The sequence below is a fragment of the Strix uralensis genome, chromosome 4 (genome assembly GCF_047716275.1).
Source record: "Strix uralensis isolate ZFMK-TIS-50842 chromosome 4, bStrUra1, whole genome shotgun sequence".
Taxonomy (NCBI): Eukaryota; Metazoa; Chordata; class Aves; order Strigiformes; family Strigidae; genus Strix; species Strix uralensis.
Genome location: NC_133975.1, coordinates 24,483,599 through 24,555,687, shown reverse-complemented (window position 1 = coordinate 24,555,687; position 72,089 = coordinate 24,483,599).

Sequence of the window (72,089 nt, the reverse complement as noted above, 5' to 3'; positions counted from 1 at the left end):
AGTTCTATAAAAGTTGCTGTGTTACCCTAGGTTGTCTTTTGTTTATCATATAAAATATGGTCTTTCAAACTGTTGTAAATATGCTGTCTGTGAGCTTCATCCTAAGAACTCTTATTAATTTTCCAAGCAATACGTAAATTCTTGTGGAGGATTTTTTTCTTATTTTTATTGTAGTGCAGGCCAATATAATTTAACATAATGATTTGAACATTTTCTATTAGCTGAAGTGATGGTATTTTTTCACTGCTTATTCACATAGGAGATACAAACCAAACTGGAAATACTTACCTACCAGTGCAATGGCTTGTGAACTGTCACAAGGGATTTGTTTGTACTATAAGAAGGTTCTGTGCTATAGTTTGTTGTGGCCCCTGTAGCATGGCATCTGTTATTTTCATGGGTTGTTCACCTTTAAATTTTAGTTTTGAGGAAAAGACATGTAGGTAAATTTTAGATCACATTAAAGATTGCAAGTTCACTCAATATATCCAAGGACACAGTGGGAGCAATATATAGTGTGTATTTTAGTATTCAAACTTAACTTTTGCTGTCTGCATACTGTGGTTCTTCAATTTAGTTTGTTAAAGTGCTGTTAAAAGGATTTGTTACAGAATAAAGTTACTTCACTATGTTCCCTATTGCAGTTGAACCATTACAGTTTATCTTTTATTTTTGAATTTAGTCTCTTTATGTCTTAAGTGACTTCTGGATATCAATCTCTCTTCTACTGACTTTTTCAGTGGTGCTGAACAGAGTATTTTCTATGGCATTTGGAGGAATATACTTAAAAGAAAACAGTTTTCAAACAATTTGGATTTTTATTGCTTCATACACATTATTTTTGTCAAGGTATTGATTCGAGAGTGTTTTCAGTAGCATGAATGTTTTAAGCCCCACTGAATCTCATAAAACTCCAGTGAGTTAGTAAGCTTATTTTGGTTATTCCGTAGTCTCAGTTCTGTATTTTGGTGAATAACAACTGAGTCAATTACTAGTTGCCAGCACACCCTAGTTACGACATCTCAGTAAGTAACTGAATAGCTGTGAGTGAAACGTCACAAATAAAATGAGCATTAAACTGCGTACCCGTTCCTGAGAGGTTTCTTAGCTTAGTTTGTTTTAGTTTAATATATTGAATGGTAGGGGAAAATCCTATTATTTCAAGCAAGCAAGGAAAAGAATGACAAAACTATTAAACAGCATTCCGATAAGCAAGTATACTTAGGAGGTCCTAAGAACAAAATATCATCTACCTAATGTGACTTGGGAAGGACCTTTATATAGCCGAGTGTATATCAAGAAATAGTAAAGTGAAAGTAAACCAAAATGAAAATGGCAACCCTATTTTTCCTGTCTCTGTATACTAAACAAAGAGAATTTTTTTTGTTCTAATAATGCTGAAATTAGTGGTATACATAGTTATTTTAACAAAAATAGTGTTACTGCTGCAGTATTTTTTAGCTTTTCAGTCTTGCCTACTGTTACATGCCTTCCCTTTTATTCTACACATGTATATTTACATGAGTGTGAAAAGAGTAATCCCAGTTCTCCTCTGATTTACAGTCTTGGTGGGTGTAGGTAGTTTGTCGTGCATTGTGTTGTAAAGGAGGTGACTGCTTGAAGAAACTGGAGTTGAGAAAGGTATTCCTCATGCCCCACCTAAACTGACTTGGGTTTAAGAAAAGAGGGAAATTTATTAAGAACTCCATGTGTGTGTGTGTCCAACACCTCACTATGAATATGCTATATGCCTTCTGAAAGCCTATGTTTTCCATGACATAGATGGAAGTGTTGGTGTGGAGGAGGCTTAGTCATGGGATTGCTGGCTGGAAAGGACCCCTTTTACACTCAAAATCTTCTTAGGGACCAAAAGAGGAACACAGGAACACTGCTTACAATGCAGTCAGTAATTTGTTGCTAGTCCAGTTGTTCAGTGTTTCTGTTCTCTTTGTTGTCTCTAAAATTGGTTTTAATTGAACTGTACAAGATTGAATTCCAATAGTGACTGAGCATTGTGAGTTTAATGGTCTAAGGCCTCTGGTGCAGTTGTATGTGTGTTTTCTTCCACATCAGTTAATAGGCAATTCAAACTACATTGAATAAGTACTTGTTCTCACTATAAACTGAAACTAAGAAAAAAACAAATTTTAGGCAATACTTACCTGATTTCTTGGAAATTGCAATCTCAATTAAACAACATAAAATCAGCTCAGGCCAAAACAAACCCAGAAAAATCATGAGACCATGCACTGTCCGGTCAGTGCAGTCTTTGGCCTTTTACTAGTAATGTTAAAAAATCATATTTACTGGTTAATATTTCATCATTCCTTTTTCTGAACAGGCAGTTGCAACTAGGGGCTATGCAAGCCTTGCCTTCACACAAATGGAGATATGCAATGTTTCTAAAATTCTCTAACAATTTTATGTTAGAAGTTCCCTAGATAATTTACATGGTTATATTGTAGTTATAATGCATGTACAACTGATCTGCAGAGAGGGTTCGTACTCCAGCAAGGTAAAGTAAGTTCTGAAAGCACAGGAGTCTTGTATTGCTTCAGATGTGTCCAGCAGTAGTCTCTATGGAAATGTTACTGTTTTCTGTGCAGTTGTGGATGGGAAGACTAGCTGTCATAATTCTTCATGATGATTAATCACAAAGTAGACCATATTTTAAATTCTATGCATCTCATTAGGTGCTCTGTACTACATGCCAGGACTAGCTGAGTAAAGCTCACCCTTACTAGCTCAGTAAAGACATTATAATCAAATTCACCAACATATTCCAAAATACTCACTGAAATGAAGAAGCTTTGCTAGGTCAGTTACTTTTTAAAGGAGCAAGGTGGGAAAGAAACCAGTGATTTATTAACTTGGGTGTTCTGAGGAATATTGCTTCATGTCAATGATCCTACAGTCACAGAAATCTTCTGTGGTATAGTGAGATTGCAAGTGATGGATGGATGATGTTGGGCATCCAGCCCAAATGTCCTGACAGTAATATGAGTCAAACATGCCCTGCCTTTTGAAGACTATATACCACCACATAAAGGTGGTGGTAATGATTTAGATTCTATTGAAAGTTTCAGTCTGAACTTTCCTTGCTAAGTAACAGTTTGAATTTCCTGACTACAAACAGACATTTCAAAGTGAAGAGAAATGCACTGTAGTCTCCTCTAGAATAAGCAATGTTAATAGGTGTGAAAAATTTCCTACCCTCTCCTACTCTCAAAGCCCTTCAAATTCTATATACGTACTTATTTTTAGGATTTATATTATGTTTTAAACACAGTCTCTTTTTAAGTGTTTGCTGTATAAGACAGCTACAGAAAGCCCAGGCTTCCGCTTTTATCTGAATATCACACATTGAAATACAATATAATTTCTCTTACAGCAGTAATTTAAAATATACATGTAGTAATTGTATACACACAAGTTAGGTATAATAAGGAACACAATCACTGAATCATCTAGGTTGGAAAAGACCTTGAAGATCATCTAGTCCGTCCATTAACGTAACATTGACAGTTCTCAACTACACCATATCCCTCACCGCTATGTCGACCCTACTCTTAAACACCTCCAGGGATGGGGACTCCACCACCTCCCTGGGCAGCCCAGTCCAACACCTAACAACCCATTCTGTAAAGAAATACTTCCTAATATACAGTCTAAACCTTCCCTGGTGCAACTTGAGGCCATTAACTCTTGTCCTATCACTTATTACTTGGTTCAAGAGACTCATCCCCAGCTCTCTGCAACCTGCTTTCAGGTAGCTGTAGAGGGCGATGAGGTCTCCCCTCAGCTTCCTCTTCTCCAGACTAAACAACCCCAGTTCCCTCAGCCACTCCTCGTACGACATGTGCTCCAGACCCTTCACCAGCTTCGTTGCCCTTCTCTGGACACGCTCGAGTAATTCAATGTCCTTTTTGTAGTGAGGGGCCCAAAACTGAACACAGGAATCGAGGTGCGGCCTCACCAGTGCTGAGTACAGGGGTAAGATCCCTTCCCTGTCCCTGCTGGCCACGCTATTTCTGATACAAGCCAGGATGCCATTGGCCTTCTTGGCCACCTGGGCACACTGCTGGCTCATGTTCAGCCGACTGTCAATCAACACCCCTAGGTCCCTCTCTGACTGGCATCTTTCCAGCCACTCCTCCCACATGTTTGGATGATGTCTTCTTTCCCATATTCCTTTTTTGTATGTGTCATCTCAGTAGGTCTTTGGAATATAGAATACATTGTCCTAAAGAGTGTTCACCAGAATATCAATATATCATACAAAGATTAAATCTGATGGTGCATATTACTTATTTAATGATTACATGTTCCACAACTGCATATAATGACCTTTCTTGAGGTTGTTTAGCCTGGAGGAGAGAAGGCTCTGGGAAGACCTTACTGCAGCCTTTCAATACTTAAAGGGGGCTTATAAAAAAGATGGGGGCAGACTTCTTAGTAGGGCCTGTAGCAATAGGAAAAGGGGTAATGGTTTTAAACTAAAGGAGGGTAGATTCAAACTAGATAAAAGGAGGAAATTCTTTATGGTGAGGGTGGAACAGGTTGCCCAGAGAAGGGGTAGATGCCCCATCCCTGGAAATATTCAAGGTCAGGTTGGATGGGGCCTTGAGCAACCTGATCTAGTTGAAGATGTCACTGCTCATTACCAGGGGGTTGGACTAGATGGCCTTTAAAGGTCCCTTCCAAACAAAATAATTCTGTGATTCTGTTTAATTTACAATCTGTGATTAATTGAAAATGCATATGCTCTACTAATTATATTTGTGCATTTGAAAAGCACAATCACATCTAAAGGGAAATGTTTCTAATTTTTCTTTATTTTAAAATGCTTCTCAAAGCTTGGGAGAGGTCTGCTTACAACTTTATTTTGAATTGCTCAGGAGCAACAAGTAAAGAAGTTACGAATCAAAGATGTTCTAAGGAGAAAGAAAATAGTGATTGCTTATCACTTATCACTAACAAGTTCATTATAGAATCATAGAATCATTGAAAGGTTAGGATGTGGTTCATCATTCATGGCTTTTACTTCTAAAGAAAATTTTTGCGATCATTTTTAAAAAATAAATTCAATTACATGCATGTACTGTATGAGTACTATCCTGTGAATAGTATTTAGAAACGCTCAAGATCCAGTGTTGCATCACCCAGGTTCAGAATAAAGTGTCCTGATATTGCAACGGTGTCTACAAAGTTCATGACTCAACTGGTTAATAAGAAAGACTTTTTCTTCCAATTTCTGTTGGCACTGCTATGACAAATTAAAATAAAACCACAATTTGACCATCCCAAAACTATGCCTGAGATGCCTACTGTGACTATTTCCTCTTTCTCAGGTATATTTCATTCAACATTTCCTGATTTCTTCAGCAGCACTGCAAATGAAGTGTGAAGAGAACATCAGAAACAGTTATCTATAATTACATAGCAATTAGACGGGATGACATATTTCTTAAATCATGCAACATATGTGATGTTTCTTTGGGTATTCTGTAATGTAGTTTTCTTTTGGGGTTTTTTTAGTGGATTCAAAATGAACTGTGATACTATGAATGTGTTCTGTTATTAACACTAAGGACAAAACACTAAACATGGTTTTGCTTAGTCAACATCTCCAATTGACTTTGGTAATTTAATTTTTTACATTGGAGAGTTCTTGGAGTTGTATAATGTCTCACTAGCTCATAGGCTGTGACTCTTGTCATCTTTCTTAAAAAGAAAGGAAAGTAAATTATTGAGATTTTTTTTTTCCCCAGACTTCTAATCGGAATGTAAAGTAATTCCTATTGCTGGAAGGATAAAGACTAGGGCTTTTACTTGGAAAGTTGCAGCTGAGGGAATGTATCTGCTTAGAGACAATGCTACATAAAGAATGTTCTATGCTGGCATTATTTTTTGATGTGTGAAACAAAGACATTTTTCTCCCATTCTTCAATGGCTTCATTTTTTTCCACACAAGGACAGGATTGGTTTTTTAGTGCTGCAAGAAAACCTCAGTTATGACATTCTGTAATTGCATTTTGAGAGAATCAAAATTAAAAAGGCATCAGGTGCTATTAAAGTGAACATGAAGTTGCCAGGACTCTTGTGATGATTTATTTTTTTCTTCTAAATAGTTTTGAGTCTATGTTGATAGACTTGTTGTGGTGTAACTTTTCATACCAAGGGTATGCATTTGTCTTTTGAAAGATACAACAGATCACTGCTCCTATTTTTGCAGTACAAATACTGATTATTTTAGGAGAATCTTAGGAGCTGGGAGGGACTGGAGAAATGCAGCCAACTACAGATGATATTCATTAGCTTTAGTAATGATTATTCACTGTGATAAATCTTTAAGGAAGCAAAACAATAGATAATCTTTCTCTACTCTTTAAAATATGTGAAGCTGCTGTTAGTTATTAAACAGCAGTTAAAGAGCTGTTAGAATATTTTGACAGTGGAGCAGCAAGGGGGAAACCAATTGGAAAATAATCATGAGGCTGAATGAGCAGCTAAAGATGTGGTGCCTATCATGAATGGCAGGCGATCGTTAAAGAAGTTTTACAATTTGTCTGTGTTTAGAAAAAAGTGCCTGCACAAAGAATAGAAAAATACAGAAAGGTCTGTGCAAGAAATCTGCTCAGCGTAGATTTTAAGGCCAATGGGGCATAACTTACCATGTTTATTGTTACTCCAAACCTTCTTTTCTGTCAAGTTTGAACAGGATTTAAAACTTACAAAAATAAGGGGATTGAGTAGGTCTGTTTCCTTCCCTGCTGACTTTTTTTTAAAAAACATCTTTGTCATACTATCAGTGTGACAGTGTCTAAGCATGGCAATACAGGGGAAGTTATTAGATGTATTTTCACCACACATTTGACAATTTAATTTCTCTGGGTTGCTTATTCCTGTCCACATGATAGGAGTTTCCACCCACTTGGAGGGTGGCCAGAGGTAATTTGGCATAGCTGAAGTAACAGAAATCTCAGTGGGTCTGGGAAGTAGGAGGTCAAAGGGAGAGGGAAAACCGAATGAACAGCTGCTAACACTAAAAGAAGAGGTACCCCCTGTGGTGACCATCTGTAGCAAGTGCCCACATGACAGCAGGACACCTTCATGATGAGAGTATGAATGAACAGTTCTGCATGGTGATCGTAAATAGATAATTTTACTGTATCTTCCTATAGTAAACAAATAATTTACATAAAGGTAAATATCCCTGGCTGGTGTATTTTTCTGTTTTTTTTTTTTCTTTTTCTAACTGATTTGTATGTACACCTCAGCAAATATTTAAGTAGTTTGGAGGAATGCCTCATTGACAGGGTTAATGGTTGGCTATGATGGAGCTTGCCTGTGTTTCTCTCCCCGCTGTTCCATTCTTTGTTATGCCTGTGCATATGAAAGCCTTATGATATGCTGAGGCAGAAAATTCTCTGCCTCATCCACTCCTAATCTCCCGTTACTGGATATGAAAAAATCACACTTTGTATAATCACCTAATGAAGGAGACAGCCTGTGCATCAGCTCTCCTCTGCAGCTCAGAGTTTGTTCTTTATGGACAAGTCAATTAGCTAACCTAAACAGACTGTCTGATAGGTAATTTATTCTGTATTGAACCAAGAATTAACAAACTTTAAAAATTCTAGATTTTTTAAATCTCTTGCACTATATTTTGAGGTTGTAGGAAAAGAATATGGATTCTTTCCCCTTACTCTGAAACTTGTTCCTCTGCACTTTGCAGTGCGCATTACTGTCTAAGCAGATCATATTTAAAAGAAACTTTAAATTTTTTTCTAGCTAAAGAGATATCTTTTGGATTACAGGGAAAAAAGAAGACAAAAATGTGACATATATCCATCATAAATAACATGTATTCCATTATGTTGAATAATCTTGGGAGCAGAACATGAAAAATCTATCATATTGTGGTGGTTTAGTCCCTGCCGGGGTCTGAGACCACGTGGCTGCTGCCCCTCCCCCACAAAGGGAGTGAAATACAAAGCCCCGGGGCTGAGATAAGGACAGGTTTAATACAACAGAGCAACAGCAACACAGCAAACAACAACAATAACAATAAGAATAACAGTAATAACAATGAAAAGAGCAAGATATCTACCGATACAGCAGTGAGAACAGAGCGATGGCATAACACACGTGTTAACTGACTCTCTCACGCTCTGCGCTATGGCACCAGGATGTGACATCAGCATGGTATATGAATAACCTGGCTAGAGCTTCCCCCCACTGCTGGGGAAACTTAACCCTATCCTGGCTAAACCAGGACACATGTTAAAATCAGAAATGAACTTTTGAACCTTCAATGCTGAAAATTAATAAAACATCTCTGTCCTCTTTGGTTGATATAATAAATTATATAATGTCAGTAAGAAGAGATCGTATGGCAGAGTGATTTTGAGTTAGAAAGATTGCATTGCACCACCAAACACACTGTAGTTAGAGTAATCTTATTAAGAAGAGGTGGAAGTATGAATGGAGACATTTGTTAAACCAGTATACACACAGGAAGATGAAATAGCACAGTATTGGTTTCAGAGTGTACCCTTATTTTATTATTAATCATGGTGTTACTTTGCTAGAATATATCCAATTTTTTCTAATATGGTAATTAGAATTCTGTTACCCTAGAATAACTTTGCAGTTGTTTCTGTGTAAAAGTTTGTATGTGTGGTATATATAATGAGTATTATCTCGTAAGTAATTATTTGCTTAGTCTATCAGTTTGTAACTGAAAGGAACTGAAGCTTTTTTTTTTTTTTTTTTTCCATAAGGCTATGTGATGACCTGTATTTTTGCATAGAACTTGCTCAGCTGGAGAGTTCTGTTGATTAATATTATTCTGCATCTGTCCAGGCTTATTCCAGATTAACAGAAAATAAAAGGTGAGCATCTTTCTCAGCCTTCTAAAATGAACCAAGGTGTCAAACATCACTTTTGATTTGTACGAAATGAGTGTAACAAAAAGATCTCTGTGTGACATTTTACGGAAGGGGAAAATCCTCACTAAAAGTTCACAATTCTTCGGGTCTTACCTTTTTGCATCAAAATTTTGTTTCCTTCAGTATCAATACATTTTAAGAAGTCTGCACTCACTGTTTTTGTTTCCTCTTTTTAGGTATCTCAGGGCTACCAGGAAAACGAATAATTACATTATTATCTTCCTGTTAATGAAGTGTAGGGTCTTTTGTTGATGAGTTACTAGGGTGACCGCTTCTGGTCTTCATGCAAGCAATATATTCTTTGATGTTTCATTGCTATTTTGTTCTTGGTTATTACTGAAGGCCATTCATTCAACCCTTCTAGTGTTTTTTCTAATGCTTTTTCTTTCTCCCTCTTTAGCCCTCCCATGAACACACTTCTATTTCCATTTAATTCTTTCAAATCATAATATCTCTTATATACTTACACACATTATAGGCAAGCTATGTTTGAAGGTTTCTCTTGGTTTTGACTAATTTTTATGAAAGTTTTTAAGTCATTACAAATGTAAGTTACTCATCTGTCAATTTCCAGAGGTAAATGTGGGAAAATAAGGATTTTTTGTTTTTCAAAGTTTAGGCCCTCACTCTATTAAATCATACTTAAAGGAGGTGGAAATAAATTGTTATAAAGTCTTTCTCCATAGGAAAGGACACCGTCTATCTTAAATTGAATAATCTTGGGAGAGATTCTTGCTAAATCAGCCTTGTACCTAGTCCTTGTTTTATGCTGGTTTAACATGTTATGTCCAAGATTTCTTATAGAAATTACTAAGAAAAGCCATTAAGGAAGTAGGAAATTAAATTATGATTATAGGTTAGCGAGGCTAAGGTTAGTTCTCCATGGATAAAGGATGATCTCAGGTTGGAACGCTTTTGCAACCGATTGGAATATAAAGTGCAGTCACAAAGATTTAAATTGAGAACTGCTTGGGACTAAGTTAAAGTATGTAGAAAATAATTGATTTTTAATGTGAAGTTTGTCAAATATATATCTTGAAATTTTATCTTCTTCTAAAATACTATTTAGAAATTAATTTATTTGTAACCTACATTGTACATAATCCACTATTAACTCTTCTCTTAAAGTGTCTACTTGTTTATGACAACTCTGTTATAAACTAAACCAATTGTGGAAGGAAGTCTATGTTCATCTGTTGCTAATACCAACAACTGTATACTTCTAACAGATTGGCTCATAGTTTTCTTTTAGGTTACCTGATGTTTAAAAATTTGTTTTCCACTGACTGCAGACATTCTTATCCATCTGTTCCCCTTCAGTTTGGGGATTTTGTTTGTTTGTTTTTAGAAAAAGCTACAGCTTCAGTATTCAATAAAATCTTGCTTAGAGGAGGGGCCAGTCAGAAATAGTGGTAGTGTTACGGAAATTCAGTGTGTATTTTTGAAGTCTCTGATCAATGTTAGAAAATCAAAAGGAATTTTCAAATATCTCCTATAAATACTCATTTACAAAGTCAATGATGGTGTCTTTCTGGAAGCTTGTTCCAGTTACCCCTGTCTGTCTGAGATGCTGTGAATGATAGCTGCCATAGACAGAGAACAAGGAAATACACTAAATATGGAAATAATTTTTATCTGTCTTATGCTGCCAAATTGATGAAAATTCCTTTAGATATGTATGGCCATGACCTTATTGGTACAGTAAGTCTAAAAAAATAGAAAAGTATCACCCAGTGCTGGAAACTGCATTGTTGAAGCACAGCATTAACTTCCTCACATCAGTATCTTCACACATTAACTTCCTCAAGCTTTGCACTTCATGAAGTACCAAATAGTGCATTCAGGTGAATTTGAATTTTGACTTTTGTCCCTTGATATTTTAGTTCTATTAAGAAAAACAAAAGGCTGCGCTTTTCATTTAAGTACTGCAGCTTTATTATGCTGAAGCAGTGTGTCCATCTGTCACTATTAATTCAACCATCTTTTTAAGTTAATTGCATAAAGTATTATCTGTTAGGCTACCTCTCATTTAAACCAGAGTTTACTATAAATGAATATTGATCCCAGACTTTTAAAAAGTGAATGCAAAATCTTTCTAAGTTAAACTACATATCAGTAGTTTAAAAGATGCTTAGTATGTTCTTACTAATTTCAAACCACGATTTTTGTGCCGCAGTGATGCAATGTTTATTTCTTGACAAATTTGACTAGAAAGCCAACTGTATTGTAGGCTGCATCAAGAGAAGTGTGGCCAGCAGGCTGAGGGAGGTGATTCTCCCTCTCCAGTCTGCTTTCATGAGACCCCACCTGCAGTACTGTGTGCAGCTCTGGGGCCCCCAACATAAGAAGGACACGGACCTGCTCCAGCAGGTCCAGGGGAGGGCCGTGAAGATGATCAGGGGGCTGGAGCACCTCCCCTATGAGGACAGGCTGAGAGAGTTGGGGTTGTTCAGCCTGGAGAAGAGAAGGCTCTGGGGAGACCTTATATTGGCCTTCCAGTACTTAAAGGGGGCTACAGGAAAGGTGGGGAGGGACTCTTTATCAGGGAGTGTAGTGATAGGACAAGGGGTCATGGTTTTAAACTGAAAGAGGATGAATTTAGATTAGGTGTAAGGAAGAAATTTTTTACTGTGAGGGTGGTGAGACACTGGAACAGGTTGCCCAGAGAAGTTGTGGCTGCCCCCTCCCTGGAAGTGTTCAAGGCCAGGTTGGACGGGGCTTTAGGCAACCTGATCTAGTGGAAGGTGTCCCTGCCCATGGCAGGGGGGTTGGAACTAGAAGATCTTAAGGTCTCTTCCAACCAAACTTTTCTATGATTCTGTGACTCTATGATTCTATGAAAAAAGTCACCAGAATTCAAAGGGAGTATTTGCTCTCAGTGTGTGTGCTACAGGTGTGATGGTCCAGAGTTACTTATAGTGGCTTTTCAGGTATGGTGTGCCTATTATGAATTTGTTGGCAGCAACATTACAGTAATATTTCTGTGTTGCTCTTCAAATGCTTTTTAGTGTAAGGACAGAACAAACTTGTTTTATTAGAGCAGAATAAACAGATTCCATCAGGAAAGATAAGTATATATTGCTTTCAGGGAATTTGTATAAAGTGAAATCTTACCAGAAGTCAAAATCTATGCTACAGTTCATCACATTTGTTTAGACTCTGATGACTAATAATTTAGTGTCATAGTTACTTTCTGTACAGTAGCATAACCTTAATGGGATTCCAGAATGATTCATTTGTAACAGGAAAGAAAAATATATTTAATGTATCACACAGTATAGGTCAAAGTTGCAAAATACTCTACCTAAAAGATTTATTGATTTGCAGGGTTATTATTGCAGTTCATCTGACCTGTTTTACTGATGGAGGCCATGAACTTTCCTATGTGGTTAAAATTTTAGATGTTGTCAAATGTTTTCATCCTTAAAATATCCATCAGCAAAATCTTTTTCAGTGTAGTACATAAGAAGTTAGACTCAGATGCAGAGAATAGCATCATCAGGGTCACTGTTCAGCTTAAGGCTTCCAGGAAATGCTTTGTTATGATGTAGATTTGATATATTTGTTTATCTTTGCATCCCTATCAATGATGCAGTGTTGGTTAGGTGTCAGTATTTTTGAGATCAGTTTTTTTAATTTCCACATTCTTAAATCAATGGATCCTTCAAAAATATCCTAGGTTCTAATTTAAAGACAATAGAAGAGTGACTTAAAGGTGAATTCCCCATTGATTGTCCAGTTGGGCTCCTGAGCTGCATTTGGAAAATGAAAGTTCACATCTAAATCATCTAGTGATCTTGGGAGTTAGCACATCCCTGAACAGCTGCAGTGCCTTTTCATTCATGAATTAATAGACAGATATAAGATGGAAGAAGTCGATTATTTATATTTTTGGTTGCCAGAAAGAGTTGAACTTCAGTGTTCTGTACTTGTTTGTTAATTTACAAAAAATCGTCAATCCTGTAAATTCTCACATCGATTTTTCTACCCAGAAGTGTCCTCAGTAGGAAATACAGAGGTAGTGCAATCAATATTCTAAGCTCAAATTTCTTCCCTTCTTTTCCTTGAGAAGTACCCTTCAGTCTTCTAACCTATAACCAGCAGTAGCTATGCCACAGTGCCTTAACGGTGCCACTCATTTTAAGAGTGAGAATATGGTGGAGGCAAGAGGAGGACAGCTGGTGTGTACTTGGAGGCATCCCAGTTAGCAGCCATGTGAGCTACACACACACACACTGGCACACAAGGTGTAACAATGCATTGGTTACCATGTCTTTAAATCTGCTACCTGCTAATGCCCATATCTTATATTTGAGAAGCTGTGGATAGTCATTCCTTACCTACTGTTTTCACAGCTTTATAGGCATGATAGATGAGATTGGGTATAAATATAGGCGCCTGGTACTGCTTTAGATGCCAGGGTGTTCTGTCAGTCAGCTATCCAGGAGGATATGGGTCTCAGATTTGTCTTTTCATATCTGACAGAATAGTTTATTCATCAGATAATTTGAGTATTTAAAGTGGACCTTTATTCTGGTTTTGAGATACCTGAATCTCATGTGAATTTAAAGTCCTTTTTGTATCTCTGCATATGGAAGAGCATTGAAGGTGAATGCACTTTGGAATGTCAGTGGGATAGTGGTATTTTCCATTCCTTTCTTAATATTGTCTAACATTCACTTGCCATGTCTCCTGTGACTCTATTTGCCTCTTCTTTGACACTGAAAAAATTGATACTGGATGATTTATTACTAGGTTCTCCAGCCTCCCTTCCATTATTTCTAAATTGTTCCCCTACTTGTCATGTGATGTGACAAGAATAAATATTTTTTTCCTTACAGTTAAAAAATTAATTCAACCAAAATCCTCTGGTACAGTTTTATATATAAGATGCATTCACCCATGTTTTGGGTTGGGCTTTTTTTCTGCATAATTCCATTTTCCATCTTTTTTACTTCAATGTAATTTTTTAATGTGAGCCACGGTTTTCCTTTCACCAAGTATCTGAGGTGCTTGTATGAACAGTATCATATACCAATATCTTAATTTAAAAGCAAGAATCTATGCTTTTTGTTGTGGTTTTTTCCTACACCTATGCTCTAGGGTAGAAACACTTGACTATTTAATCTTGGTATGTACTTTTTACATGCCTGTTTGGAACACTGTGATCATACCATACTTCATTATTTCCTTTCTGAACTTCCAGAGTTTGTGCTGTGCACTGGTTAGATTTTCTGCCAGTCTTAAATGTCAGAAAGGAGAAGTCAAGAGATGTTGGCAGCAGTTGTGGAGCTCAGGAGAAATGTTTCTAGAGCTATATACAATGTTTGCAGATCACTTTCAAGATACTTCTGTGATGCAGAGGAAAAATCCTTTTTTCTTACTATCCTATCCCCACAGCTTCCCACTAGATGATAGATCTTGGATGTATGAGGCAGGAATACAATTTCTGATTCAGTTTTAGCATCACTTTTCCAATTTATTTATTTTTTTAAAATGACTGAAAGGACCTAAAGCTAAGTAGCACTTTTTACTTGATTTTCTAAGCTTAGTGAAAAAATAGGTCTTTATTTTACCTTTTCCCCCTTTTTCAAGTTTCATGGTTTTTTTTTAAAAAAAAAAAAAGGTATTCTAACTTTGCATTTCAGTGATTGGATTGGCAAGTTTCAGACTAGGAAGAGATATCTGATATTTGTATTTTCAGTTAGATTCTGTAGATTTCAAGTTAAGGTAGCTGACCTATGTCTTATTCTAAATAATATCAGTGACACAACACACTTACAGCCCTAACAGGATCTCCTGGATTCCTAATATGACAGTATGGTGGGCAATTTTCAGTAATATTTTATAAAACTGCAAGTAGACAGTATATAACTTCTAACAGGCTGTTGCTGGTGCTTCCATTTCAACATGATGCTGTTCTTTGGTAATAAAAATGAAAGCACATGTGACATCCAAATAGGAATGGTAAAGAGAAGAAAAATAAAGTATTGATAAGTTCTGAATTAAATAATTGCTAACTTTCCTGGCCATGGTGAGGAAAATCTTAGCATCTAAGGATTAATCTGTTTGCTCTAAATTTCTGACTTTTTAAGCCTGGGGAAATCAAATTGGATATCCAATGTGGGTGGAAGTATTTGATGATTTTGTCAGTTCTCTCTCTGCTTCAAGTTAGCAATTATGCAAGCAGAGATAGCCTGTTCCAATGGGGTGACTGAGATAACTCTGATAATTTAAGAAATGTATTAATATGTTGTCTTTACTGTTTCTCAGTTCTGTGTGAGATGTCAGATAGCTTAATGCTAAATAAGTCATAAAAAGAAATCAATGAACAGGAAGAATAACAAGAAGCCTATTCTGTGCATGATACTAAAAAGGACACACACAGGACTGTGGCACAGCCAGCTGTGTAGATGCTACCTTCAATATCACCTACATGCAGGACTGACATGAACACAAGCACAAACAGTCAAGTCTCCTCCTCTTCTTTGCCTGGTAGAGACTGAAGCTCACACTCAACAGCACACACTCAACACTCTCTCGATTCACACACACGTACATTAGCAGATCCCTCGAGTACTGGCATGACCCCACTGTCCGTCCAACATCCCTGACCATTTCCCAGCCTACACCTGTGGCCTGACTCCAGCTGCTGGCCCCAGATTCTCTCACACTAGTCTTCCCTGTAGCTGGCACTTAGTCCCTGCAGCACACGCACACACATGCACACACAAACACACAGTTATCTGGCACAGGGCTCAGTCAGACAAGTGTGCTGACCAGCTTCATTTTACAAGTGGCTGACCCCTCTCATACCCCTGTCTGTGTATTCCCACTTTGTTCCTCCCTGATTCCCTTCCCCTGCACATTCCCCCATCAGTTTGCATAGCTCCAAGATCCCCAGCAACATCCTGGACCCTCAGGTTTGCATCCTTATCAGCTGCAAGCTCTTAGTTTGCCTGCAGTTTCTTGATAGCCTAACAGTTAGTGTGACTGTCCACGTTTGTTTATGGTCATTGTCTCCTTTACGCTTCTCTGTCAGGTTTGTGTCACCATATACTTTGTTTATGGCTTCTCCCTCCTCCTTGGTATCCCATTTGGCAATGTCCCAGATCAGGTAATACAGAAATAGACATTCTTGCATTCTCTGTACCTTCATCAGTTAGTGTGACTGACCAGGTTAGGTTCTCCTTACTGACTCCTTTATCACTTGTCAGTCAGGTTTGTGTCTCTCTATGTTCTCACTTACGGTTTCCATCTTTTCTTATTATCCCTTATCCCCTATTACTATAGACCACAGTCTATTATTCTTGCTTTTAAAGTTGACCAGCAAAACACTGAAAGCTTATCCTTTTTTTTTTTTTTCTTTTTATTTCAAACACTGTGTGTAATTGGGTGTCATTCCTGAAATGGTTTGTTTCAGCTGATCATTGTATAATGCCCATTTACTGATCCGTCACTGGATACAGAAAGAAGCCCTCCCAAATAAACTGAAGAATCTGGACTGAAGATTTCAAATTATTTGCATCTCTCATTATCTCAAAACCTTGAGGCTGTTTTATTCCTGTAATGCAGTTTGCTGCAGAATTGCAGAAGATTTCAAAAATAGACAGTACCCTAACTCCAGGTCAGTCTTACAGCTTTAGGCATGGATTCAGTCTGCCTAAGAGAAATCTTGAAAAGCATGGTGGTTTGTGAAAAAGGAGGGGGAGTTTTAAGGAATTCAAGCATATTTCATTTTCTGTTACATGTACATAAAAAAATTCTGTTTCAGGACATTTCAACAAAAGCATATTTTCATATAATCTACCTTTGATAGAAGTCTCAGTCTACAACTAACTATGTAGTCAATTGCAAGCATGAATAAGTACACATGCTTAAAGAGGAATGAAAGAATACATTGGTCTTCACAAGTGTGCAAAATTTATGGAGTGTAGGCTTGCTTTAGAATGTTATTGTCCTTATAACAATGAGGTCATACAGATCAGAACATTATTAATGCATAAAACTGGAAAATATGACAAGAGAGTTACTGGCAAATATTTACTGAAATGTAATATTTCACTCATCTATTTCAGCAGCCCTCCTTTTTTATGCTTGATTTTCCTGATCGAAACTGCATTATAACAACATAAACATTCACTATATCTTTGTCGTATATTGATGGTGACTAAATCTTGAATTACTTACACCAAAATCTGCCTTTCATTTTTCTTGATCACCAATCAGGAAATGGAAAATTGGCATGGAAATCATACATTTTCAATCACAATTACTGACCAGCACTTAGATATCACCTAGCAACTGTAAATGTTCAGCATAAGCTTTCAGATCAGAGAAATCTTTGAAAGGTTTCAAATATTGAATGCCTGAAGGATTCATAATTTTCCTGCAGGTATTTTGTGAGAGGAGGAAACAGAACTAACTGAAACAAAAGTATCAAAATCTTTTGCCTATAGTCTCAGACAACTTGCAAAGCTCCCTGTGTTAGGTGAGAATCCCATACATGAAATTCTGTCAAATCCAAATGAAATAGATGGTTCAAGTCTGGTGAGCTCTATAACTCATATTCCTCAGGACACATCCATTATCCTGTGTATTTGCAGAGAATTAAAAATTTTCTAACATAATACTGTTGAGCTGAGCATGACCAGAATCTTAAACAAAGATTTGTTTGCTTCTGTTCTTCAAAAATAGAATATAATGATGTCTCCAAATGCTGCAAGTTTCCATCCTGTTTGTTTTTCATCTTCCAGTGTTAATAACATTCTGCTGATCAAATTCACGTACAATTATTTTGAAAGCCCCTGATGTTGTCAGCTTCACTTTTTATTAACCAGCTAATAAATGCTTATCTTTTTAATACACGAGAGATGAATACCTCTCAAATGCAAAAACATTCATTTTAGAAAAAAAAAAAAAAAAGTAGATATCCTTTCTAGACATGTATCCTTTCTAGACATGTGTTGTTTCTTCTGAACTTCATAAGGTTTGGCAACTTTCAACATAAAACACGGATCCTTCATTGTATTTTATCTTTTGTTGTTGATTGAATAAGCAGTGAAAGAGGTGAAGAAGGAGCAATGGATAGGGTAAAAGACCCCACAGTTTAGTGGTTACATTATAGCACAGCATATTTACTTTCTTTATTGTTCAAGTTTTTATTTTGGCTTGGATGTTTTTGGCCAAGTACTTTCTTTGTTAGCTGAACATGCCTATACCAAGAGGTGGTTACTTTTAACAGCTTCAAAGGTACTTTCACCATCTTTCTTATCTTTCTTTTTAACTTATCCCTAAATGAACTGGACAGGTGATGAGTGAGGAACTGGTAACAGTGTATAATTTGTAATAGAAATAAGTTCATCCCATGACTTTAGGCTTATCAATTACACTTTTTAGCAATTTTGGATGTTCAAAGGTGCCACTGAAAGGTATCAGATATTCAGAAGTCATCGTTATGGCTTAAATCCTTTTTTTTTATCCCTACTCTCAACTTTCAAAGATTCAGATTTAACTTGAAACACCAACAGCTTGCATGACAATTTTGGTGCCATTCTGTTAACGATCAATACTTTTGTTTGTTGGTATCAGTCCTTTTTCCCCTCTACTTGCTAGATCACACTGCTGCAGGAAACATCTCAGAGTTGAACAAGAGCAGTAGTGTTGGTAATATATGCAATTTAAACAATCAAAATAAGCTTTCTGTCTGCGAACTTCCATTCTTCTTGTCTTAAATCTAAAGGATTTTACTTCCTCCATGAACTGTGAAGCTGTTTCTTCCTCTTCTAATGATTAAAATACATATGTTATATAAATTACAAACACCTCATACTTTTTCACTGTGATGTGAATGTGCTAATCAGTCACAAGTTTGCTTTTGACACAGTACATATGTGCACATCCTAGCTTTCTGCTGGTTAATGACAAACCTTTGCTTTGCTTAAAACATTTTGTTTTTATTTTCTGTGCTTTTTTTTGTCATGTTCTTTTATGGTATTTTGTGTAATTCAAGCTGAACTTCATACACCCTAGCTGCAATTAAAAAATTCTAAAGGCTGAGCATTAAAAGTATTGGAAATGTTTCTAACTACTGTATAGATTTTGGATGGAGTCTATCAGATGTATACTTAGCTACAGTAGGTGTGTTTTACTGAACCAAAGCTTTAATCTGTGCAGGTAAAATGTATGAAAAAAGGTTCAATGAAGAGTGAGGAAAAGAACAAAAATAGAAGTAAAAAGGAGTTTAGCATGATCTTTTTGTACTGTGGTTGTGCTTAGGAATTACAGATACAGGTTTATCTTCAGTTCAACTGTCTTGTTTGGACCCATTCTAGTTTTACCACCAGTAATACTCTGGATTGCCATCAACCATGAAAAAGGATATTTGAACACAGCCAGCACTCACATACTGAACTGTATAAAGTTGCTAAGGTACACAAGCAAGTGGTCAGCCTTGAGAGGGGGGTGGACAAACTGAACATTCCCTAACATAAGGTACAAAGCAAAATAAATAAAGGTTGAAAGAAGCACTGTGTCATATTAATAAATTTTAAGTTTGCGATAGGAGCAAATGCACAAACTTGATGTTGCAGTGTTTTAAAAAACAAGGTGATGGGTGTACTATGTTTTGTTTATATAGGGTAAGAGAGTAATTTGGAAAAGGCAAAAAGCATCTGATTAGGTTGGGATAATATTGATATAATATTATAATGAATGAACCATAGAGATAACACAGTAAATGAAAACAAAGTCTAGAGACTCAAGAAGATAACACTTCATCAATAAACCATTAGGATTGCTGAACAATTTGTAAGAGCAATTATTAATCTTTCTTAAGCAATTGAGGATGTGCTTGGGAGAAAAATCACTGCAAGCTATACAATATCGAATAGTTTTTACCTCTATTGTGGAATGATTTAATTTTTTTTTTTTTTTAGGGGCACAGAATCTGTCAGTTTCAAAGGATAATGAAACTCATAAAGCTAAGCTTGTAAAAGAAAACTTCATTTTTTGTTCAAGTTGCAAGGAGATGACAAGTCTTCTCTTTAAAATCCATGACAAAAAAACCAGGAACCTCTTCAAAAGTATTAAGTGATTTAAGTTATTGAACTAAAGCCTGTGAGCTGCTTAAGCACAGAAGCATCTGATTGACTTCTTTTCTTTCCTTCCCACCTCCCAAGAACATGAAGGAGAATAGCAGTGGTGATAATATACTTGGTATTTTTTCGCATAAATCAAGGAACAATATGTACCACGGGAGTGCTGAAAAATTTTTGACTTTGAAATATAGCCTTCAAGGGAAAGTGCACAGGGCACAGTGGGGAAGGCACCACAGTTCACATGATTCATTTCCCTTAGGGGTTCTTCTGAAGAGAAAATAACTTTTAAAAGATGTCTGGGATTTTCTGAGATCCCTGAATATTCTGAATCACCAGGACAAGCAAAAAAGAAAGAATCAGAGGGCTGGAGCATTCAGCTGGGTAATGTATCATTGTGTATACTTCATGTAATACATCGATAAAATTCAGTTCTTGAAACACAGCTGATTTGCTCATATCTGTACTAGTGAACTTACTAGAGACTGTGGCACAGGCTTAAAAAGTGACATGTGACTGGACCTGCTTTCTAGCAAGGTTTCAAGGTGACAGTATTTTATTGGGTGATACATCATGAGCAAGGGATTATTCCTAATTGTTCATGTAGATAAGGCCACTCTACTTTGGGAAGAAGAAAGCCGAGGCATGAGAAGATCAGTATCATTTGTGCCTGTGCACAGAGAACGTGTCATAAAACATTTCTGGAGATGGAGAACGTCAGCACTATTTTGGGGTGTTTTGTGAGAAACTGAGCTTTATGAAAGAAATCAGATGTGGCTTCTTCTCATAAAACTATTATATAATTTTATTACAGTCAGGACTAGGTATACAAATAGGACTGATATTTGCAAGTGAAAAGTAGGGTTCTCTTTGAAGTAGAGAATTGGTTCTGCTACCACAGAATTAACTAGACATTTTTAATCTTATTTCTAAAATCTGTCCAAGTCCTTTTCCTCAGTACAGAAGTAGAGGACTTGTACCATATTCAGAATTCACTACGACAGTGAGAAAAGTGGGTTTTTTTACTTGGAAACAACTTCTGTCTTTTGTTGTTGTAAGAATCAAACTCGGAGAGGAAGTATGTCTAAACAGCATTGTTTATAAATCACTTGAGCTAAAGGAACTTTAACAAAAGTCAAGATTTTATCATCCTTCTCAAAACAGTAGAAAACAACCAAACAACCCCTTTTCCCAAAGAAAAAAATCCAAAACCAACATAAAACCAACACAGAAATATATAGTGCACACAATTATAGTGAGGTTTATTAATATTCCTGATTACCAGTTTACTATTATGCTTTCCTGGTTATTCATCTGGAAAAAAAATATTTTATATGTGTTGGTTCCTTTGTAAGCATACACTCAGTCTTAATGCCCTTTAAATTATTTCTTGTTATATTACAAAATCATCAAAGATATTTATGGGACCTGGTCCAAAACTTTTGAAATAGGCAAAAATGTTCAATTCTTTCAGTTAGTTTTGGATTGAGCCCATTTTTTCATCAGGCTTGAATGGAAGAACTAGGTTTAATTGGAATCATGGGTTTACAAAGTTAGGCAGCATAAGGCTGGTTAAGGAAAGGAAGAAGAAAAATTTCATAACTCTTTACAGCAAGTTCGAGTAGCTGCATACTGTTGATGATTCTTGACATTCCGATTATTGACCATCTATTTCAATAATTCACAGAGTAAATTCTTGTTAAATATATCCTATTTTTACTTTCAAGATTACACAAAAGGCAACTTTCAAGACATTTTTTGTGGGGTTTTTTCTTCTTATGATTACATAAGCATCTGTAGGTATCTGAATATTTCATTTAACTAGACTTCTGTTTAAGAAGAGCACATCATGAATATTAAAAAAGAACATATTTTTAAGGCAGATATACTGATATATCTATTTCTAGAAATAATACTTTCTTTTAAATCTACATCCAGATAGTAAAAAATTTTGGAAGATAATTAGGTTTGATGATATCCAATCATTCCTGATTTCTGTTGACATCAGTAGGTCTGGGGAACAGAAGCAAAGGTCAGTGTTGGAAGTGCTCTTCAGCATAACGAATCACTGTGATAGCATTCTCCAGGCTTTTCTCCGTAAGTCCTCTTTATGTCATTAAGACAGCTCTTGAAATAGGCATTACTTCTAGTGCTTGTTAGCTTGTTTCTATTATCGAGATAAAAGCTAAATGTTTTATTAAATGTGGAGTGTATGCAAAACAGATCAAATGCAGGTAGAACTGTGCTTCTGTGTGCTGGGATTAACTGAGCAATAAAATGCTTTCTCAAGGTCATCTTAGTCCTTTGTTTTTTTCCTTTCAGCTTTTGCTGTTGATGGGTTTCGTTTTTTAGTTGTAAATGCCATCAAGAGAGATTTTAATGGTTGAATAGACAGACTGTGTAGCTATCAGAAGCAAAAACAAAATAAGTGACTTTTCTTTAGTGAGTCATTAGAAGGGTCACTGATTATTAATTTCTACTAAATGACTGCCTAACATGTTGGTATCTTAGTCACCTTAGTGACTGAGGTGGACTGCAGTTTCTTTCACAGGTTTTCGATTTGATTGTGTGTAGGCAATAGGACAAAATGACTGGATGTGGCTTCTCATGTGGCTTGGCAATAGTAGAGCCAGAGGTAGGGAAAGAAAAGGCAAGTCTAGAGAAAGCTTCAGTTCCTGCACTTAATTATTAAAAAAAGATGCCTAATTGTAAGCTTTATTTCTGACAGTTGTCAGATGTCTTCCTGCAAGTGAAAATCAAAAGGAATAATTAGTATGTAGTCTCTTTGTCCCCCTGGCTAAAAGAATTTTTTTTAATCTACTAAAATGTGCATTGACAAAGTCCTTAATGGAAGGCAGCGATTTTCTCAGGTGAAAGTTTCCTTTCATTTTATCTAATTCTGTCTAGTTCTGGTTTTCAGACAAGTGGAAGGATAAGAAAAACTTGCCTTTGTGTAGTTTTTAGCATAATTTCTTCAGCAAATTGACAAAAGGCACCTACTGTGAGAGAAATGTTTCATCATAGTTCCTTTTCTCTAATGTAAAACAAAGACCTCCCTTCAAGTGTAACTTTGAGCTTTGAAAATATCAATAATGTGTGAATTCCCTATTCCTTTCCCATTTTATTCCTAATTAAAGCCTTAATTGGCTCCCAGCATTAAATATTTTGGGCTTGATTCTTATCTGAAATATGTAAATATATGACTTAATTCAGTTTCTAGGTAAAATGATTAATACTTCACATACCTCTACCTTTAAAAACTGGGAAAGAGGAGACAGTCCTCCTATGAGGACTTGAGGAGTAATGGGCAAGAGGAGGAAATGTCTCTAGTGGATGCAGGAAGGTGAATTCCTTTCACTTGCTTCTGCACTTTCATTCAGACAACCTTGCTTAAACAGTCAGTACGGCAGGAGAATCACAGGTGCCTGAAGGAGATTACAGCTCATCTCACTCCTTGTGTATTGGTGCCTCCAGTAACAGCCAGTGGCTTTACCACAGAACTCTGGGAGACTGCTAAGCTTGGTCAGGCACTTGATAACTCTTGCCTGCAACAGTATTATTTCATCTGAACCCTTAGCTTTCACTTATTCTTCTCTCTGCTTTGTGTGGCCTCTTACCTCTGCTCTCCTGAGCTCCTCCTAAAATACACTGTGCATTCGTTCATCCCCCCCAAATTGTTCTTTCTGAAAAAAACTTAGGTTTAATAATGGGCTGGTAGGAGAAGCCCTTCAATGACTCTTCTAATTCTCTTAGCACATAAGGATATCCAACTGAACAGCATATACTGTTTATTATATAGTAATAAAAGGTGTGTACTAATCAAAACATAAATTCAGAACTATTGAAAAAGGTAGAACTGTGCATGCATGCTGGCCATGCTAAACTTCATAATATTGACAGTCAGCAAAAGGCTGAAAATCATTCAGGACAGCTTAGTGCCAGACTATTTCAGTTCACAACAAATATGTAGAATTAGTCTACATCATACTATGCTGTTGCATCAAAGACAACCAGAGAGTGAGAAAGTGAAGTCAGCCTGACAGTCATTGGTGGCAGGAGATCAGAAATTATCAGAAAAGTTTAGAAAAATAACAGATACTATAGCATAACCCACTCACCATCTATGTCCAGTCCCCCAGTTCCTTATCACAGAGTAGGTTAAAGCTTGTGAAGATTTATATAATCATTGTGGTTTGAACTCGGCTGGTGTGAGACTGAAATGTCAAATGATTGTCTCAAAGCTTGCTTGTGTGTGTGCTTTGAGTTACGGGGTGGTGTAAGTAATGCCTCGAACATTCATCAGGGACCGGCTGTGGCCTTTGTAATTAGTCTAAGGAATGTCATCCAAGGAAGCAGGAGTGTATCGAAACATGCACCATCCCCACTCCCTTGCAGTTGTATTGACAAACTCCTTAGGTAAGCCTCAAAGAGGGTGATACATGGACTGAGTGAAACCAGATGTTTCTCATGAAGCCCAAGGACCGCTGATCACTGGCTCCGTTGTGTAAGCCTGATACTATGTGGCTCTATTGTGACGCCAGATGCTATGCATGCCTTGCCAATGACTCTGTGACTTCACCAGTGAGGAGGTGATAAGAACTGATAAGGTGGTCAATTTTGCCCCAGAAGTAGGATGATTGCTCAAGAAGCATTAAGTCAGCAGATCTGTGGGAACTGAGGCAAAAACAAAGGTGGGCAGGGCGAGCAGGACCACCGACTCGGACAACAGGTGGTGCACCTCATTCCCCCTCAGTGTATGTGCAGAACCCATGCTCCACCTTTTCCCTTGTCTCTCATGGAAATGAGTTTGTGAAATACCTGCCTCTCTTTGTCTAGTATGCAAATCAGCTGATAAAATGAGCTTAAAAGGAACAGAGAACTTTGCTGTATGTGCACCCACCAGCAAAGAACTGAAGACTGAGGACCAATGGGATGCTGCTGGATCCATGGTGGTGACAATTCTTGTGACTCTATTCCGAGGCTTGCTTGATTTCTGTCTTTTCCTTCCTGTCCTATCGCTACCACTCTTTTAATAATAAAAACTGTTTTGGGTGTACGGCATTTGACCTTGTTTCTGTCTTGATCTCGCTCTTGGGATCATATCAAAATCTTCCCCGACATTGGATAGGGACAGCTGGCAGCCAAACACCACACAGCTGGTCACTCACCCCTCCCCTGCCTGGCGCAGGGAATGCAGGACAAGACTGAAGGAACACAAGGAAAACTTGTGGCTTGAAATAAAAGAAAAAACAGTTTAGTGATTGTATAAAACAAAACAATAGCAATAATGTAAAGTACAAATGGGTAATGCACAACGTGCTTGCTCACCACCTGCCGACTGATATCCAGCCCACTCCCAACCAGCGATCCCAAAAGAGCAAAGATCTCGCCGTCACAGACCGGAAGCGAGAGAGAACCTGCCTCCTTTATATACTGAGCATGACGGCACATGATACAGAATACTTCAATGGCCAATATGGGCCCAGCACTCTGGCTGTGCTCCCTCCCAGCTCAAAAAAATTAACTCTATCCCAGCCAAAATCAGGACATTAATGAGATGGATCTTCTTCCCATGTACAGATTTGCTCTCATCTATTTCTATTTCTCTCTGAAAATAACCTAATTCTTGAGATCCTAGAGCAATGTTGTCAGTGTTTAAGTTTTTCACAAGTCTCAGAGTCCTGAAATTAAAAGATTGATAAATGATAGAAAGTTGCTGTTTATGTGTGTAGAAAGCTGTGAAAATATGACTTGAATATATCTTAAAAGCTTAAGACACAGAAAGCACATAGGAGTCATGTTATTATAAAAATGAATGCCTCATAAATCCAAATTAAATCTCCTGATTTATTTATCCATATGTTATTTGTCTATGCGTGTTCACACACTCACATGCAAATATGTGTCTTTTAAAAATACAGGTTTGATTTTAGAATATTTGAGTTGCAACAGCCTTCCTTCATTCAAGGAATGCTTTTCTATGAGCAATAAAGCTGTGTTTATAAATTGATTTTAAACAATTACAAGTGAAAGACTCAACAGAAATGTAATAAATAATCTTATTTTGATTTGTAGCATGTGTGTAACTGTGGGAGTCAAAAGCAAAGTCTTGTGGAAAGCAGAGCAACAAACATAATTATGTCCTAGTGCTCCACTGTATAACATTACTTTTGCAGAAAAGTCTAAATTAAGAAAGCCAGAACTTAGGAAACCTCATAACCTTTTAAAACTTGGATTAACTATTCAATTGTTTACAGCTGATGGTGTCACCAAAATGGGATAAAAGAACTTATCGACACCAATATGATGTAGATAAGCAGACACTCCTTTATTAAAGGCTGGGTGTGCAGGGGAGTCGTCTCACCAACAGCGCACACCTAACTCATGTAACATGATGATTATATTGGATACAGTAATGCATATTAATCAAGTTCTCATATATAAACATGCTAATTCCTGTAACTCATTTTGATATTCCCACCTCTTTCTGATCATGCACACTTGAGTCCTAAAATGAGTCGGGGGGGCTGCTTTTGCGACCACCACAGACTACTGACTCAAAAGAAAGACCCCCCAATGTCCTTGACTCAAGGACTTTGGCTCACATTGCAATTTTAACATGCTTCAAGGCCCTTTCACAATACAACTTTTAAAACACCTAGTCTCCAGGACTTTAGTAGGGACTATCATCCTTACTAAACAGTCCTAACAATGGTAGCTCGTCTAGCAGCGTAACTGGTTGTACGGTTACTTTAAACTAAACATCTCTATGACTACTTAAAACATTACACCACTGTCTTCTACAGAAACCGATATTTTTGTGAGATTCCATTTAATTGATTAGTCCTAATCATTCCTTATCAAAATCACCAAAAATCATCAACTCAAATTAATAACAAATCAGTAACAGTCAGTAACAATGGTCACTTTATATTTACTGAAGTACTCTTTAAAGGTATGTTAAAATAATTACAATCCTCAGTGAGAAAAAGATATACTTTTAAAGACAAATATAAAAATGTAGAGAAAAAATAGAACAAAACAATGCAGAAAGATATCAATTAACATTTTTCCTCATGTCTATAATTCTAGCAGTGCAAAATTGTTAAAATTTAACAGGAAGATAGAATATTTTTCTGGAGAGGGAAGTAATGGAAGAAAATATTTACCTGTATAGTAATTAGATTAATTATTAGTATTATGGGATGAATTATTAGTATTATATTAGTACTATGGGGTTAGTATTATGACACTGACATATACATATAATGTTACAGTCATAAAGACTTTTTCACAGAGCTGTATATCTAGGAAAAAATAATCAACTTCTTACCTGAAAAATAAAAAGAAGAGAGAAAGATAATACATTGTACAGCTGTTCCTGGGCCACTTGGCATGTGTATGCCCTTGGTGTCTTGATGGACCTGTCATCCAGCTGTCAGGGAGAAAGGACTGTTCCTCTTCTTATGGAAACTACTGAACAAAAAAGAGGCTTGAGATGAGAGAGGCTTCATGTATCCCCAAGGACTTCAGCGTGAACTCTGGGTGCAGGCAGGGAATGCTCACGAATGCAGGAGCCTGGAAGCAATTCAGATATAGCTAGGTAATACTCTCCCAGCCTGAGGGCAACCTGAGATGAACAAGGAGTTTGGCTATTTTAGAGATTCATGATTTGATGCCTTTGCTTTCAGGTCTGACAGAGTCCCCTGTAACAATTTTGTCCTAAGTGTATACATTTCATAGCCCCTTTTGGCTCCACAAAAAACGCAAAAACCAAAACCACACACACACATTTGGTTTTCCTTACATCTTAACATTTTTAATCATTACCTGTCTTTTAAAAGTTATATTTCAGTGACAACAGTTGTGTTCAGTTACTGTTTTCAGTCCCGTTTATTGTCACCCACGTTTCCATTATTCAGTTAGACTGTTTTTTCTGATTCATCAAATCCTACAGAAAAACTTTGCCATTTATTCTTTCTTTTGCCATTTCCTTCAGTTCTGTTGAAATGTTATATGGTCTATTGAGCCAAATGAGTTTGCATTATTCATGACCAGAGAAACTTTCTGGATAATTTCTATTACCTTTTGCTTTCAAAAGTAATCAGTGGCACATACCATTAATAGTTTTGTTGTATCAATCCATTCATCATTTATAACTTGTCCATTATACTTCATTCTCTTTCCTCCTCTAGAGACAATGACAAGAATTCCACTCATAAGTCTCCCTTCATGTTTCACATTATTTTGCCAAATGAATATTGATATTTGGATGGCCAAGGCAAATTTATCCTTGGGTAACTAATATGATTTTGTTTTATTATCAAGTCACTTTAGTTCCTGGGAGGCATCCAGAATTCAGCATGTGACTTGCCTTTTCCTATCCTTAATATTTGCATTTAAAATGACCATATGTTAAGTGTATGTAGTCCAACAGAAGTAATCAACAACAGTATGAAAAGTAGGTTTTGTACAGCAGAAAACCGATAGTGATGCTTTCAGTTATATAGTTTTAATTTTTCAGGACACCTGCAGTTTATTGTGGCATTACTGAAAGTGCATAAATTGTGCTCCATTGTTGGTAGCTTTATTGTACAATTCTTTCATCTGGACAGCTGTTTTGAATGGATTGCAAGTAGTTGAAATAGGCTCTCTGGAGACTGCTTCCTGCTATTTCATCTGTGAACGTGTTTAGGTATTTCTCTACCTAGCTCATAACTGTTCTTTATATGTTGAAAGAAGCTGTATCTTTTTTTTTTTTTTTTTTTTTTTTTTGAGCTGAACCAGTCAGTTTAGTGAAATACCAAGAGTCACAATCACCTGTAGTGAAATCTGCAAGTTAGTGGAGTTGTATTCAGTTATACTCAGCTGAACATGACATAATTCCTGAAATACAGTAAAGCTGAGGAACGGAACAGACGATGTAAGGAAATAGCATTGAAACTACAAGCTGCCCGGTGTATAAATTTCTACAGAAAATTAAGGACAACCTTTCAAAAGTGTGATGGGGATTTAGGTGACCCACACGTAATAACCTGCGTTTTTTTTATAGCCTTTTCATAGGCATATCCTTAGATAACATCTTAATTCTTGATCAGATTTGTAGAATCTACAGTATAAAATAAATACCCAGGGTCAGATAAGTAGAAGGACTCATAGACTTCAGTGACAATTGAACAAGGCTCTTACCAGCCCTGTCAAGTGGGGCTGGTGACTGATGACATCATAGTTCTGTAGCCTAAATTGGCATAAATTGGTTCTACTTCAGGTCTTGCTGTTCCCTGCATGCATCTCACTGATAACATCTCCTTTGTGCTGACACAGGCATTCATTCAACCATGCACTACCCTGGGAACAGATTTGGGTTAAAACTGTTTTGAGGAGGTTATTTCTCAATGTATGTTATTTTGCTATTCCAGTTCATCGCACAGCTTTGCAAACACCAGGAAGGGGCACTCAGAGGAAGAGCTTCACAGAGGTAGGAGAAAGCAGCTCAGAGTAGGTGCAGCAAAGGGTAAGACCTCTCCCGGTGTTAAAAATTCTGGCTCATTCTTTCTCAAGGAGCTTGTTGAGCAATATTATTAGTCACAAGGCTTGTAGATATTTTTTATTCTATCTGAATAAATCCTTTCTCTCAATTAGAAGTAGCTCTTATACCATAACACATTATCACAGAACATCGTCTGAACAAAAATTTGAAAATGTTGTTTTTCCCCTTCTCAAACTCCTTCTTTATTTAAGAATACTTTCCCCTTTTACTCCCCTGTTAAATTGCTCTCATGTCTTGACAGAAGAATATAATTTTTAATTTTCCTTTCTTATTATTTTTGTTAAGAAATAATATGCAATAAATAAATATATATGGTCATTATTTGGAAATAAGACCAGAAAAATACAGAGTGGTGAGAAAATTGTGAAATTATATTGTAACCCTATTTCTGTGTTTACATGTAACTTACTTATTTCTCAATTAGTTTATTTTCTTTTTTAGAAGTGGCTCATGTAAACTCTGTAGTTTTAACCATTGAGGCGTAGAACAGTGAATGACACTGGGTACTGTTACTTTAAATATTATGCAGTTCTTTCAGCTGCTAAGGAAATAAATTTTGAATATTTTTGGTGATATCATAGAGTCATAGAATGGTTTGGGTTGAAAGGGACCTTCAAGATCATCTAGTTCCAACCCCCCTGCCATGGGCAGGGACACCTTCCACTAGATCAGGATGCTCAAAGCCTCATCCAGCCTGGCCTTGAACACTTCCAGGGAGGGGGCATCCACAGCCTCTTTGGGGAACCTGTTCCAACCACCCTCACAGTAAAGAACTTCTCCCTTATATCTAAATCTACCCTCTTTCAGTTTAAAACTGTTATCTCTTGTCCACTACACTCCCTGATCAAGAGTCCCTCCCCACCTTTCCTGTAGGCCCCCTTCAAGCACTGGAAGGCCACTATAAGGTCTCCCTGGAGCCTTCTCTTCTCATAGGCTGAACAACCCCAACTCTCTCAGCCTGTCCTCATAAGGCAGGTGCTCCAGCCCCTTGATCATCTTTGTGGCCCTCCTTTAGACATGCTTGAGCAGATCCTTGTCCTTCTTATGTTGGGGGCCCCAGAGCTGAACACAGTACTCCAGGTGGGATCTCATGAGAGCAGTGTAGAGGGGCAGAATCACCTCCCATGACCTGCTGGTCACACATCTCTTGATGCAGCCCATGATGCAGTTGGCTTTCTGGGCTGTGAGTGCACATTGCTGGCTCATAGTCAGTTTTCCACCCACCAATACCCCCAAGTCCTTCTCCTCAGGGCTGCTCTGAGTCCACTCATCGTCCAGCCTCTATTTGTGCTTGGGATTGCCCAACCCATGTGCAGGACCTTGCACGTGGCCTTGTTGAACTTCATGAGGTTTGCATGGGCTCACCTCTCAAGCCTGTCCAGGTCCCTCTGGATGACATCCCTTCCCTCCAGCGTGTCGACTGAACCACACATCTTGGTGTTGTCAGCAAACCTGCTGAGGGTGCACTCAATCCCACTGTCCATGTCGCCAACGAAGATGTTAGACAGCGCTGGTGCCGATAACAACTTCTGAGGAACACCACTTGTCACTGTTCTCCACTTGGACATCAAGCCGTTGACGGCAATTGAGTGTGACCAATCAGCCAATTCCTTATCCACCGAGTGGTTCATCCGTTGAATCCATGTCTCACCAATTTAGAGACAAGGATGTCATGCAGGTCAGTGTCAGATGCTTTGCACATACTTCCCTTTCCAAACCTCCTAAGTAGAGTTTTTTACAAAACTAAACCTCTGATGGGGAAAAAAAGAGAGTGGTGGGGATATCAGAAATTTCCAATTACTATGCCTGATAAAAATTTTTTCAAAAAATTAAAATACACTCTATTGAAAATAATTTGAAAGTATTAGATGCTCAGTACTTCTGAAATCTGCCTAATTAATTTGTTAAACAGGAGCCAATAATTAAATACAGTAAAAAATTACAGGATATTGATGCCACATTATACATAATGAGGAGATATGAGAGACGAAAAAACAGGCCCGCGAGAAACATGAACTGAGAAAAACAGCCTGAGAAAGAGAGAAAAGTGAGGTCCTCTGAGCTAAGGAATGCCTCAAACACTCGCAAGATGAAACTACAGTCACGGAGTGGATTGTGTGGAGGTCGAAGGTGATAAGGCTGCCCGAATAACACAGGATGCAGCTGGACGGGGCAGCCCTGTGGAGACAGGACGGCTCTGCTCTGGTGCACCTGGTCAAATTTCAAGGGCCATCTGTCTGGTGAATGACCTTTGCTTCATTATCCATGAAATGCATATTAAAGTTAACGCCCCTCAATATGCTAATGAGGGCTAACAAGATCATGCTAATTACATCATCCCATGAAACACCTCACCCCTCCCCATACACGGGATATGTAGGTATGTGGGTCGACCTAGGGGATGGACCAAAGGAAAGTGGGTATAAATCGAGGAGGGGAAAGGGTGGGGGTGACTGGAGAGTGCAGTGAAGTGAAGAAGACGGATGCCTCCTCGAACCCTCACTGGCGGGATCGAGGCAGGAACCCAGACCGGTGATCTGTATTCCTCTATTCCCTCTATCTCCCTCCTTTCCTTTTTCCCCTTTTTCTTCACTACCATTAAGAAATGCAAGGCATACTGTATTGCTTGCCACAACTCATTACATACTTAGCCAATTATCATGTGTCCAATTAGTACATTGTGGGTAGTTAATAAATGTTTGGGCTTTGAGATTTATCTCACTGTTGTCCGCTCTGTTGGGGATTTACGAATCTGAGTCACTTGCCTCCCTCACCTGAGCGGGACGGGACAGGAGATGATAAAATCCTAGTGAGGATATTCTGAGTCCTGTGATCAACTACAAGCATGAGGTGTCACTGAAGCATACCAGTCCTTTCCTCTGTATTATTTTACATCGTGTGTATATTAAAAATGAGTGCTGTAGCACCAGCTTAGGATTTGTTTTCCTATAATGGCATGTGTTTTCAGCATTACCATCTATCTAACCGAGTAGTTTAGCTACAGGCAAATGAACACTTCATATAAATAAAATGTGAAGGACTTCAAGATAAAAGAGAAGGTCATATCCTTCTGGAGTTGTAGGTGGTTTAGTGCAAGAATTTAAAGGTAATAGTCTCAATAGTTCTCTTTTGCACTTAACTTCCACTATGCATATACATGCCTGTTTACTTCTTGGCAGTCACTGTTTTTCTCTTGGTACTGTGGCTCTAGCTCTATACCTTTTCATGGGAGAAATGCTTCATTTTCTGTTTACAGGTTGCTTGCTCCCCTGACACTTTTTCACCACTGAATATTAGACTGCTGCCTTGGTCTTGCTGGATCTACTCCTGGATAGCTTCTGACTCTGTCAAGCCACACTTCTTCAAATCTCTGAGTATCTCCATCTCTTACATTCTAGGCTTTATAAAGCTTTCCAGTAGCTGGATAGTAATAGCTTTTGATAGCATATGTCCAGAGGTTTTCTCTTCAACTAAGGCGAAGTTAGACAAAAGTTTAGTGAAACTTAGAGTGAATGGATACATCTCATCTAGGCTTGAAGCGTTGCAGTTGACTTTTATCCCAATTAGGAGCAAGCACAAAATAATCACAGTCCTCCATGAAGGAAAATTTATTTGGAGATACCTAGTTTTATCTTCCCAATTTTTGTGTATCTAATTTGATGTAAGAACAGAAGTGACAATATACAAAATAATTCATTTCAAATAAAGATTTTTTTGAATCGGAGATTTTTATTTTTTATTTTTTCCCCAGGACAGATTAACTTGCTGGTTGGATTCTGTATGGCTCATAATTAGTGCAAGTCATGATTGTGGTCGGTCCTCTGGCTGTGGACAGAAAGTGTTCTCAGTTCTATTACAGGGTGCCTGCACAAAGACTGCCATTCTTTGAGGAGTGTTGTTCGGAAGTTGCTGAAGGTGGAAGACAGAGTAAGGTGATAGGATTTGCTGATAAGTGAAATTTAACCATTCATTGATGTTGTTTTGTTTTAGTAAGACATTTTCATTTAACATTTAGGTTTTATTTGAATTAGCAGTGCTTTTGAACTAAAGTTAGCAATGGTCAAAAAATTCCCCTTGCACAGAAGGAAATTTGTTATGCTGTGAAGGTAAAAATTCAGTCATTCACAAGCACGATGTGGTCAAACATTTAATTTTTTTAGTAAAACCTTCTAATCTTAGAAAACTTGCTTCCCTGTCATGGTTTCTAAAGTGAGACTGTAAAAAGCTGTATTATTTAATTAATAAAGTAACTGACAACAACGCCTAGGGCATATGGAGACACTGTAATAAAAGTGTTATTATTTCCAACAGTGTTCTGGTCCAGCTAGTGATCTTTTATTGTCAATAAATCAAATTCTGAAGGAATATTTGCTTAGGCAGTTGTGCACATACTACAAGCCCTTAGAGGAAAAAAAAAAAAGGCATGAATGCTCCTTTGATCCTGGGATTGTTAGGATGTGAAAATGTGAAAGGATTACAGGAAGAAAAAGAAAAAAGTTCCCTGGATTTGAAAACAGAGAAGTAACTGAAAAATCATACTGAAAGAAATATTTTGCACCCTTCCCAAACATACTACATGTTTCATACTGCTTTTGTGGTTAAGGACAGTGAAAGAATTTCACTTCTTGAGAAAAGCTTTTTCTGGTTCCTTCCTGGGACAGTGTTAGATCCACACTGTGCTTGAGCAGGGCTCTGACTAGATGCTATCTAACCAATGAAACCATGACACTGATACACTTCTGTGAAAGGGCAGTGAGGAACATATGCCAAAAGGGGTGGTACAGATTGCAGGACTGTCATGCTGGATTAGATGTGTTTTCAATGCATCAGGTGCAACAAGAAAGTGCAGAGGGGCTATAGGGGAATGGCCACTATTCCACTTCCATTCCGAAACACAAGATGGAGGCTTGGGGCATCGTTCAGACAGTTTTCTTCAGAGAGTACATTTTTCAGTCTGAATTTATCAAATTTGAAGATTTGTCACGCTTCTACCTTAAATAAATTTATATAAGGGACTTGTAATAGATAACCTAAAAAATTCTTATTTCAGAGACAAACCAACTACTGGAACATGTTATAGAGACATCTGAGCAAGAAACCCCAGTTAGGTTTATCAACTGAAAAGAGCACCATTTGTTTTCAATACTGATGTCTAGATCAGGCATAGCTGTACCACATTATCACCTCAGCCAGCTTAAGGAGCAGGCAGAATTCAGCACTCAAATGTGTTCTGGGCCAACAAGACTAGGTGTCATTCAAAATCTCAGTTAGCAGATGTTTAGCCAGCTTGATGGACTGTGTAGTCTGCTGTGTTACACTCTGGTCTGGGAAATACAAGTGGAGTCAGCTTTGGTGTATCTGTGTTGGATATGTCTATTATCCTGCAAGGAGGAGAGACAGGACAGGTAGGAGAAATGTGTGCTGGTTGACTGTTAAAGCCTCTCTGCATTGAGTTATCTGAGGCTAATCGTTTCATTGTGAGTATATACCTGACCTATTCCAAATTTAATTTAAAGTGTCTTAAGGGGTCAAGGTTTTAAGCCATTTGCCAACCTATGTTATGACTGTTCCAGTTCTTCCATTTCAAAATAGCTTCACTTTACATTTCTGTAATTGAAAGATCTAGCTCATGTTCTTCTCAGGCGTAGTATCTGGGGTAACAGATACTAAATAATCAGAAGAAATTAAAGGAAACTGTAAGTCACCATCCCCCTTTCATGCAACTTGCTTGTAACTGTTCCCTGTAGCATGTTTTCTGTAGCTGTTTTTTTATAGTAGGTACCCAACACTAAAAATTTTGCCATTGAAATGTTGATGTGCTTCTGTAGTTCCTCCTGTTTTCTGTTTGTGTTTTATTTTTCAAGTAATGTATTCTTAGCCCAAAGTGTATCTCTCCTCTGTGCTGTAGGTTCAGCCTTTGAGGTAAGGGGCACCCCCCTCTGATCCTTGTAATCCTTCTCTGAACTGAGTGTTCCAGATATGTCTGGGTGTGGGGGTGAGAGGTATGGTCTTCAGCATACTTGTGCTTTGGAGTGTAAAAGAAGACCTTTGCCTTAATTTACCCAGGATTTCTCTGAGGGCAGTCCTGGATGAGCGAGGGTGAGGCATGCAGCACAGCCACCTCTTGTGAAGGGAGGGCAGAGAGAGGGAGCAGACTGCAGCCAAGGCTGTGAAGTGCACTGGAGAATGGGTGTCTGCCCCACACCAAAGTTTCAGCTTATGACATAAAATCAAAAAAACACATGGTTGTGTGTTAAAGACTGTCTGTAATCTCAACAATAATTATATAAACTCATAAGCTAAGTATCTTCTTAAGTACTATCTTGACTCTAGAGTACTTTCACCTGAGAGAGTTAGATGGAAGTCAACCTTAGGAAAGTCATCAGAAGATGGGAGAAGTCTAAAATATGAAATAACTCTAGCACATGTTGATTTACTCTCTGTCTCACCTTCAAAACGTAGTGTGGATAGATTTTTTTCTACCTAAAGATAACAGTAAATTCATATGCACGTGTATTTGTGCTGTATGAGTATGATCTAATGATTAGGCCCTGTAGATCCTTATGAAACTTCTGTACCTCAAATATGCAGTGTCAAACAGGAGTGCACAAGAACCCTGAGCTAGAGTTTGGTTATGTCAGTGTCCTGCATTGTAGTGGCTGGCCTACAAACCCCTTGACTTCAGTGTTTAACCTCATTCTCTGCTGTGCAGCCCTAGCCTTGCTGTGCTCACAATGCATTACGCTGTCTGAATGAGAACAGTTATCTCCAAAGCAGGCGGGATGATACAGCCCAGTAAACCTTTAAATGGAGCAGCTATAGTGGTAGACAAGAAGACAAAGTTTCTTGAAACCCAACCTGGTAAAGTGAAGTAGCTGTTTGGCAAGACAAAGGAGATCTGCAAATGCATGTATATATGTATAATTTCTACATTCTATATATATAATTTATAGAATAGAATACATATATGGTTTCTATATTCTGTGAAGTGTAATTGTATTGTAGTTTCAGTACACTGCTGTATTGCTCTGCTAAGTCAAAATCCCTTGTGACATCAAGTGTCTACAAATGAGTAAATTTGGTATTAGGCATTTAAACCATCTTCCTGTGGAATATCTTAAAGGACCTGGTCAGAAAGTATTGAACTCTGATGGGGAGTACTTTCCCTAAATCCATACCATGTCTATTCAGGAAAGCCAAGTGGATGTGTATTGATGTCTTTCTGTTGTTTTAAGTTAATTCCATGAGTTCTCTGGACTTTCTGACAAAAGAAATTAAACTGTATTCTGAAGAGGCTATGTCATATCTGTATGTGCTGTTACTGTCAATGTGCTGCTCCCTGTGGGAGCTTGCTGTTCCAAGGTCTGCCTACTGAAGAACTCTTCAGACTTAAATGAGCTTCTGGAAATTTTTGTTTCAAGAGAGATAAGAAAATGGCAGAAAATTTGAAGGTTTTAGTTAATGAACGGAATATAACATTGGTCTGTTGTTTTTTTCGATTAAAAAAAAAGTGGAAAATAAATGTGTCAAAACATCAGTCAGATTGAAATGGCATATTGTTTCTTTTTTATTGGTAACCTATGGCTCTGTCCTGTTGATTGACTGGTGTTTTCATCAATTCCTTAATTGATTTTCTTCAATTTGATTGATCTTTTAGCCTTTGTTAGGATAACAATAAGTTGGTACAGGTATTGTAAGATTGAATTTTATCACAAAGAGAAGCCAATACATTGACCTGTCAGTTAACAGAGTATGTGTTAGACAGAAGCAGGTAGCTGTGCATCCACTAAGTATATATTATAGTTTGAGTCACTTACTGAATACGATCCAGCCATACATGAAAATTTTGATGCTAAGCCCAAAGCAGTAAAATCAGAGTAGAAAGGTTTTTAGCCTGGGTACATGTTTGTGTTCTAACATTAAGTAATAAGGATTGGAGCTTTTGTTTTCAGAATCAAGATATAACAAAGTTTCCTGTCTCATTAGTGTTAATATCTCACTTGTCACCTAATACCTGAGGTGACTCCTTTGGTAACACATTATTTTATCAATAAACCAAAATCAGTGGCTATGTTGTTACGGCTTCCCCCCCCTTTCTTTTATTTGACCTTTTCACTTCTCAGTGTGACTCCCAGTGACTGTTTCAATATAGCAAAGCATGCGTGCGAGTCAGTAACTGCTCTTGGTTAGGAAGTAGGTAACTGCTGTTGGTTATACTCTTTTGTTATATCACACATTACAGAGAAAAAGCCTCCAACCTAGCAGCATAAAAAAGAGGTTATTATGCTATCTGATGGTTTTGTTATGGTATGCAGTATTCCCTCTTTGGGAAGTATATGTGTATCTCAAGCTACGTACCTGATAGAAAGACATGCTTCTGAAAATAAAGTACCACCCTGAGCATTTGTATTTTACCGTTGTCAGGACACTTAATCATGATGGTATGGTAGAAGACCTGCTTTTCCCCAAGCAAATGCTCTTGTGAATGAGAGAATTGTAAAAATACTGAGATGTAATAATTAATTTTAAAGGTAAAATTCAGCTAGATATTAAGAATCTCTGCAAAAATCTCAAGTTTTCAAACCATGCAGCAGTGAGGTCTGATGGGAGTTTCCCCGCAGAAAGTTCTTACCTCTTCACAGAAGAGTTCTTCATGTTAGCTGTTGGGGAAAGCAGACTGTTGAAATTTACCTCTAGTTCAGGGATATGAAATATAAAATAAAATACTTGTTATTCTACAAATTAAATTGTCTCTAGCAGAGAGGGACGAACTCCATCAGATTGCTACCTTGCCTGCTTGCAACTGTAAGTTCATGGTGTCCTAGAACTTGGGAAAATGAATAAAAAGTAAATAAACAAAAAATCTCTCTTCACTTAGAGCAACAATACTGTGACAGGGAAAGGCAATTTGAGTTTAATATAAATTAGCTGCTGGACTTGAACTTGCAAGCCTTTAAAGGAATTTCTGATGTAATACTGGAAAGGGGAAGAATTGTATGTTATTCATTTTACTTTAAATTTACCAGATCAAATACATTGTTCAGAGTGGGAAGAACCTTGGTTGGACTTAAGAAGTTATTTTGATGCTACCCATTATATCATTTGAGCAATACACTCTGTAGCAGATCTACTGATATGAGTGGATCTTACAAGAACAGTAAGGTACTAGTGAGGTGCGTCTGGTACTGTATTGTCTAATCTTCCTTTACAGAGAATTTATTCATGCTGAATGGCATTTTGTTTCTCAATAACAATTCATATCTCAGTCTCATATACTGATGTTATATGCATGATGTGACATGGTAACCTGAATCTTGAGCTTATAACATATCAGATCTTTGTAAGTCAAGGTATTGCCACAAAAAATTTCAGGGAAACAAAAATGGAAGCTGTTAAAAAAATAAATAAATTTGTGTGCCCTTAAGTAACCCCACCCAACCACAAACAAACAAACACACACACACACCCCCACCCATCATATAGGCTTCTTAAACTTAGGGTCTTTGGAAGAGATCTGAGAGTATTGAACACAGTAGTAAATTCATTATTTCTCTTCATGTTTTTTCTAATTTTATTCTAATACCTCTAGTAGTTGTGAAAAACAGTGTATTAGAAATCAAATGCATTTGAAGACCAGTATCCTGCCTAAGAGTAGATGCAAAAGGAAGCCCATAGGGTAAGAGCAAAACAAGCACACAGATTTTAGCAGTGTGCATTCTTAGTGCGAAGAACATGCAACTCCAATCCTTCCTGAGCCTGAGATAGTTTCTTCTGCTTAAAATGGATTATTCTTCCATGCATTTATCAAATCTACCATTAACTTATCTAAATGAATGTTCCGTGAATGTTCATCCTATGGACAGGCAGAGGATGTGATATTGATTTTTTTTTTTTTTAAACTCTATTATTTGTACTCCAGGTTCTTGGAAATACTCATTTATTATACACACTAGGTGTATACCTGACAAAATTCAGTCTTCCCCCATCACTATATTCTGTATCCCTCTTTTAAGCCTTCCCCCATCCTTCTATCTCTGAGGTCTGTAACTGGAGGCATTCTAGCCCTTAATTAACTAAACAGTTAAAATCTGTTAAAAAAAATTAATGAGTTACATTAATTGTGATTTGCCTCCCTGTTGCTTATTGTGGCAGTGGGTAATGAATAGCAGTCTTCAGGTGTAAGCCTTGAATGTCTGAGACATTTCATCCCTAAATTAATATTTGCAGTGGCAGATACTCAATCCAGTATCATAATTCATCAAAGCCATGGAGGACCACCTTCCACCTTCTGTAACTGCAATATGATGCTGCACTTGCCTTGATGGTTTCATGCCTTGTTAGCTTATAATTTACTGGAAATGGAATAATAAACTGGAATACAATTTCCTCTTCAGAATTAAATTTCTTTACAACTTTCCCTTAAATTCTCTAGTGGCATGTTCCTGTATATATTCCCTGAAAAAATACTTTTTTATAACATCAAAAAGCTTAAAGTGATTGGAAGGGCTTACCTGGAATTCAGGAGACTCTGGTAAAATGCTGTATGTGGCACTGACTTTCTGGGGTAACTTGAGCAAACTACATAATCCTTCTGTTTCTCACGTGTCTAAATCAGAAATTATAGTATTTTACTGAGATACCAATCTGCTGAGACTTTCTAGTAAGTTGGATCAGGTAGGTATGAAAGAATAGATATTAGAAAAACAAATGAAAGTATAAACTCTCGTTTCAACTCTGAAAAAATATGTGGAAAATGGCCAGTTAGAAGTTGTGTCAAATTGCCTGTGGTGCAGAATCTTGTTCTTCAGGAGCTGCTGGAACTAATTCTTTCCTCATACCAATTCCACATTGTCCAGTGGTGTGGCAGCCTGTGATAAGAGACTGTTCCACATTTAGAAAATAAGAATAGCAGCTGAGCTAAGGATGTTGCTGGAGACTTAACTTATATATTTTGACTTTTAAGGGCTTAAGTCAGACCCCCAACTTTATTTAAATGTATTTTATATTGAATTATAATCATCATCCTACTTACCTCCCATCTGCTAAGCTGCTTAGAAAATAAATGGTATGTACTGGCTAAGCATATGCACTGAAAATAAACTGTCAAAGAGCCATTACAAGATTATTCTTTTGTTGTAGCTGTCATTGGGTGAGCTGTTCCTCATATGCTTGCTAAATAACATGGCTTTTTCTTTTTTTTTATATACTTGCTTTATATGCCAAAGTGTCCCTACTCACTTGTTTTATGTAACATGTTACTGAAATGAAATGGAGAAGCTTTATTCTGCAGCATTCATTTATTCCTGCCTGCCAGATGGGTAAGTGACTTCTGCTTCAGAAGTCTCAACATTTTCATGCCCTGACACTTGGATTTACAAATTGTGTGATTTGTGTATCTTGAAATGGAAGGCAAGCAGCTATTAAAAAAAGGAACCTGCTACCTGCCTGTTCTAATTTAGTTTTAAGTCTCAGATGTGATCCTGAGATACTTCATACCAGTCTGATCAGAACATCCTATGTTATCCCACCTCTATAGAAATCTCTCCTGGCTTTACTTACTGATTGAGATCTCTGAGTAAGAGTAGATATTTCTTTTTATTTTATATTACCTTACCCTTCACAACTTCTTTTCAAAAGGCAAGTTTTTTTTCTCTTCACCATCCCTCTGCAGTTGTTTGACAAGAAATTATCCACAGAACTTATATAAATAAATAATTTACATTGGACTGTTTTCCTTAAAAAGAGGGGTATTTTATAATGACTAAATTAATACTGTATAATGTTCCACAGAAGAGAGCTACATGAACTGTCTGAAACTAATGGAGAAGGAGAAAACACTATGGAAAGAGATATTTAAACCCATTAGCCAAGATGTTCTGTTTGGTCTATGTAAAGGTATGGATTTGGGAGCATGAGAATCACAAATACAGATCAAATGTGACACGTTGAAAAAAATGTTATAGGTAGCCAGTGAAAAAGGTTATAGGTAGCAAGAATTCTGAAATACAATGTTTTTTATTCTCCTTTTTAAATAGTGAGGGGAACTTACAACCGGTTTCAATAATACAATATAACATGGCATTATTTCACTTCAGGTCAAGCTTCAGTCTTGTGAAATAGAATATGGGGGGGGTTGACTTGTTTTCTTTTGTTTGTGTTTTTCTTTGCATTTGATAGACCTGAAATAATGTTGTATTATTTGGGTTAGAGCACTGTGCAGAAAAATGTTCTTATCAAACTTGGTTCTAGCAATCCCTTAGGACCTCCTATCTGTTGGAATTTACTGAATATTCTGTAGTAGGCACTGTGCTGCTTAGGTCACTGTGTTGGAGAACTGTGAGTCAGTCTTAACAATATTATTAAAGCATAATGTTGCTGTAAAAAAAAAAAAAAGTGAACAAATCACTGTCTTCAAACAATAATAATGTAATATTGTTCCAAGAATATTTCCATCCTTGTCATCTAATGATACTGTTGCAGGAATGGATGTTTTCCCATAACGTGAACTACTACTAGACATAATAAATTTGCAGGGGTTGATACCAGTGATATACAAGACAGTTGGAAAAAACCACTTCAGTCTCTCTCGACAGTAGGCTTACATGATAACAGTCCTCAGCAGTTCCTCAGCTTCTGCTATGCCAATATCTATTTTTCTTCCAGCATGCCTGAAACTGGAGAGCTCTTTGCTAGTATTAGATATCAGTGGCTGGATAGACTGTCTTTAAATCTCCTAGCTTTTTTAATGGGTGTAGGAAAGCAGCTAGAATTAAACTGCGAGTTTATTCTACTAGGTTTGTCTGTTCATTTCACGATCAGCTACCTTAATGATTTCAATTCCTGTTATGATGACATATTCCTATATGTCATCTTTCAGAAAAGAAGTTCAGCAATGACATGGGAATAGGAGATAGTCCCTTTCTAGGTTTTCTAACTGTTCCTCAGATAGTCCTTTAGGAAACATTCCAATATTCCTTACCAGTAACATAAAATTCAGGCAAAACATTTCGACCAGAATAGTGCAGCTCCTTCTAAAAATGAGACTATGGGGAAAATACATTATTTAGTCTTTTTCTAATTTAAACATGGTTGAGTTATTGTTTTCAAAGCTGTGCAACTTTCCCGCTTTGAGGGAGATCCCGAAATCCTTAAAGGGAGTGATCTTTGTCAGGGCTGTGCTTTTCCAGATCTGGTCAAACTCTCAGTTTATACGCGTTGCTTAGAGGGTTTGTCAGACTGCAGAAGTCGAGTAGCATTGTACATTTGCTACTGCAGGAATGAATGCTGGTGGCAAGGAATGACTTGCCCTACAACTCCAATGCCTGTGTGCTACAGGCCAGATGTAAGTCACATAAGAAACCTTGTGTCTTCTACAGTCTCTTTGTTGGTACCTATATGCTGTGATGGTTAGAAAGCTCTGGTTGAGATTTTAGAAGGAATAGGAACTGGAGGGTGACTAAAGAAATAACTTGAGGAACAGTGTTTGAGGATGGAGACCAGAAGAGCAAGTCTTTGAGACAGGGAAGCTGGAAGCAAGAGACAGACAAGTTAGGGAAGAGGGCTGAGAACCACCATACGGTTGGGAAGGAGGAGAAAGCTGAGTGGGAGAGGTCAGGAAAGTTTCTTCGGGTGGGTAGTACGCACTAGTGGAGAGAATGAGAGAGATAGGCATGGTGAAAACCGGGTGAGAGATCACACAGATAAAGGCAGGAACTGGAAACAGATGGTAAGGATTTGGGAATTACAAAGAAGACTCAGGGGGAGTGGAGAATAGGACTAGAGTGAGAAGTCTGCCAAAATAAATAGAATTGAGAAAATAATATTGGGCGTGGAAATGTGTCTCTAATAGCTGAAGAGAATAAGGTCGTGTATTTGGATCTATTTGACATGCATAATATTTGCAAACTACGAAGACATTGGTCTTAGGTTGTTTGTGTTGTTTGTTTGTTTGTTTTTTTAGGGAATCCCAAGGTCTGAATTCTGCTCAGAGCAACAGAAGATGTGCTGTGTACAGTTCATAGGGAAGCATATTTTGAGTTCACATAGAATTACATAAGTTTAGGACTCAGTTTTCCCATTTGGCTGTATAACTCAAGGATGCTAATTGGAAATATGTATGTATCACTTCTGGAAATTAAACCTTTATATATAACAAAGCTTTTTTTTTTTTTTTCCCCCCTACTGATCCCTATCTTTTTTTTTTTTTTCCTGGTTTATTTTTTTCCAAGATGAATTTTATTGGAGCATGCATTTATTTGTCTAATTCTGAGGTAATTTTAGTCACAGCCTGGCAGAAAATTACCTATGGATGCACCCAATCTGTATCATTGATAAGACAACTTTAAAATAACAGAAATATGAAACTACAAATAATACTTCTACAAATAATAAGGGAAACTAACTTTGTCGAAATTTAGCAATATTCATCATGGCAGCTAATTTGCACTTAGTTTTTTATAATTCAAAGCAATGGAAAGAATTCTAAGTCATTAAATGTCATTTAAAAAGCTAGTAAAACTATTATTATCAGATAATTAGTATTATCTTTCACTTAAATTAGTAAATATTTGAACTTTTTTGAATATAGCTATTATTTTCAGTGAAATAGCTCTGATCCTGCTAATGCTGGCATATATGCTTGGCTTCACATACTGTCAGCCTCCTGCAAAGTTTTTGTGTATCCTTCACAAAAATTCCATTCCTAATAATAAAATATTTTATAGTTGTAAATAATTCCCATATAAAGAATTGAGTAAAAGAATCTAAAAATTTCAAGATCAGTGTGTTCATTGCATACTGCATAAAGCTTCGGGTTTAAGGAACTACAAAGTATAGAAACCATTGTCTTATGTCAATAGCTGTATTATTATGATTAACAGTCTTCTATGGACAGGTTAACCATAATTTGGTCAGGATGTTATTTATTAATATGTAATTGTTAATGTGATATCCTCTAAAACAGTTGTTACTGATCACTGTTAGTATCATTGCAATACATAAACCCATGCTAATGTGTTTATCAGGTACAGATACAGACATTTCTATAACAAACTTCAGGCGCTTTTTTTTTTTTTGTTATATAAATTATCCTTCTTTGTCTTGAGAATGAATGATAAGTTAGTACCTTGTTCATTCTCTAATCATTAACTTGTTGGGATAGGTTTAGGAGGTCTGGAATAGCTGCTTGACTAGGGTTAAGTGGTTCTCTAAGCAGTTTGGAGCAGGTTTTTCAGGCATTGAAGGATGGTGATAGATATGATGCAAACAAAAATATGTTGTGTAACTAACCATAATATTTTCTAATCTTAACTAAATTGTTAATGTTGCATTACTTAATTAGCAGTTATTTATTAACTCAATCAGCTGTCTATGGTTTGTCTATTACAGCAGACAGTTATGCTACTGTCTTACACGGAGTCAGCCACATCTGCCTTGTGATATAATTTTAGCTTGTGATACTAATAGGTAGCTTTGGAAATAAAATGTGTTGTTTCCAGTCCTGAATCTAATCCTTTTCTTACTTCTTTTCCCCTACTGGTCTCATTCTCTTAAAATCTTGTTCCCTCACTATTCTTCGGAGGATGCTTTCCTTATAATTGCTGTGTTATAGTTTGTCTAGAGGTATGTAACTGCTCCCAACCTCCTGTGGCTGAAATTCTTGCTGTAAAGATGTTTTATTTTCCCCTGAAAAGTGTCTCTTTCATGACTTTTGCAACCTTGCTTAAAAGTAAAATTGGACAGTAATCCTTCAGAGTGCTTAGATAAGCCCCTCAGGGAATGATAATGATATTGCCCATTTTCTAAATAGCTGAAACAGAGCTTCTGTTTGAAGGAACCATTAAAGAAATGAGTAATCGCTGGTGACATATCTTCACAATGGTATTTCAACAACTAATTAGGATTGTTGTCACAGTTAGTGGCATTTCTTCTTGGTAAAGCAGTATGCAAAGTAGCCCTTATAATACAAAGTACTGTAGCTGACAGCACAGAAGCAGGTGATGGCTATGAGGTCAGTGTGCAGCTGCCCAGAATAGTGAAGAAATGATTAAATGTCTGCAACCCCTGAGATAGAGATGTTCTCCCACTAATTCTTGTGAGACTCTGACATGTCATCTGGTGCTGATATGAAGAATCTTTCTAGACATAATTCCTTATCTAGGAAAAGGAAACGGTCACTAACTAAAAAAAGTCATTAAAGCAAATCCTTCACATTGTCCAGAATCTATGCAGAAAATATGTAATCTTGGGTGGTGAAATACATTATCATATTTTCCAGACTAGCAGTCCATTTGGAAATGACAAAATGAAAACAGTACAGAGAGCAGGAACTGGAAAAGTAAAGATTTCACCTGACTCCAAATATATTCTCTTTTTTAATAGCAGCCACAAGTTTTGCCTTCATTAAATCAGCAGCTGATTAAGAGAACAGCTTTTTGACATTCCCACTTTCTTTAGTGATTATAATGGACTATAGTTAGAAAAGACTAGAACAGCAAAACAATAACAAAAAGTATATTAGTTGTATTAATCACTGTGTTTGAAGAAAACCCATTTTTTCTGAACATGTTTTCACTTTTTTTCAGACATAAAAAAGAAGAAAATATGTTAATATAATTCCTTGAGATAGCAAAACAGGATACTTCTGCTATCAGCTTGATTAATTTCAGTACCTGATTACCTTGAATAAACCAGGCCAAAGCCAGCTTTTTTTCCTGTGACAGAAGTTTTTCATTAACATTTGCTTTACAATACTGTGGGGATGAAACAAAACATTTTACTAGTTTTGAAATGGGAGAAAATAAAGAGGTTTATAGGTGTTCCCACTAGTTTTGTATGATCAAGGCCCCATGCATATCTGTATTGACCTGCGAATTTCTTGAAATTAACACAGTGAGAATCTGCACTTACTAAGGAATAGTTTCTAAGATATTCTTTTTAATTTGTACTGATAATAACTGATACAAAGAAGAAAAAATACAGTCCCATTAAAATACAGTAAAAAGCATATCTTTTGTTTCCTTCAGAATTAAGTTTGGTCAAAAGTACACATTTCTGTCTCTGGAAAAAGTGAGATGTCATCATTTTTTTAAAACTCTGAAAGGAACACAAAACCAAAATGCACTTTATGTATTTTGAAGGAAATTTAAAGAAGACTTTGAGCTTTTTCTTTAGCTTCAATCTTTCTCAAGTTCGACTTCAAATACATTTTAAATTTGTTTCTTTTTTATTTGAAAATGTTTCAGGTTTGGTTTTTGGTTTTTTTTTTTTTTTTCTTGAGAAGAAATTAGTCAAAGTTGGTGGTTTCACAAAATCAGAATATTTTAATTGAACAAAAGATTCAAATCAGCTGATCTCCAAAACTACACAAATTATGAAGTTCAAAATCTCATCCTTTCAAAGGTGATAACAAAAAATACCATGTGTAGCTAGAATGGTAAAATATCCAGAAAATTTCTGTGGAAGTTCTTGCACTTCTCTCCTGTAGTATTTATTTTTGTTTTGTACCATACTTTGTGAAGTCATAAATAATCCTAACATAAGCATTTGATTCTTATTGGTATTGCTTCTTTCTCAGGGAAGTATTTTTGGCACTCTGATTCCCTGTTCCTTTACCATAATTGCCTAAGTTTTCTCCACAGTTGTCTAAAGTATGCTGAAGAGTAACATTACACATTTTCTTTGTCAGACAGCTTAAAATATTTCACGTCCTATCCTGCCTCTGAATTGTGTTTTATCTTTTCTCCCATATAGTTGTACAGTGTTTGTGAAGCCACGTAATAACCCCAATTACTGGAGTCACTGAAAAGTAGAAATTGATCTAAAATAGTTTGTCCTTATTTTTTTCTACATAAATCACTTCAGTGACCTAGTTCACATAATCACCCATTGTCCTGGTTTCAGCCAGGATAGAGTTAACTTTCCTTGGGCTGAGAGGGAGCACAGCTGGAGGGCTGGGCCTGGATCAGTCATTGGAGTCATCGTCCATATCATGTGATGTCATGCTCAGTATATAAAGGAGACAGTGGTGCTCTCTTGTTTCAGGTCGGAGTAGTGGGAACTTTGGTGTGGTCAGGATCACTGCTGGGGGCAGGCTGCATACCAGTTGCCGGGTGGTGAGCAACCGCATTGTGTATTACCTGTTTGGACTTCCTATTCTTACTGTTGTTTTGTTACTATTACTAAACTGGGGTTTTTTTATTTGACCTATGAAATTTTTTTTTGTCCCTCCCCTATTTCACTGGGGTGAGGGGGAAGTAAGCAATGGGCTGTGTGGTGATTGGCTATTGGCCAAGTTCAAACCACGACAACCATACACAAGAATGTGTTGGCACAGCTGGTATACTATGTGTGAAACTAATACATGAAGAAAAAGTACAAATTTCTTCATCCAGTTTTTCCTCTGTGGAAAATCAGATAAATGCATCCAAAATTAAGTGCTCCGAATTGATAATGTGGATACCACTCAGTCTATTAACAGTCCTCTGAAAGATTTGGTAATCTCAGTTCCTTTACCAGTGAACTGCCAGGTCTAACCCTGCCCTGCTCTATTATGGATTTCCACAGCAATAAGGAGGACAGTAGAAGCACTCGTTCATTCTTCTACAGCATGATGAAGTATGAAACTTCATGTCAGAATTAATATTTGTTTAATAGTAGGTGATTTTTATTTTTTTTTTTTTAGAGCAAAGATATAACTGAATCATGATGGAAAGTGGTATTACAACAAAGCTCTTTTTCTGCCACTCCAAAGTTACTGCAAATCATCTGAGGAAATCAATAAAGTTGGTCATAAATGTGTAAGGTTAGGCACATTGTGTGTACCTTAGACTTTGCAGAAGTGAAATTAAGACAAACTTCACTTTCTTGTCTATGTTTATTAATTTTGTGAAACTCTATTAAGCTAAATGGAATTACTACTGATTTTTATATTGTTGGTTTTATTTTAAAGGAGACAGTAAAGGAAGAAATGTTGTTATTAAAACTGTTTAAATTTGTGATGAAGCAATGTTTAATTAAAAATGCCAGGTATTCAAGTAAAAATAGTTTCATGGAGAGGGATTGCTTGTTTAAATTTCTGACCTAAGAAAGCCACTGATAGATTTTTATTTCCTTCCTGTGCATATGGTTACTGGAACTCCCAGAGATTTCAGACCTTTAAGGCTCCTTGGGTTTGGGGTAATTGATAATCAGGTCTCCAGATCTGAAGTTAGATCTGCTAACTCCAGGCTCAGTCAGAAAATTGAGACCCCGCCTTGACTGGGAGATAGGGGCCTAGAAGACTGTGGCAGGTTCTGAGGTGTGGCCTCCTCCAGTTACGCTGCGGAATTCCTTCTATTTTGCATGGGGTGATCACCACCTTGATACCAAAACTAAAGTGCATTCTCTCTCTGTTTCTCCTTAAATTTTTCCAGCCTTGCAGTGGCATCCTGCACAATTGCTGTGACTGTTTATAGGCATACCTGTATATGTTTTGAGGAGTTAGAGGTGGCCGTGATGGGATTGTTTAGGAAACTAATAAATCATGCCAGTTTTAGAGTTTAAGATGAAACTTTGCCTGACTGACATTCTTGACAGCACACTTCATAATAAATGGTTAGTTCTTAATCATCATTCATTGTCCCTACATAATCTAAGCAGCTAGTACCCAACAATCACATCCTAAATTAATTGAGTAAACAACGCCACTGAGGGTGATGCCTTATATGAAAACAGGCCTTCAGAGCCAAGGTGTAGAAGCAGCCAGGCTCAGAGCTCTTCTACCAGGCAAGCCAGAGTCTGTGTACTATACAGTGCTATAAAACAAGGAAGAGGAAGGTGTGTGGAAGCAGGGATGAATAATTGACTTAACAGGACTTGAGACACAAAAGCTGAAGCACAGAAAAGAACAATAGCAAGTTTCAGACCAAAACCCGTAAGTATATTTAGATACTGAAAGATGCAGGTTAAACATATAATGTGCAGCATAAGTTTGAAGAGCTTTTGGAAAACATGCCATGAACATTAAAACTGTGACCTTTTCTTAGGCAATATAAAAGTTTGGCTCTACTCCTTATTTATATGCTGTGGATTGAGGCTGCAATCGATAATGAAACTTCAGTGGAACCAGCATTCATTTTGCAATTATGTTAAGTTTGGAAAAAATAATTTCTTCCTTCAAATATAGAAGGATTCATCTCTTTGGTATCTTTGTATAGTCAGACATCTGAAAGTAAAATACTTTTTGTATAAACTAACATTTCAAGTTAGGCTTCAATGGCTAACAATGTCTCTTTTTTTGAAACAGAAATCTAGATGCTCCTCGAGAATGAGTATGTTTAAAAACATCAACTATACCATGGCCCTTCAAACAACAAATCTTAGTAGGATTCCTAATTAAAGTACAAACCCAAATTTAAACAGAAGCCTATACATCATTTCAAATTTTTCTTTTATCACTACATTTTTCACCTAGTTCAGGCAGTGACCTGAATGGCAAGCTGTCCGAATAAAATTAAAACCAGGTCCTAAGGACAAATTGATATAAAGATTGATTCAGTAACTCAATACTCCTCTATAATTTGTCAGAGTTTTAGGGAATATTCTATATGTGTATATAGTTTTATCTATATTTTAGCAATTAACTTCAGTTAAAACAAAATTAACTTGTGCCTTTTGTCTTCCACTCAACTATATTTTCTACTATATCACTATCTTGTGGTATTAATGTTGTCTTTCTCTTTGCTAATTCAGTCTTTTCAGTTAATCCATATGATTAATCCAATTTTGTATGATTGCAGAATGTCCACATTTTAGAAATATGGGTACTTTAAAGAAAATCCACATTTCTGAGTTCCCTTTATAACTATTGCACTTACCATATTGCAAGTATATTATCTCCTTTAGAAATTCTATCACTATTTACCTGGAACATACAATGTATGGACCACAGAACATGTAACTTCTCCTGGATGATATTGAGTATGTTGAGATTAATAAAAGCAAATAACTCCACACATGGTTTCTCATATTCTTCGATAATTAATGTTCCTCTCCAGATTTCAGTAACATGATATAAGCTATTGAAAAGCTTTTTATAACCTGAAAGAAATCCTTTCAGAAAACAAGCTTGCTGCATGCTCCGCAGTCATCATAATTTCATGGGAGGTAATGTCTTAAGAAATTTGCCCTGTTTCACCCAGTGTGGAATTTTGATTTTGAAACATGATTGTTTCTAGTGCCATACAGTTAAGTTTTTAGTGTTTAGAAGTTTAAGGATACATGTAATAAAAGTTAGGCACCTACATGGGAGTCAAAGTGGTCTTTACACACAGAAGTAAATAAAACTTTTTTTATTCATTGCCACTTTAGTCTTGGAAGTGTCTAGGCTTCAGAATTTGCTGAGATAACTGGGAAAAGAAACTCAAACTGAAAAAATAACAAGAAATGGGGAGAAGAGTTATTTTTCAGAAACATAATGACTATAAACCAAGGGGAGGAAAGTTAGAACCGGTTGAACTGGGGACCTGGAGGACTACCTGAAAAGGTTAGGAGGAAGGTTTAGAAGGGTCTGGTTAGGAAAGAGGATGTGACCTGGAAGCTGGGCAGAAAAGGGAAAATTGGACAGGCTGTTTTGCATATGTGAACTAAAAGGAAATTGGTTTCTTGGAGTACCTCAACTGGAAGGGTTAGAATACCCATTATATCAACAGCTAGAAGCTGGTAAATAGTAGATTGTTCAGAAATTGAGATAAGAACAGAAGAGACTAAGGTAGAACAGGAATATATATTAAATAATGCATCCGTACATTAAATTATGGAAGTCATTCTGATCATAAAAAAAATGCAGAATCTGCAGGTGTAAGATTATTTTCTTTCAAGATGAATCTGTGCTTTTTAATGTATTAATGGGTGTTTTAAGAATCCTGTATAAACCATTATGCATGGAAAAACCTTTTTATGACTGTTTGGAGAGCTCTAGTCTGATCTAATGAAATAACCTTAATTATATATCCATATGCTTGATCTCATTTATAAACAGTGGAGAGAAAAAAAAAGGCATTTTTTGCTGCTGATACTGCTACTGTTGTTATAGCCTGCTGCTGTGGGTATCACTGAAGCAGTTAGTTCCCTTTTTTCCTTCTGTACTACAGTATGTTAATTCCTGGAATGCATTCTCTGTTCTGATGTGTATTTGGTAAACCAAATAGCCTTCTTGCAACACTTGCTTTGAAAACGTGTTTCTAAAATTCTTTGACTGCAATAAAACCACATCTGTCTTCTAACACTTGCACACTCACATTTATCTTGAAAATAGTCCCTTAAAAAAACCATGCCAGAAGTACACAAATTAACACAAACCATAGGTACTTATGTGGAAATGGATTGTATCTTTGTGGAAGAATAGGTGGGTTAATTTAGCAAAATCCCTCCTAAAAAAAAAAAAAAATCTTAAACATTTGCTAATTATTCAGTGGGATTTGGAATTTGAAAATTTAATAGGAATGCAGTCACGTATTTGGTTTGGTTAGAAAATTCCTAACCCTTTTGCAGACTTTGATCTTAAACCTAGACTTTCATCTTAAACCTCGACTTTCTTTGAACCAAAAGTTCTGGAACATGAAAATAATGCTTCTACAGTTGTGGGGTTTTTTTTCATTTCTAAGTGGCGTGTCCAGGGAAACACTACAAGTCTGTTCTTGCATGCTTTTCTTTTCCATTCTGCATATGTCAGTCATCTTTACTGAGCTGTTTCCTGATAGGAACAGATGAAGCAAATACAGTATCATAAAATAATTTAGTTTGGAAGGGATGTTTGGAGGTTATCTAGTCCCATCTCCTACTGAAAGCAGGTTTAAGCAGATGAGGTTTCTCAGTGCCATGCTTGATGATCTTCCAAACATGTCCAAAGGTGGGGAGATTCCACAGCCTCTCTGGGCAACCTCTTACGAGTATTTGAACACACCAAATTGTGTTCATTGGTTCTTGGTCTGTTGTTGTGTACCTCTGGGAAGAGTCTGACTCCATCTTCACTGTATTCTCTGGTCAAGTATTTGTAGGCAGCAATAAAGTCTACCCTAAGACTTTTATTCTCCATTCTGAACTGATCCGGTTCCCTCAGTGTCTTCCCATACATACAGTGCTACAGTCCTTGACCATCTTGGTGGCCATCCTTTTGAATCTTTCCTGTATATTAATATCCTTTTACTGGAGAGCCCAAAATTGGACACAGTGCTACAGACACATTCTCACAAGTGCTGAATAGAGGGGAAGGATCATTTCCTTGGACTTGTTGGCTACACTCTTCCTAATACAGCCCAGGATGTGGTTGGCCTTCTCTGCTGCGAGGGCGCTCTGCTGACTGTTTTGCTGATTAGGGATATCAATTAAACTCAGACACCAGAGTGAAAAGAGCAGGTGTATTTTACTAGAAATAACTAAATAATATAACAGAATAATACAGAAAACATACAGTAAGAAAAGACAGAATAGTGCACTTAAACAAATAGGAAAATACAGGGTAATGCATCAAATCATCACTACCTGAGAGAGGGAATAGTGATTAAGAAAGATACACCACCACTTGCATACGTTACCATCATCCAGATCCTCAGTCGCTGGGTAGCCCCAGTTACAGTGAGGATTTGGAGAGCCTGTCCTGGTAAGTGGGAAATTCTACGCGGTGCGTCCACCCATAGGTGAGGCTTCCAAAGTCACTGTGAGCGGGTCCAGCCTTATATACCTAAAAATCAGTAAGCCAGAATAGCTGGCACCTTTGTTTTAAGCGGAAATATCTGGTTTCAGTCTCACATTAGGTTGCCCCAGAGCCTGGCCAGGGCTCAAGGGAGAAGCTAAGGGAGTTTCCCAGCTTATCTAGTTGATTTATGAGCAAGGTCACACACCAGGTCACAGGGCCAGACAACTGTCTCTGTGGCCCTGTTATCTTGCTCACACACACAAAGAAGGATACATTCAAGATAAACATGTTTTATGATGTTTAAGCTACATCTTCTATGTATATTTCACTAATGACTGCATACTGAGTTAGCAGTTTTGGTTCAGGGCCTGTTGTTCAGGTTTCAATACTTCCACCTTTTACATCAGAATAGGTGGTTTGCTATAACTCAGTATAATACCTATTAGCACAATGGTTATCAGTTATAAAATACACAGGATTCCTCTATAGGTCAACTCTGGCTTGGGCCTATCGTCCAAGCCTTAGTACTTCACTGACTCATGTTCAACTTACTGTCAAGCCAGATCTCCAGGTCCTTTTCTGCAGAGCTGCTTTCCATGCAGTCATTCCCCATCTTATACTGTTGCATGGGGTTATTTCATCCTAGGTGCAGGATGTTGCATTTCCCTTTATTGAACTTCATGAGATCTCTGTCATTCTCTTTCTCCACCCTGTCCAAGTTCCTCTGAAGAGCAGCCCTGAGGTACAGCATATTGACTGTTCCCCTCAGTTTGGTGTTCTCTGCAAGATTCCACCAATTTGGTGATAAACTGTAAGAGAGGGTGTCAAAGCATTGATAAAGTCATGGTATACCATATCTATTACCCTCTCTTTGTCTGCAGTACCAGTCACTCAGCATAGATAACAATAGAGTTGGTCAGAATGGAGTTATCCTTGATAAACCTATACTGGCTGCCCCCAATCACCCTCTTGTTCTTCATGAATTTAGAAATGGCTTCTAAGACTGTTTGCCTGTCCTTGGTCACTAATAGGGCCAACATATGGAAAAGGACTACAAGAAATGAGAAGGAGCAGTCCATAGTTGGTTGTATGTATTGATGAGAAAGGAAGCATATGGAAAGGGAAATTGTCACTGCTTCACAGTGGATGAATGGGAGAAGGAAAGAAGGAAATTTTCTGCTCTCACAGAGTTTGTAACTCTCCTTTCTCAGGAGGAGACATTAGGGGGTATCAAACCCCTGCTTTGCCCTAAACCTTTGAAGGAGGGGTTGATGCCCCATCCTGATGAAGTGTATGGAAATTATCTCCTAGGAAAGAGTGAAGTGAAATGGCTCTTGAGTCCTTTTTATTTTCTTAACTTGGATTTCTAAACAATTAACTTTTTTTTTAAATCAGTATTTCATATTTATATCGTGCCTTTACAAACATATGAATGAGCATTTTGTTTCAAACTGAGGACTCATACATACTCTTATCACAAGATTACATAAAGCAGTGTATAGATGTCACAGTCAGAGAATATAATTGTTTTTAAAAGAAGGAAAGCAGTGTAATTTTCCTCCAGCTTTGCAAGCTGACAAGGTGGAAGAACGCATTAAAAATGGTCTAAAAACATTGTACAATGTTTACTCAGTTCAAAAAATATTAAGGCAGAGAGGGAGAGAAAGAAATACCATTTACATTATTGCTATCTCACTTATACCCACAGAAGAACTAGCATCCCATTCTAAAGAAGTCAAACAAGCAAAGAGGATAATGTTAGGAACCCTGATCTTTGTAAAGAAAGTTATCTTTTGTTACATCCTTCAGTTCCAGAGGACTGAAGAGAAACTTTCTATATATTCAGTAAGAATGAAATGTATCTCATGGGACAGGGACAGAAATCTTAGTCGAAGACTTAAATAGAATTTAGGCAGTTCACAAGGCTTGTGTGGAGCCCCGTTGCAGGTCGATATCTTACCTACTGAAAGGTCAAGCCATTCTGTTGCTTCAGTGCAAACTACTAAATAGGGCTCTGTCATTCAGTGGTGTGCCAGAAGTGTTAACAGGCTTAATCTAATCATGATTTGAAATTCCTAGCCATGGTTAACCTTTAAATATTTATTTGAGCCAGTAATGGATTTCAGTTTCTAATGCCAAAATATGATACCTGCAACAAAGTTTTAGCCTTTTTAGCCTAGCTCAAAGTTTAAACTTCTTGTAATTACAAGTTTACAGGAGTGGAAAAATAAGACAGAAATGTCCCAAATATCTGAGGGCATTAACACTTTAAGCACTCGCTTCCCACTAGGTCTTTGAAAAATTCTATGTTGGAAGTGTTTTATGCATTGCAGTGGTCTAAAGTATCGGTCTTATCGAAAGTTAAATGCCTGGATTCCTCTGAACAAGTATACAAAGGAAAGAAGAAATGTGAATTGAAGCTAAACAAAATAAATCTTGTCACTTCCTCACCCTCAAACAATATTCAATACCTCTATAAATAAATAAAAAATCCAAACCAACCAACCAACAAAACCACAAATAGTTCATCTGAATTTGTAATTAATCTTTGCTCAAAACTCTTGAGTAGTGAGCTAGGATTCTTTTGGATCAATGAGCTTCAAATGAAGTCAGTGCATAGAAGGATTAGGAAGGTCCGTAAACAAGTTATTCCAGTTCCCTTTTTTTCTCAATGGAAATAATAATTTTAAAGACAAGTTATTTTGAAACACACAAAATATCTCGTTCACAATCAAGGATGAATGAGTGTGAATGTAAGGCTTTTTACGTCTATATTTATCTCCATTAACTTCGGGCAAAAATGTCTTCGTATTAACATTGCTATTTTATTGATATTCTTTGTACTGATCTGGTAAAAATAGAGTGTAGGGAAATGCGTATCTTCAGAAATTAATGCTAATCATTATTTTTTCCCCTAAGCTAAAAATCAGCAGATTTACTTACTGATGTAAATAAACACAAACACACTTTGGCATTCTTTGAAGCTGTATTCTCTTCTGTATGGTCTGATTACACTTTTTCCAGACATCGTATACTAGTGCAATCCTAAGATACCTCCTCTGGGTAATGGGATGTTGGCTGACTGGTGGGTTAAATGAGTCATTTGCAGAATCAGAGCCCTCACTGTGAAGTTGTTCCTTGTGTACATGCCTTCAAGGGGAACAGTGACCTGGCTGCACATCAGTGTTGTGGCTTTTCTCCCAGTTTGGGAACTTGTGTGCTAGGTGCAGCTGATCAAGAAACTGCCCCTTTGTAGTGAAAAGGCAGTGGTGGTCAGCTGCACAGGTGTGAAATTCAAGTGTTACACTGGGAGGGGTTAGGACAGCGAAGCTCATTCTTAGTGAAAGACTTGTCTCTTCATTATTTTTTAATTTTCATTGAATTTTATCTATTCAACACTCAAAGGATTAATCTTATACGATAGACTATAAAAACAGGCATGTGTGCTCCTAAATCAAGTGAACTCAGAGCTAAGCTTTGGATGTGTTTAGTTACTGCTTTTCTGAGCATTCCATGTAGCTGCTATTTCTTGCACACTTGTTTTCAACCTTCAAATCAGGTGACAACTGAAGAGATACCCAATATGAGTATTCAACCTTACTGTGTCAATAACACTATGCTGTAATGAAGCATAGTATTTGTTGGTCAAGTTTTTAATGTTCTAGTAAGAATTTGCAATTTTTGAGGAACTCAAACCCTTTATTATCAGGGTCAGATTTTTAAAGGATAGTTACAAGAGTCATATAAAATAAACAAGTAAACAAAACCTTTTAGAAAATGAATTGATCTGATGATTTAATAGTTGTGCAGTAACTATTCTCTTTCAGGAACAGGTGACTTGCATGTAGTAAATGATATAGAGATCCAGGAGAATAAAAGCTTAGGCTTTTGCCACAGAACAGATAGGAAAGGGTGTTTTGTAGGGATATCATGAAAATGGTATAGTTTGAGTGTTAGACATCAATGAAAAGTCTGAGCAGATGACAGCCTGATTACAGGTTTGAGAGATTACTGCTTTATACAATAATCAGAGCATGAGGGAGCAGAGAGGTGTTGGGAGGTGAAAACATTTAGAGATCCATTTTTTTACATATTAAACTTGAATTCGTAGCTAGTCATCCATGAAATCAAAAAGTCAGAAAGATAAGCCAACATCTTCCTGAAGGCCTTGAAAGAGCAAAGGCAATTTACTAAGACTGTAAAAAAATATTCATTTCTTGAGGGGGAGTCAGGAAGAACTTAGAACTCGTCCATATACATATTTTTACATAATTGTATGCTGCTAGAAGTATTCAGGTATTACATGGATAAAAGTTCCACACTGTACAATTTTTCCCACACACAGTGATTATATAGTAGTAACTGGGAATAAAAAGGAGAAATGTTTTAGTAGTGTGCAAATTCCTTCATTCTTGCACATATTAGTGTTTCTCCCTTCCTGAGAACATTATTATAGTAATTATTATTATAGCAACTAATGATTTTTTTCTTTGTGTTATAGGAATGTCTCAAGGCAAATAGTTATTTTTATTCCTTCATATCAATATTTATGCATACCTCAGTCAATAATCAAAGACTCTGTGGTGCTAAGCACAATGCTGAAAAATAGTTATTTCCCTCTGGGAACTGAAGTCAGCACGTGCCATATGATAGCATTCAGATAATGAATGAACATGAATGAAATCTTGTAAGCATCCTCAGTTGTCATCAAAACTTTGTCCTTTCCATTACTGCCTATTTAAATCCAACGTGCAGTCCATAAGACATGATATCGTGAGAAAGCCAGAAGTCTCCATAGCAACTTGTAAGAACACTAACTGTAGAAACTAATGTCAATTTCCATGTCTCTTTGTCATTTCCAGACCCATATCATGCACCAGGAAACTGCTGAAAAGTGAATAAAACAAAGTAAGTTTGAAAAAATACCCCCCCACACACAACCCAAATAAAACAACAGCACACATGTCATACCACCCCCTATCCCCCAAAGTAAACATGAGAACTTTGTTTATAGTATCTTTTTCTCTTGAAAAATGAAACTTTAAAAGCAAATGCTGTCAGATTCTTCTGGAAGATGAAAAGCACATTACAAGCTTGATTTTGATCATGTACAAGGCCACTCAAGAATGTCTTAAACTGACATGAAAAAGAAATGTTTCTGTTTTCTTCCTTGTTTTTCTACCAGATGAAAAGAATGCTTTATTGTACTAGATGTTAGTCTTGGTGAAGAACAGAGGTCTAGCTATAATAGATGAACAAGCAACAGCTGATGTGCAGTTTCAATCCTGCATTTTAATTCTGTTTTTTCATTTGACTTGAAAACCTAGATAATATTTTAGTGTCCAGATTTTTAAAAATAACAAAGCCTTTTCAGAATCATCAATTTTTAGATACCAAACACTGATAAGTAAATTTAATGTAAATGCGTTTCCAAAAAGCTGTGATGAAATTTCATGCTAAATGATCTGAATGCATATCTTGGTATACATCACAGGCATGAATGGAGAGAAGATGTTTGGAAGGAAAATCATATCCTCATTTCTGCAGCAAATAAAATCCCTCATACATCTTTATCTCTACAGCAAAACAGTGGTATCTGCTTGAACACTTCTCATTTCCCGCTATGGCTTTAAATGAAAGCAACATCCTTTGTAGTTTCTTATTTGAGAGTCAGTCAGTATTGTTTGCTGCTGGGGAATATCTATGACAAGACACAGCTGAGACACCTAGAAAAACTTACTTTTTCATTCTACAGGTGTTACTGTCTGGGTTTTCATGCATTTGGGAAAACAAGTATTTTGCTCATGACTGAGTGCTTAATGAGATACTTTTTCTGTTAAAAACATTTCAGATACAGGTGTTCATTGTTTCATGCATGTGTTTTTTGGGTCTATTCTCTATTTTTAGAATGAAGATAGATCATATTATGGAAACAAGGTAAATTAATTTTAAGTTGATTAAACAGAAGAATTTTAATCTTTTTTAGAGTGTGTGTTCACCCATCACTAAAAGTTTGTAGAGATTGTATCTATCCCTGCCAAGCATCCCTGTAACTGTCCTGAGAGTGCACCCTTAACAAAAAACTGTGAGATTTTTGTTTAGGTATCTTTAGTCATGCCCAAATACGTAGCTAGCACTGACAAACTACTAGGATATGCATCAGTGTGCTCACCACACCCAGTGAGGCACCAGATGAGCTCTTCAGTCAGCTACAGAAAGGTTACGCTGGAGTATTGCTTGGTCTCCATTGCTTTGAATGCTCTATATACGTGTAGCATATTCCTTTTTTTTTTAAAATGTATTTTCTTGTGAGTGTTTCTCTACCCCCTACACTACTGTTATTCTTTCAACAGTTATGTTTTATGTTTTAATGTTTTGAAATTGTGGACTTCATTTATTGGAGAAAGAAAGCAGGGAAATAGACTTTTCCCTATTGTCTTCCGTAAGTGTTAAAAATTAACACATTCTCATGTTTACTTTTAACATCATAGGAGTTTCAAAATCCAGACAGTATAAAAAAATGTAGTCCTTTGGAGGAGAGCAGTAATACCATTGTATTTGATCCAATGAAATGAATTTCAAAAAATTAATATTTTTTGCAAAGACAGAAAAACGTATTTTAATACAATTCTCCCTATTTCATGAAGAAATTAACTTTTCTTCCTCTTTAGTTTCTGCAGGTGATTAACCACCTGGTCAGGTTAGACTTTTTCCTTCCCTGGAGCAGAGGTTTACTGCTCCTGGAAGATGTTTCCCTACCTGCTAAGCTGTGCTGTCAGTAGAAGCGTATAGCTATCCTAAATGATATGGGATGAGTAGCAGCTCTGTAAAGAGAGCCTTGATAAAGCTGATGTTCCGAAGTTACAAAATCTAAGAAGATTGCAGCAAAAACTGTGCTAAGATAGAAATTCTCTGTAAGCTGAAACATAGCTTTATCAGTGCAATAGTTCTGTTTTTCAAAAAAACGTAAGGAAAATGGTTTTGTAGCAATGGGGAACTATTCTGTTTCAGTGTGCAATATATTTGCCTTTATGTTGGATTTTCTAAGAGCAACACAACCTAATAAACCTGATTATCCCAGATATACTTATTAAATCTTAAGAAGTATATGAATATTCTTATTAATACATGGCTCTTAATCCACAGTGAAATATATTTCATTTAAAATGTGACTAAAGAATTGAGGGTCTTTGGATTGTTTTTAGTTTTAGTCCTATAATCACACATGATAACTGTCTTGTAAAAATATTTGCAGCTGCATTCCATATTCTGTGGGATTCCAGTTCTGTGATTACAAGATTACATGCTTACTATGTAGTATGATTTAATATACAGGTAGAAGTTATATATATGCATAATAACCAGCTATAAATATTTGGAAAATATATGTAATCAGTTAAGATGACATTAACAATTCCAACAATTGCTGCTTAGTGTTTGAGCATGCCCAATGCAGGAGAAATTCTCAACAATGAACTTCTTATGTCCCTGTATGCAACAGATGTAGACAACCATGCTAAGATATCTAATATATGAATAATTTTCTTTCAAAACATATAAAAATTATTTCTACTAACTTCTAATAGATTTGTAAAACAAGTACGATTTTAATTACCTACTATATAAAAGGGTATTAAAATATTGCAGGTGTTTTCTATAACTGTCTGTGATAAGATCAATACAAATTATGACTGGGTGAAACATTTTTGTTAAGAAAAAGTATATATTTGAAATATTCTGTTATTGTTTTGTATGAAACAAATTATATATTTTATGTTTTGAAAGCTTTCTTCCATTAAATAAAGGAGTTAGTAACTTTGATAACCTTTGCTATTACTCCACTCATTCATCCAAGGCAAACAATATTATATCTGGCAATTACTGAAAGCCACACCCAAAACTCTTAAAAAAAAGAGAAGGAGAGGATGTGGAATATAATACTAGGAAATGCAGAAATCCTTGGTTTCCAAAATGTTACACAGAGAAATATTGCTTTCACATGGATTATATCTTGTGTGTTTCAGGACAGGTAGATATATGTATCTGTGGCCTTTGAGCCAGTAATATTGCACGTAATACTTACATATCTTTATATTCTGAAACGCATGTATTATTCACTTCTGCAACAGGAAACTCAGGAAAGTGATTGAATTATGTAAATAGGGGTTTGCACTGACAATTCATCTGTGTAATTTTTTTTAAAAAAGTAATTCTCTTCAGAGGTAACAAAATAAAACCATAAAGTAGATACACAAAAGAATATTCAGATCCCAAACTGAAATCAAAATCAGAACAAAATGGGAGATCTGTTGGCAGTATGCACCTCATAAGTGATTACTTTTCAGAAGTTGCTTTGAGAAGAAGAAAATACTTCAAGTCTGAAGAGTTACAAGACAGCAATAATGAAGTATAACCTCTGGGCAAGTTTAATTAAATAAAAGTAGATGAGGCACAATTTCATGTCCCAGTTCAGCAAATCCTTTAAATGTTGCTGGGAATTTCTGTTGATTTTTCCTTTTTTATGTGGTAAACATCCATTACACACTAAAAGAGTACACAAATATGCCACTGATCCTCTGGTCCTTGATAAGGTGCCAGCCACTCAGTATCAGTATTTGCATAAACAGCTGGAGTTTTTCTGGACCTATTCCTATCATGTACTTGGATGTCTACTTGATTATTTGAACTTCATCATATCTCCAATGAGCTAGCTTGTTTATGATGTATCTGAAAACTTCATGGAGAGAAATGGATACATTCTTCAGTCACATTTAATTTAAGCAGACTTTGAGATAAATTTAATAGGAAGGATAGTCTGGAACATGAAGAATAAGCTGTTCTCTACATTTTCATAGATTTACTAACAGACAGGGGGAAATCTCTAGGTTACAGTAATCTGTTCTTTTCCCTAACAGAATTGTTATATGCGTCAGTGGTTTAAGCTGTTCTCTGTGGGGGGAAAAAAAAAAAAAAAAAAAAAGTATATTTCCTAATACTTGGTACTAAATCACCAAGCTGGTAAGGTGAATGTGACTCTATATGAAAAGGATTTGCATACTAGGAGACATTGCTTACTTAAGAATAAATTACAGCAGTATAGAAGCAATTCTGTCCTAATTTCATGTTTCATTATCTATTGAGCAGGTAGTGTTTTTGTTCTCATTCCTTTATATCTGATAAGAATATGTGTGACAGATTTATGCTTTGGGAATATGAATATAAGGTAGTCTACAATGGACCATACTATACACAGAGTGTTTTTTGATAGTCTGTGACAATCCACAAAAGTCAATGTTCCATGATCTCAAATTGAAAATTACTTATCTATATTTTCCCAACTTTATTAGAGTTGTCATATTATACAAGGTTAACAAGATGAATAGCTTCTATCCTTAGTTCAGATAACAATAAAAAGATATAAAAGTACAATAAATGTAAGTAAACTGTTTTGTAACAGTGGCCTTAATTTCTCAAAAATAAAAGCAGTGTAATTCTATTTGGGTAAATAAAAGCAGTGTATTTGGGGAATATTTCAGAAGCTGGAGAACTGTATTTTAAATAAATAATTGGAGCGAGAACAGTCTTCAGAAGGGGGGAACAATCAATTAGAAAACGGTTAGTAGATCTCCTATGAAGGATGATATTTAATGACACTGAGATTCAAAAGATTATGCATGAAAATATAAGAATATGAAACGTTCACAGCAAACTAAAGAATACCAATTAAAAATTGCTTTAATACAAAGAAAAAAAAAAAGATTCATTATGATGAAGAATAGTGTCAGTTTATCATAGGTTATTGGGTTTGGTCATACCATTTAATATGGACGTCATACGATGGAGAAAGGCTAGAGAAATCATGCTGAAAAAATCAATGATAGTAAATTTATGCTAGAAAAAGTCACTCTCTCAGCTAAACTTCCTTGACTGGAGACCAGCACAAGTTTAGAGGTGTGCATGAACCTGGAAGAAATAAAAGATTTAGTTGCCAGCTTTTGAGGTTTGTCATGCACTTTTGTTGTCCAACAGATAATAAAAGTCCAAGAGACAGTCCAGTTTTTACAACGCTGAGATGGAAAACTGGCTTCTATATTTCAACAAAATGTCCTTATTATCATTTCTCATTCTCAGCTACAGAATGAATTAATTAACTGTTCTCTATTCAATTACACATTAAGAAAGAAAAAGTAGGAACACCAACTGAAAGAATTAAATCCTTTGAAGATTATTTCCACTGTTAGTTAATTTTCTTTTGTAGTATAAAACCCAAACATCTGAGAAGTGAAATTTAAAGACCCACTTCCAAAATCTTTAGCCGTATATCTAATTAAAATCACATAAAATCACCAAAGTTTGTCCTCAATAAAATGAAATGGAAGCTGTGGAAAATGCATCCAGTAAAAAGCAATTGCTGATATTACACAAGTGGATGTTAGTTTTATAAGGGGGTTAGATGTTTTAATAAGTAATGCCTTCTGAAGGACTACAGTATTTAAGAATAGAGCTGCTGGTTTTAATTTGATTTCTCATCACTGCAGTTTTAGTTAGCGATCTTAGATATCTATAAGAAAAAAAAGCATATTGACAAAAAATACTGACTTCACTACAGGATCAAAGAATCAGGATTAAAGCAGGATATGGCAGAATGTGTCAGGAAAAAATAATTAGATTCTTATTCTGCAAATATTCAGTTATAATACTTCAACAATACGCCATCCTGAGGCTTAGTCTACATTTTCCCTTATTTAATTTCAGCTCATCGATTAATTACATTTTTTATACTATATTGAGTAATGCCTTATAGAAGATTTTATCAAACACCTGACACCTCTTCCTTACCTCCTTCTCTGCTTCTTCACCCAACACAAATGTTACGGTCATAATAATCAATTAAAAATGTCTTATTTCTGTTGTTCTTCTTTTTGTTTGGTGGCAGCTCCATGAGAAGCTTTAAATATTTAGAAACACCCTGAAAGGAATGCTGCTTAGTATTTTGTACAGCCTGAGAAACTTCCTCTTTTTTGGTAGCACCTTGCAGTTGTGAAAGTCTGTCTTTTCCTGAGCCACCATCAGCAGTTCTAATCAGTGTTAGCAGTAGATATGTTTGTGCTGCTTGTAACACTCTTAGGCATCTCTCTGTCAGACCCATTCCACTGTCTGACCTTCTGGAGCTTTCTGATATTGAAAATAACATTTACAGTAAAAATTATGGGCAAAAGAACACCCTGTATATATGAGGCTAAGAATTTGGTATTAGTCCAGTGGATCTTTTATCAATGTAATGATCTCATTTGTTTAATTAAGATAGGAAAAATCTATTAATAGCACAGTTATTATTAATTAAGAGAAAATCCAGCCACTCTCCCCTCCTTTTTTTAGCATCTTTTCTGTGGTGTTATTCTCACCTTCTCAATGTCCTTCTGGATCCCAAGGCTGACAGATTCAGTCTTCCTCAAGCAGAAAGGGAGTGGCTGGTGGTTGCAGCAAGTTGTCACAATCACTCTAGAGGTCCTACTGGGAGGCTCATGGTCTTCATAGTACAGGTTTCTTCCACTTCAGTCTTGGGGTCTTGGGGATATTTATATGTTTTTCTGTCACAATCTGCTTCCTTCTCTTTGCTGTCCAACTCAAGTCTCAAAGTTGTACAAGAGCCTCCCCCAACTTCAGTTGACAGCAAGAGCAATTGTTTGTTGTGCCATGACCTCCTCCATTGGTCAGGCTTGACCATGGCTGTCATTCACAGAGCTTCAGCAGAAGCTGGTGAAATAGTGGTCACTTTGTCACCAGCCTGTTGCTCAGACAAGCTAAAAACAACCCAAGGCAAGCCCGGGGATCCTGTACTGTCATGGCAGTCCAACATCTGTGGCCCTTTACTAATAATGGCAAAAATTTAACTTACTGTACTACAGTAGGAAATTTACAGAAAATTATCTGCTTCTTTTTGCACTATCACCCTTTTATAGAATAAATTCTATACCTTTTAATAATTTCAGCTTCTCCAGAGAATTCATGCAGCTTAAATCTTTCCTGTCTTGTTTTACTCTCTCACTGTTTATTAGTCCTGAATTCCCTGTCCTCTCTTAGTTGGTTCAGGTTAGACATAACTTATCTATCATAAGGCAGCTGTACTCATTTTACTTAATTATTAAACCCAAAGCCCTTTTCCATATGCTGCTTAACAAGCTCTATGTATTAGGTTTGCCCATCTTCACTAATGTTTGATTTTTTGATTATTTACATTTTAAATTTTCTTTGTAATCCATACTGGATTTCAGAAGTAGCTACATGTATTTTGTTTTGTGCCTTTAAAACAGCTGTTTATTTTGACAATCTGGCTCATTCATACAGTGCAGAAAAAAGAGATCTTGAACAAACATAAAATGAAATGAGGCTTTGAAGTAGTATCAGTCTCAGGACTGTTTTCCATTTTCCAGAGCATTTATGGAATCATCTCCATTTACTGGTCCTTGTAGAGAACTACCTGGGATTTGATAAATCAAATAAAGCAGTTATCTTACAGTGGGTAGCTTTATTTTTAATTTAGGTGGTATTTTAACCTTTTAACTGCTTTTTTCAACTTTTTTTAAGGATGCATAATCTAGAAAAATATGCTATCGAGCCTGTGCTGTTTTGAAGTCAGTATTTATCTTGAATCTTCTGAGTATCAGCATATGAAGGGACAGAGTCTATTTCCTTGTTCCTTGCTCCACATTATCTCTCCTGCATTAATTCTGATGGCAGTTGTCAATATTATTTTCCCTTTTCTATAGTTTACTGTTGTGTGCTTTCCTAAGGCAGTCAATCATTCTAGGGGTGGTGTGTAATTTGCTTTGTGAAGCAGACATCTTGCTATGCATGTATGTGAAATTTCTTTCAACTTGCATCCAATATATTTACTTCCTGCTGGTGATCATTTTCCCTTTTCTGTTTACTTGATGACTTCTGTCTCAGACAGGCTTTACTAGTTGGCTGAACTTCAGGTGATACTACATTAGCATACAGAGTTTTATTATGTGACTCAAACTTACCAAATTCACCTGTGATGTTACAGTCAAATTTTCACAGAAAGCAAAATACATACCTCTGACAATTATATTCTTTCTCAGTCAAGAGACTTGATGAGGCTAAGTTAATAACATAAGATGGTTAGTTAATATTAGTGGACTCCATTTTAAGCTCATCATAGGTAGCAGAGATTTATTCATTAATTTCAAAATACAAAAATACAAGGCAAACCCAATGTTCAAAGCTTCCATTTAAGTTTAAAGTTAGATGAAAATCAGTCTGCAACTTCCCTGAAGGTTGCAAAGCCTGAAAGAATATTCATCCTTTATTACGAAAGTTAATCTTCACTCCTGCAACAGTGTAACTTGTTCTTTTTTTTTTTTTTTTTTAATGGGAATTTCTTGAGGCCCTATTTTGATACGTCCTATTGTGTACAGTTAGTTTCCTTAACATCATCACACTTCCCCATTGTCCACACCCTTTCCCATTTCTTACTGTGCCTCCTCTTATTGCAGGGATACTCCATTTTGTGATTCTCTTCATATACCTTCTTAAATAAAGGGGATAGGGGTTTTTTTTTAGAAATGAGTGATAATACCTACATGCATCAAAGGAAGGAAAGATAAGGCCTCCAAACATTTAGGGCAATAGCAGGGATCATTATGGTGCTTCCAAATGTGTTTGCTTATTGTGCCTACATCTTAAATTCTGAAACCAGTACCCTCATTCATAGCTATAATAATGAGCAATTAAGAAGAGGCTGTCAATTGAATTCTTTTTACACTTTTGTTTGTTTAATGAACAACCTACTTCCGTTTGGATTCTCAAGAAAGAACATTTTTTCCTATTCTACTGTATATGTATATGCATTTGACTGAATACTGTTTTTATGAAATTTTATGAAAGTTTCCTTTGATTCTTGAGTATGTGTACAGAGTATATGTATATGTGTCTGTGTGTGGATGTGTATACACAAAGGCAACCTTCAAGACTGAAAAGAATGCATGATTCCTCTGTTACTGTTTAGTTTATGAAGTCTGCCTAAAAACAGTAGCCAACCAACCCATTTTTGTCCCAAAGATTGGGAGCAATGGTCAGCTTCTGCATATGGAGGCATAGCTCTTTCTCAAATTATAAACCAAGCTTTTTTGTTTTATTTCCCTTCCTCATCTCCCAAAATTTTCTGTATATTTTGTTATAGACAAAATATCTTTCCCTTCTTCTAACAATTTCAATGAAGATTGGAATGATCATATATGTAATAGTACAGGTATAACTGATAACACAATATTTTTAGGTTTTTTTGTTTTGTTTATTTTTTTTTAATGGAGATGGAAGTCCATTTTACATTTGATAACAATGTCTAAACCTAGCTATTCCTATTTAAGTTTTTCCTTGGTTCAACTCATTTTATTTGGGGATCTATTTTTTTTCTCTGTTTTTCCTACAAAAATCCCTGGGTATGTAGTAAAGACCAAGAAAGGCCTCTTCAGTTTTTAAGGAATGCTGCAAAAGAGTGGAAATGAGGGGGAAAAAAATTGCTACTTCTGAGTGTAGCTTAGGTTACTTCTGTTCAGTTAATCCTCACTTTATACCTATGAAGACCCAGCCCCATATATGCATTAAGTTTTGGACTCTCTCCATAACTCTTGGCAATAGCAGAGACTGAAAGAGAACAAGCTACTGGAAAACAAAGGTATGATTTTGAATGAGTTTTTAGGCAGGAAGAGTCATGCGAGTAGAGAAGTACTTATACAAACGGGGGTAGCTGAACAACTGAGGTTTTGTAAATAAAAATAATGAATTAAGAAAAATAAGAAATTAATGTATTTGGAAGGTGACCATGGGATTTTATAGGTTAGAGGGTATTATTTTCCCAGGCAAATGTGACATACGTTGCAAGATGGGAAATCTTTTATGTAGCTGTTGAGAGCAAAGTAGTACTATGCACTAATGATTTAGCAAAGCTTGGACAGTTCCCCAAAGTTATTTTGCTTTTGTACAAGCAATTCAAATGCCTAACACTTCACGCTCTACAGAATAGCTGGTATCTCTACACAGTAATTTTAGCTGATTTCTTCTGGCATGGTCTTATTAATCCTTGTCATTTACAACTCCAAATTTGGATTCTCCAAGGATTTTAGAACAGTGACAGTAGCTCATTCTGAATATCTATTAATTTTATTGGGCAAATAATAACAATTTCTAGCCATTAGAGTTCGTTTGTTAAATGTAACTGTGAGAGCCCTGCATGCCCCCACAGGCCTGACTGTTTGTGCCCCCCCAAGACTGTTCATCTTGGCTGTGGCCCAGGACCCCATTGCAGCCCACCAGGACTGAAAGATGCAGAGAAAAGCTTCAAGATTATAATTGCTAAGAGGGTTTCCTAACAAAAGCTTCTAACTCTTCAAGTTATGGTATGTAAAGGCCTTTAAGAAGTGGATATGAAATCGATAAATAAACAGATATTTTGAAGCTTCAAAATTAAAATATTAGTTGGTACTACAAATAAAATAGATTTTTTTCTTATTTTTGAGAAGTGACAATACAGGTTCCAAGTTCCTCAATCATTTTTCTGGTATTTGTCTTATAAGGACAGAGATTAGCTTCTCCATAGCTGAGGAAGGAACTGGGTGGGGCTGTCTCCGCTTGGTTTCCAGCAGCTACGTTACCACAGTGAATCCATTGTGCTTCTCTTCAGAAAAGCTACTTCTGCAGTGCAGTAGACATACATGCTGATTTATGTGATCCTCTTGCCTCTTCTAGCAATATAATGGCTGCAGTAGAGTAAAAGGTTAATTGTAGGGCAATCTAGTACATTTTATCATAGATGAACATAAATGTGCATGCAGTTCCAGGAACTGGTGATTTATAGGGAAGAATAAATCAGATTTCATACTCATTCTGATTTTTCACTGGAAAGAACATATACATTAATAGAAATAATTTCAGAAATAAACAGAAGTACATTGAAAAAAAATATACAAAATTGGCACGGTCCTTTGAAAGCAAGTATGGGACCATTTTTAAAACGTTAGGGATCCCACCTATTTTTTATTGATCTGAAAATATTCTATATGAGTAGCATGCTATAGTGACTGAGCAGTATTAAATATATCAGGAGAGCTCATGAGTACCCCAGGAATGCACTTGTAACTGCAGTTTGACAATTTTCGTGTGATCTTCCATATAAGTTTCTCTTGTTCAATCTGGTGCTTTACAGAAGTGTCCAGTGGTCTTTAATAAGTTGTCAAGAGAAACAGAGTAGCTGGCATGACTAAAGTATTTTGGGGCTTGGGTTAGTATCTCTGCTGGCCGGGTTATTTCAGGCTAACATGTGTAGCCACTTTGAAGATTTACATTCAACTACAACATTTTCTTGTTCATTTTATGTTTAATATAGTTATAATTATCTTTTCCAATAAATAATATTTTACAGTAAGCTTACAGTAGCAATTTACATTACCTTGTGGCTGAAAAAGTTAATTTATTTTGGGTTGGGGGTTTCTGTTTAACAGCTTTAGCAATATTTTTATTTATCTTGATTTACAATGCATCAATCATTGCTGCTTCACAGATATGCTATCTCATTTAGCAGACTACTCAGGACTCTGATTACATTCTACTGATTTTAACCATCTAAAAATTAAAGATATAAAATAAACCAGTTATAGTTATCTTGCTAGTCACAGCTAGTCACAGAGAGAGAATAAATGATTCAATTACTGTGTTTTAGAGGCATCCTTCTGTATTCAGAAGAATTATCTTTATAAGGTGTTGTCTCTCAATTGATGACAAGTGCAACCGTAGTATCATAATCCAGAAGCTTAATTTTTAGATGCCTATAATGATGAGATAGTCTTCCCCTCCACCAAATTTAGCGATTTCAGGTTTAAATTACACAGTATTCTGAATCTTGACTTCTCCTTGGCTGCAATTTAATTCACTCCTTGTAATATTTATCTTAATCCCTAACCCTAGAACTGCCCAGAAATCAAGTATCCTTTCTAGGATCTTTCCTCTAAAAGAAACTGAAAAAAAAGAAGACCCGTGAACCTACAGGCCAGTCAGTCTCAACTCTGTGCCCGGCAAGATCATGGAGCGGATCCTTCTGGAAACTACGCTAGGGCACATGGGAAAGAAGGAGGTGTTTTGTGACAACAAAAACTCCAACATGGCTCCACTAAGGGCAAATCATGCCCAACAAATTTGATGGCCTTCTGTTGCATTTAAGGTAATGAATTAATTTGGAAAGAGATGTGTTTTAGCCAGGCCTCAGAGATTGGAGGGGCTAGGGACGGCTGGACTTATCTCTTAATTGGTATGCCAATTATGGCTGTAACTATAGGCCTGACACCAGATGCACAAACAGCCCGTGTGCTGTAGGTCCAGTTGCATTCAAAAGAAGCAGTCAGGTTCATGAATAGTACACTTTATTCTTATGCAACACCTACAGATTCTTTGAGATTGCCTACGATAAATGCACAAACTGCAGGTTGGCTATACAGCACTACACACAAAACCCGATTGCAGTCACACACTTTTAATTCCCAGGTAATCACTCAGCATAGCTGAATGCCCAAAACTTACCAAAAGGCGTCCCTTCTGGGGGCAGGAGAGGAGCACAAACCCTTCAATCTGTTCCTCCGATTTGGTATCGGATTATCATCCCTCTGAGTTAGATACAAACTCAGGGTAGTATTTATCTAAGTGTGTATGTGTGAGTGGGTGGGACTGTGGTCAAGCCATTGTTTCCTGAGTACAGACAACAGCACATTCCTTGGTACAAGGTGTGTGCTGGTTTTGTGGGAAAGGAGGAAGAATGAGAGATAAGGTCCACAGAGTTGTGCAAAACAGTCCTTGAGAGAAGGGGAAGAGCAGGAGATAAATCTGCATAGTCATGTCAGATATTCCTTGAGAAAAGTGGAAGAACGGGACCATGCAGCCTCCACCCGGCTTCACATTTCTCCTTGGTGCCATGGCAACACAAATCACTGGATCTTCATCCCATCCTGTGTTTGTTCTGGGCACCATGTGTTAAGGAAATAAATGTGTGTTTTGCAGTTTTTTCACTGTTTTGTTTTTCCCATGCTTCCAAGACCTTCTACAATGGGGTTACAGCACTGGTGGATAAGGGAAGATCAACTGATGTCGTCTACCTGGACTTGTGCAAAGCATTTGACACTGCCCCACACAAGATCCTTCTCTCTAAATTGGAGAGACATGGATTCAACAGATGGACCACTCAATGGATAAGGAATTGGCTGAATGGTCACACTCAAAGAGTTATGGTCAATGGCTTGATGTCCAAATGCAGAGTAGTGATGAGTGGTGTTCCTCAGGGGTTGGTAGTGGGACCAGTGCTGTTTAACATCTTTGTTGGTGACATGGACAGTGGGATTGAGTGCACCCTCAGCAAGTTTGCTGATGACACCAAGCTGTGTGGTGCAGTTGACACGCTGGAGGGAAGGGATGTGCCATCCAGAGGGACCTGGACAAGCTTGAGAGGTGGGCCTGTGCAAACCTCATGAAGTTCAACAAGGCCAAGTGCAAGGTCCTGCACACGGGTCAGGGCAATCCCAAGCATAAATACAGGCTGGGTGATGAGTGGATTCAGACCAGCCCAGTGGAGAAGGACTTGGGAGTACTGGTGGATGGAAAACTGACTATGAGTCAGCAATATGCATTTGCAGCCCAGAAAGCCAACTGTATACTGGGATGCATCAAGAAGAGTGTGACTAGCAGGTCCTGGGAGGTAATTCTGTCCCTCTACTCTGCTCTCATGAGACCCCACCTACAGTACTGTGTTC